Raw genomic sequence first — 72,089 nt, forward strand, 5'->3', positions numbered from 1 at the left:
GGGCCCTATTTGTCGGCCTGACCCTACCCGTAGGGAAGTCTGCTGTCTCCCTGGGGCCAGGGTCAGGGACGTTGCCAGGAAGCTTCCTAACCTGGTACGCCCCTCTGACTATTACCCCCTTTTGATAGTCCAGGCGGGCAGTGATAACATCGAAGAGAGAAGCCTCAAGGCTATCAAAAGGGACTTTAGGGGACTGGGTCGGTTAGTGGATGGAGCGGGAGTGCAGGTGGTGTTTTCGTCCATCCCTATGGTGGCAGGGAGGGGTTCAGAGAGGACACGGAAAGCCCACCTGTTAAACACGTGGCTCCGGGTCTGGTGCCAACGCAGAAATCTTGGGTTTTTTGATCATGGGGCACTTTACTCAGCACCTGGCCTGATGGCCGCAGACGGGTCCCTATCTTTTAGGGGAAAAAGGATCCTGGGCCAGGAACTGGCAGGGCTCATTGAGAGGGCTTTAAACTAGGTAGGAAGGGGGATGGGGCTGAGGCTAGGATTGCTGGGGCTGTGCCAGGGGGAACAATGGCAAGGCTGGAGGATAAGGCTATGGCCCAGCTGAAGTGCATCTACACCAATGCACGCAGCATGGGTAACAAACAGGAGGAGCTGGAAGCCATCGTGCGGCAGGCAGGCTACGACTTGGTTGCCATCACGGAGACGTGGTGGGACCAGTCTCATGACTGGAGTGCTGCAATGCCTGGCTATAAGCTCTATAGAAGGGACAGGCAGCATAGAAGGGGTGGTGGTGTGGCTCTCTATATTAGAGAGTCTTTCGAGGTTGTAGAACTCGAGGTTGGGAATGACAAGGTCGAGTCCCTTTGGGTTAGGATCGGCAGGGACAACAAGGCTAGTGTCCTGGTCGGGGTCTGCTATAGACCGCCGAACCAGGATGAGGAGACGGATGAGGAATTCTACAGGCAGCTGACAGAGGTTGCAAAATCATCAGCTCTTGTACTCGTGGGGGACTTCAACTTCCCTGACATATCCTGGAAGCACAACACAGCCCTGAGAAAGCAGTCTAAGAGGTTTCTGGAGAGCGTGGAAGATAGCTTCCTGACGCAGCTGGTTAGTGAACCTACCAGGGGTGGTGCCCCGCTAGACCTTCTCTTCACAAACAGAGAAGGACTGGTGGAGGACGTGATCGTCGGGAGCTGTCTTGGGCAGAGTGACCACGCAATGGTGGAGTTCACTATTCTTGGCGAGGCCAGGAAGGGGACCAGTAAAACCGCTGTATTGGACTTTCGAAGGGCTGACTTTGAGCTGCTCAGGACACTGGTTGGTGGAGTCCCTTGGGAGGTGGTTCTGAAGGGCAGAGGGGTCCAGGAAGGCTGGGCGCTCTTCAAGAGGGAAGTCTTAATGGCGCAGGAACGGTCTGTCCCCACGTGCCCAAAGACGAGCTGGCGGGGAAGAAGACCGGCCTGGCTCAACAGAGAATTGTGGCTTGATCTTAGGAGGAAAAAGAGGGTTTATAAGCTTTGGAAAAGTGGGCAGGCCACTAAGGAGGACTTTAAAGAAGTAGCGAGGCTGTGCAGGGACAAAATTAGGAAGGCCAAAGCTCATCTGGAGCTCAATCTGGCTACTGCCGTTAAAGATAACAAAAAACGTTTCTATAAATACATCAACACAAAAAGGAGGACTAAGGAGAATCTCCATCCTTTACTGGATGCGGGGGGAAACTTAGTTACAAGAGATGAGGAAAAGGCGGAGGTGCTCAATGCCTTCTTTGCCTCAGTCTTTAGCGGCAATACCGGATGTTCTCTGGATACTCAGTACCCTGAGCTGGTGGAAGGCGATGGGGAGCAGGATGTGGCCCTCATTATCCATGAAGAACTGGTTGGTGACCTGCTACGGCACTTAGATGTGCACAAGTCGATGGGGCCGGATGGGATCCACCCAAGGGTACTGAGGGAACTGGCAGAGGAGCTGGCAAAGCCACTTTCCATCATTTATCAACAGTCCTGGCTATCAGGGGAGGTTCCAATCGACTGGCGGCTAGCAAACGTGACGCCCATCTACAAGAAGGGCCGGAGGACAGACCCGGGAAACTACAGGCCTGTCAGTTTGACCTCAGTGCCAGGAAAGCTCATGGAGCAGATCCTCCTGAGAGTCATCATGCAGCACTTGCAGGGGAAGCAGGCGATCAGGCCCAGTCAGCATGGCTTTATGAAAGGCAGGTCATGCCTGACGAACCTGATCTCCTTCTATGACAGAGTGACGCGCTGGGTGGATGAGGGAAAGGCTGTGGATGTGGTCTACCTTGACTTCAGCAAGGCTTTTGACACCGTCTCCCACAGCATTCTCCTCAAGAAACTGGCTGCTCTTGGCTTGGACTGGCGCACGCTTCGCTGGGTTAGAAACTGGCTGGATAGCCGGGCCCAAAGAGTCGTGGTGAATGGAGCCAAGTCCAGTTGGAGGCCAGTCACTAGTGGCGTCCCCCAGGGCTCGGTGCTGGGGCCGGTCCTCTTTAATATCTTCATCGATGATCTGGACGAGGGCATCGAGTGCACCCTCAGTAAGTTCGCAGATGACACCAAGTTAGGTGCGTGTGTCGATCTGCTCGAGGGTAGGAAAGCTCTGCAGGAGGATCTGGATAGGCTGCACCGATGGGCTGAGGTCAACTGCATGAAGTTCAACAAGGCCAAGTGCCGGGTCCTGCACCTGGGGCGCAATAACCCCAAGCAGAGCTACAGACTGGGAGAGGAATGGTTGGAGAGCTGCCAGGCAGAGAAGGACCTGGGAGTGATGGTGGATAGTCAGCTGAATATGAGCCAGCAGTGTGCTCAGGTGGCCAAGAAGGCCAACGGCATCCTGGCTTGTATCAGGAACAGCGTGACCAGCAGGGCGAGGGAGGTGATCGTCCCCCTGTACTCAGCTCTGGTGAGGCCGCACCTCGAGTACTGTGTTCAGTTTTGGGCCCCTCGCTACAAGAAGGACATCGAGGTGCTTGAGCGGGTGCAGAGAAGGGCGACGAAGCTGGTGAGGGGCCTGGAGAACAAGTCCTACGAGGAGCGGCTGAGGGAGCTGGGCTTGTTCAGCCTGGAGAAGAGGAGGCTCAGGGGTGACCTTATCGCTCTTTTTAGGTACCTCAAGGGAGGCTGTAGCGAGGTGGGGGTTGGCCTGTTCTCCCACGTGCCTGGTGACAGGACGAGGGGGAATGGGCTTAAGTTGAGCCAGGGGAGTTTTAGGTCAGATGTTAGGAAGAACTTCTTCACTGAAAGGGTTGTTAGACATTGGAACAGGCTGCCCAGGGAAGTGGTGGAGTCACCATCCCTGGAAGTCTTCAAAAGACGTTTAGATGTAGAGCTTAGGGATATGGTTTAGTGGAGGGCTGTTAGCGTTAGGTTGGAGGTTGGACTCGATGACCTTGAGGTCTCTTCCAACCTAGAAATTCTGTGATTCTGTGATTCTGTGAAATGTAGAAGGTCTGGAAAGGTGAAAAATCAACCTCCAAATTTACTAATGTACAGGGAAAACTACATATCTAAAGCAACTGAAACAGCTAGTTAGTACTGCTCTAGACCCATTGTAGAAATGCATGATTATATTAGAGCTTCTTTGCTCCTTCCTCTGCACATTTCTTTTATCTTGTGTGAAATTACTGAGATGTAGACTGGCTTTGGTGTGTGCGTTGTCCAGATGACTTTGCACTCGAACAAAATTCCTACTTATGCCATTTGATGCTTTTATAGTATAATTAATAATTTCAGAAGACCAAAAGGAAAAAATGTTTTGTGTGCAAAATACCCTCAAGCAAAACAAACAAACAAACAAACGAACAAACCACTTTGCCTATTCTGATTAGTTAAGCCTCACACCCCCATAAGAAGCAGGCAAATATCACAGACACTGTTTTCCAACTAAATAAACAAAGGAACAGAGCAATTATTACAGGCTTCTGCCTTTACAGCTGCTAATAGCTCTATTTATCCTGCCACACTTTGGTATTACAGCAAATCCTCTGCTCCTCTCAGTGTGTACAGAACTTGGTACATCAGAGATCATACAGGAAATTTGTGAACGCAGGAGTCCCAGCTCACCAAAATGCATTCAAGTGTTGAGCTTGCTTAGCCCTAGTGTTACACCGAGTTGCTTTCAGTTTTAGACACTTTTAGTGTTTGCATTAGTAGGAAAACAAATAAATTTCATGTTGTAAATGCAGACCTTGCTGCATAATCTTCAATTTACTTTATCATAAACTTGAAGCTAGAAGAGCTATGAAAAGCAAATATTTTGAATATTTATATCAGTTGCTCAATCAAGTTTATTATAAAGAGAAGGATGTGTTGGTTTTAGTAGATGGGTTGATATGTTGCACCAAGGTAACAGTACAGGATCTGTGTTTGTATTCCCCTATGAAGTGTGTTGGAAAAGTTCCATGCATCAGGAATGCATAGAAATGAAAGCACCCCTCTATTTAAGCACATGAGTTGAGCCTTGCTTCAGTGAAGCTAATGGTAGCTTTCACATTGACTGCAGAAAGAAGATGCTCAGGCTTCATAGACTGAAACCTGGTACAGAGAGGCAGGAGTTTGTCTTGATTTGTGTTATGTTGCAAAGGCCACTGGAATGGATCAATTTGCAAGTGTGTGCCCTTGTCAGTAGGTAAAAGATGAATTTTCACATTCAATGCACTCTTCTATCTGGAGCTAATTCTAAGCTAATACTATCTGCTAGAAGTAGGTAGTACTAAGATATAAACATTAATTAGATATTCAAGATCTGGGCAGAGAAATCCTATCTGAAAGAATACATAGTAGAAATCTTAAATCAACAAGATTTCACTCAGAGAGGAATAGGTTCAAAAGTAGTCAGTACTGTTTCTGTCTAGCCCTGGGGTTGATCAGTTTGCTTTTGCTGGTGGTATATCAATGAATGCAGACAGTAGTGAGACAGCTGGTCAAAAATGAGACAATTTTGATGAACATTTTCTTAAATTGCTTTTTTGATTGTTGAAACTTTTTTGGGGGGTTAGTGGAGGGTGTTTTTTGTCCCACATTGTTTTGTTCCATCAAAGACTAAATGAGTATCATTTTCTGGATTTGTGGATCCCCTGATGTCTTATGGCTTCAGATGTTCTGTTTTCCTCTAAAAGAGAGATGGTACTTGATTGCCTGATTTCCTTGGGACTATTTAGAATATTACTGACTATGTGTACAATATAACGATATGCAAGTGTAAAGCAAAATGTCTCATAAAGTACATGTGCTTTACATACATATACATAAGAAAGGCTTCTATTTGGTGGTATCAGAAATGCTCAACTGTAAAAGAAAAAGGTGGCTGGAAGACCAAATTTTATGCAATGTGGTAGTTTGTAGCTTCACAGCAAAAAGGATTTTGAAACACAGATCAACCTGGAAGAGTACCTCGCTCCCAGCATTGGAGTTAACAGCAAATCTGTTTATAACACCTGCCATCCAGTTCAGTGCGTCACAGAAATTTCTCTCTCTTTTACTGTCTTCAGCAGATTTAATTCAAATTTTCACCACTCTTAAAGGGAAAGATCACCACACAAGCATCCGTGTTTTAGTAGTTCAGTGCACTTAGCCAGTGGGATTGTTCCCTTTGATAGTTTCTCTGCTTGTCTGTCTACCTCTCTCCCCTTCTCTCACCCCTTCCAATATACAAAGACTAAGGAATATAGCAAACTTTTTAGCTTCTTAACTCTTAGCTTCTTTAACTCTTAGCTAGTATTCTTAGCAGAATACTAGGGATTGGAAAGCATAATACAAAAGGAATAGCAGGAATCACAAAAACATGTCCCCGAACCAGAAACCCTAAATTAAATTTGTCAACTTACCTAAGGAATAAAAGCTATCTTTGAATGCTGCCCTGCAACTTAAAAATTGAATTAACCACTTCCATCATGGTGTTTTTGTAGTACTAAATCCATTCCAACTTCACAAAAAGAAAGTCACAATCAATACAAAAGTGCAATTCTTAGAGTTTGGATAAGTATGTTACCAAGTTGGTGGAAATAATCACAAATTACAGTCTCTAAATTCTTTGAAAGCGAGGCCAGCATCCTTCAGTGAGGTCTGAAAGCTTCACTTGATTTCATTAGGACAAAAACATAAGCAGTATTATCCTTCCTAAGGGTGCTTTCAGGGCCTTTTAATGTTTGAGCATAAAGAGAAGTGCTGTTTAAGCTAAGGTGCCCTTAATATCTTCTATCTCTTGAAGTCAAATAATATAACCGTATCATCTCACCCACCACTTAGGTTTTAAGGGTGACATTAAAAATGACTAGAACCACAGGAGACAAAATGCTTGATATCTTCCAGACTTCCCCCAAAAGACCAAATATTTTGAATTACTTGAAGATTTCAGGTAGGATCTGAGCCAAACCATCTCACTGTTACTCATTGCTAGAGCTATGGGATGATAGGAATGAGACAGTAAAGGAAATCCATTAGCTGATAGAAAGGAAAGTTTAGCTTGGCTTTCCTAAGAGTTTGGTCTTTCAGAAATGTTAAAAGCATCACACAGTACACATACCTAGTATGTTTAAACACTGAGAGGACCTCATTAATCATCCTGGGTGGTTTAAACACTTAATTTCTTGCTGACCCAATCCCATCTCTTTTCCCTTATCATTCACAAAAACCTATCATTTGGTATCTAATTTCAGGCTTTTTTTTTTTCTTTTTTTTTTTTCTGAAAGTGACTGATACATTTTCAGCCTTGTGGTGTAAAGCCTGTCAGTTTCAATCCCAAATGTGCTTAAGACCATGTGAATAATTTTCAAAGCCTTGGTATCAGAATGAATTTCTTTGAGTAAGAATAGTATAGATGAGATTCTGCTTTAATGGTCTAATGCCTATCATTAGAGACCTAAACCTTAGCTATACACAGCAGTGAGAGAAGCTTGACCGTGCAGAAAGACATAATCAGGCTAAGACCTAAAATAGAAATCATATAGTAGTAGATGAGAGAATTACAGAGGGGGTGAAAGAATGATAAGAAAACATATGAAAGAATATTCACTAGGTACCTTGTGATCAAACCACTGCTTTCTTTCATCTCTGCTGCTCATTTCCAGCAACGCTCACTTGTAAGGGTTGAAGTAATCTCATTTTTTTTCTTTGTGGCAGTTTCTGAGACAAAGATGCTCTTTACACATTATTTCTTCCTTCCTTTCTTTCCACTACATCCGTGCTACACAAGTTTGGATTTCTTCTTCTTGCACATGCTTGCATTCTTACGTCCTTAATGGAAAGCATTTAGTGCCATCTTGTCATACAGAAGCCACTGCTTGTTTGTCTGACTCTCTTCAAACTGTCATCTTGGTTAACAACTGTGAAGGCTTAAGTGATACTAGCTCTTAGCAGTGTCCTGCCATTGCATGTTTGACATAAAAGGTCACAAGAATGACAAGTAAAAGCACTTACATTTTTGTTTCCAAAATACATTGATTTGATTTCTAACCTTTTTTTCTAAGCAATGGGCATAAATCAGCTTTTACATACATAGTTCAAAGCAATCATATCCTCATTGTCAGAAAGACTAGCCATATCTCTTCTTTGGAAAGCTTTAAAAATACTGGACAAACTTAACCCAAAACTAGATGTATTTCTCAAGCTGCCTTCCCAGAAGGCTCTCTACTCAGCTTCAACACTGATCCCAGGTATCCTCCCCTTGGCTATGAAGGTTTCCACTTCAGTAGTTAGCTTCAAATTGAGAGCTAGTAGGTTTCAGAGACTGGAGAAAAATAATAAATATATAGGTTTATTCTCATAAAAGCTTGAAAGTTATTAAACTGAGCCCTTTTGCATTGGGGCACCCTCATTCATCTGCACCTCAAAATCTAAGTTATGTTTTTTTCCCCATTTCAGAGTATTTATATCTATGAGATGTTCAATAGAAGGTAAACTGATAATTTTCCTATCTAACGGAGAGGACAGAATAATTAGAATCTGAATTTTAGAAATTACATCATCAAGTTGCTGTGGGGTCAAACATTACAAATCTCCACAGAAGATCAAAAAAAAATCTTCACAATATTTCCTTACCTTCACCTTCATTATGTGTATGTGCCTTCACCTTGGCTTCACTGTTATTTAATGTAAATTTCTTGTATTTAGTATTGGAATCATTATTTGGTTTGTCTGTTAGTAACAACCCAGAAGAAACAGTCTGCTGCAAAGACCATCTATGTTAGGACAAACAAACAAAGAATTTCTTACAATTTTTGAATGTTTTAACAGCCTTAGTGGTAGAATCTCCCTTAATAAGAGCGTTTAGATAGGGTTTTTAATCACAAATGGTTCATGGTGATTCTTTTTTGGGGGCTGAGAAATGGACAAGGTGTGTTCTTTAAGATCCCTTTCTTACCTTAGATGACTCAAAAGATTGCTCCTCATACTGAAACCTCCCTGAGGGCAGCCTGTTTAATTTTTGTGCACTCAGCACTTAAAACAACTAGTTTAAAGTTTCAATTTTTATATTTTTAACTTTTCTCATAATATGTCCCAAGACTTTTATGAAGAGGAGGTTCTTGACTGCTTTTATTTTTATATTTATTTATTCCATGAAGAACACCATTCTCACTGCTCACATACAACGTAAGGGAGAATGCAGAGGCAAGATTCTGATTGAAAGGGTCTAGAGGAGATGTTATGCCACTAACATCTGCCCTTATCCAGGATTAAATGATATATGCATACGTTTCTACAGACAGTAAAGGCTGTTATGACAGTCTAGTCTGACTCTACTGCATAATACAGATGAAAGACCTTCACCAATCATTTCTGCATCAAGACTGTAACATTATGTTATAATCACTCTATTAAAAAAGCACTCTAAGTTGATTGGAAGATCTGTCTCATTACTTAATAGGTTGCTCCAACTATTAGCTATCCTCACTTAAAAGTTTTCTGTGCAGATTCTATTTGAATGTAGATTCTATTTGAACATATAGAATGTTCATCCTCTAAATTTTGAAACACTCTGTTCTGCATTAAACAGTCATAATCCTTCCACAACTAGATTGATCACTTGATTTTGATCTTCATCTATTAACCTTTTGAATTGACTAAATAGACTGTTTTCCATTATGTCTTTATGATAAAGACAATTTTTCAGAACTCATATCATTCTCGTAACACTTCTAGAGCACTTTTCAGATTGTCTTCTCTTCGAACTCCTGACCCTAGAAAAGATAATGGTCTCATTTGATGTCACCATTCCAAGAAAATGTCAATCACTACATTCACCACAGAGAACCAGGTGGTAAAAGCACCAGTATACTTAAATAATGAAACATAATGGCATGGACAAACATTGCACTAAATATTTAAGCCAAGAAGGCAATTACCAGAACTTAGAGAAGCCTCTCTTCATTACTGCACCCTTATGGTAATGTCTGACAGCCTATAAATAGCCATACACTAAGCAAATTGGGTATGGTTAAACGTTAGAAACAGATGATGTGATTAAACCCATACATCCATTCTATTGACTTTATCCTTCATTCGTCTAGTACTCCCCATACCCAGGAAAATAAATAAATAATGAGTGTGGTGCTCTGTAGTTGTGCATTGGCCATACTAGAACACATATATAAATGCATGATTATTTGACCTTTAAGGTAGAGTTCATAAAACAGAGCCTGGATTCTTACATTAACTGGCAAAATATGTAATTTAGCTTATCCATGAAGGTCCTATGTTTCAAGCTGTGATGACATATTCTCCTGTGCTTACAGAAGGATGTGTAATGCTAACAATGACTAAGATTTCTTTAGATGTTCCATCTGTGTTCCACATCCTCATGTAGGTTATGAAGTCTGAAACTAACCAGAGATCTCATCCAAGCAAAGTCCTGTTATCATTTTTTTTTCCAACTTTTTATAATTAATATTATAAATATACAATATATATATAGCATTATAATAAATATATAAATTATATATAAATTATATATAAAATTATAAATAACATTATAATTTTTCCCTATCTGCAAATGTGCAATATAAAATGTCAAATCTGATAGTTCTGGGTGCAGTGTCATGATGAGAGATGGAAAAAGATCCCCACTGTATCAGATCCTGTAGTGTTACAAGGGAAGAAGATAGATACTAGTACTAGTGGCAACTACCGCTTCATGCCACCTTCATGGATTTTGTGATATAGCTCTGAAAAACACCAGTGCACATCCTTTCATATTACTCTCTTTGTCTATCCAGACATATCATACTGTCATTTTTACAGAATTGTTACAGATGCAAAAATGTTCTTTTTTTCCTGCTTCTTCATGGAGATTAAACCTGCTTAGGAAAGTATGTAAATCCTTAAAGCACCAAGATCTGTTGCCTAATTTTAAAGGTCTCGATAGATATTCCAGATTATATTTTTATGACAATATCAAAAGTACTCAATTTTAAGGCATAGCCCTAGTAGAATAAGCATTCCACAAACACGCAGATGGCATTTCAGCCCTGATACATATGTAATTGTCAGGTCAGATAAAAAATGGGGAGAAGGAAATAGCTGTTTTAAAATAAATGTAGGGAATAGAGATACAGTAATCATTTAAAAAGATAATTGTTCTGATGCAGCACCAATAAATGAACAGAGCTCCTGGTTTCCACTCAATCATAAGAAAATATTACTTCCTCTAGAAGTTAGATATGAGGCTAGGGAGTGAATGTGTATCCTGATAAAACAAAGAAGAGCAGAGGTAGTGCCAAAGCAGGGCTGGCAGGACCTGTCTGTGATACTTAGTACACCTTTTTAAGGACTCTTGTTTCTGAATGATTTTATTTTTGTGATGGACAAAATAACATTTTTCCATTACTTCATTTTCTGAAATGATAGAAATACTGTAGTTTATATTTTCTAAAAATATACATACACCACAGAAATCATGTATCTCAAAAGCAGAAATGTATCAATGTTATAAGCAACTGAAGCCAGGAATATTTAATCCAAGTTGTTGTGAACCCTCAAATAAGTGGTGTTACTAAGCCTACCTGTGATATGATCAAAGGATAACAATGTACAGAGATCAGGAGAGTGATGTCCCAGTCACATATAAAATACCTTGGAATTCAGAAACTTTTTAGAAGTCATGGTAAGTAAAAAAAAAAATTAAGTGATAGCATGCACAAATGCTTGTGATCCAATCCTGAGGATCAAAAGTTTATAATGACTCATTCTAGCTTCAAAAATACTGATACGTATTATTTTACAAACACTGCATGAAATGATTCTGTGGTGGTTTTAACCTGGTTGGCTGCCAGACACCCACCCAACCATTCTTTCACTCTCCCTAATCAACAGGGAGAGGGGATAACGTAAGAAAAGAAAGTTTATGGGTCAAGATAAAAACAGGGAGATCACTTACCAATTACTGTAGTGGAAAAAACAGACTTAAGCTGGGGAAAACTAATTTAATTTAATGCAAGTTTGATTGTTTTGGGTAGTGAGAAATGAAAGCAAAATTAAAACACCACTTTCCCCTCATCACCATTTTTTCCCAGGGTCAACTTTGTACCAGTGTGGGGGTTCTCCATGGGCTGCAGTGTGGATATCTGCTCTGGCATGGTCCTCTCCATGGACTTAAGGGGAGAAGCTTTAAGTCTTACCATGGTATTACCCTGGGCTGTAGGCAAATCTCTGCTCCAGCACCTGAAGCACCTCCTCCCACTCCTTCTTTCCTGACTTTCACATTTGCAGGGTTATTTCATACACTTTTTTCCTCATTCTTCTCTCTGTTATATAGCATCTTGCACTTTCTTAAATACAGTTTCCAAGTGGAGCCTCCGGTTTGGTTGATGAGCTTAGCTGTGTCCTTTGATGGGTCCATTGCAAAACTGTCTGGAACTGTCTGTGTCTGGCATAGCACACCATCTAGTCTTTTCTCATAGAGGTGATCCCACAGACAACACTTCCCATGGACACCCAAACAAGACTCATTCCAGGTGTGCACCTGTTTTACAAACAAATCAATGAGTCCTACTCAAGAAATGAGAGATTGTTACTATCTATACAGTGATTAGATCAAAAAAATGGAAAAAAAAAAAAAAAAAAAAAAGAAAGAGTTACTCTCTGATCTTGAGTCATTGTGTCTCCTGTTGCACCTTAAATGGGACACAAGTACTCTCCCTTGGCACAGTTCTCTACCTGACTGTCTTGCATCACCAGTAGAACCGGATGGGTACAGAAGGAGCCATCTTCATGGGATTTGTAGTCTTGTAAGAAAGAGCAGACTTACGTTAGTGTAGTGATTTGCATAAAAGCCTATAGATACCTTAGTCATCTTGTCATCAGGCCCTGTATGACCTGATGTATAAGGTTGAACATAGGAAAAGACTTGATAATTTCAGAACCTAGCCACTAAATATGAAATACTCAATTATCTGAAACGGAAGGTTGCATTATGAGAATTATAGTGCAATGTGTAGCAGAATCTCCTTGTGGTTGTTGGCATTTTCTAATCAAATCAAATCAGTGTGAATCACTTTTACTCCCAGATCATCTACTTCAGTGCACATATTTAAAGGCACAACAAAAGGAATAAGAAACTCTACCAGATGCCTCCAACCAATTGTTCTATCCTCCCAGTGTGGTGGCTTGAACAAACCATGGCATCCCAGCTCTTTTGATTTCACGTGGTGGCATTGACCTTTATAAACAAGATGCCCTCTCCTCCAGGGGTTAAAGATATGTAGGAGATGCTGGTAGAGGAAGTAATGTTGCATTGTACAGGCTTTGAACAGCATGGAGCATATTCTGAAGCGTCCTAGCTTCAGCTGGGATAGAGTTAATTTGCTTCCTATTAGCTGGTGTTGTGCTGTGTTTTGGATTTATAATGAGAATAATGCTGGTAACACAGTTGTGTTTTAGTTCTTGCTGAGCAGTGCTTACACTAAGTCAAGGATGTTTCAGCTTATGCTGTCCTGCTTTTGAGGAGGCTGGGGGTACACAGGGAACTCAGAGGGGACAGAACCATGACAGCTGGCCCAGGCTGACCAAAAGGATGTCCCATACCATAGGACATCATGTTCAACAATAGAACCAGGGGGACTTGGCCATTGGGTGCTACCATTGTTCAGTTGGCTGATGGTGAACAATTGTGTTGTGCATCACTTGTTTTGTGCAATATTTTTCCCCTTTTCTTTCCTATTGAACTGTCCTTATCTCAACCTACAAGTTTTACTTTTTTTTTCCTTCTGTTTCTCTCCCCCATCCCTCTGCAGGGGGAGTGAGTGAATGGCTATGTGGTGCTTAGCTGCCTGCTGGACTAATACCACAACATGGAGTGAAATAGCTGCACTGCAGTATGACTTTGTTTCATTATTTATGTAATTGAAAGCTATGTTTCAAGGAAGCAGAAGGGAAGGTGCCTGATGTGTGATACCTCAGTTGCATTTAGTTTTTGTTTGTTTGTTTCTGAAATTTGAAATCTTATTTACAAATTAGAGTAGATTGCAACTCTTGTAAGATCTCAAAATCACCAGTCACAGCAGTCCAGCTTCCCATTCAAAAGAGAAACAATGAATCAGAAAGGTTTCTCAGAAGAATGTGCATGTTTATGTGAAATGTTTTCCAGTCTTACTTGTTTGAACAGAAAGAGGATAGAGATCAATTGTCTTGCGTGCCTGCTGGGAGGAACAAAGTGAAATAGATTTAATTTGGAACAGAGAAGATTCTGGCTGGAAACTGGGGAAAACTTTGTAACTGGTAGGGAGGAAAGAGTCCAAATCAGGACAATGTGCCATTGAGTGCTTTCAAGAAGAGGTTAGGCAAGCATCTGTGAGAGCTGATGCAGGAGCTATTATGCTGCACCAATTCAGAGATGTGGTCTAAACAATCTTTTGAAGTCTTTTTTCTTTCCTTGGTTTTATGGTTTTCTCTGTGCAAACCATAAATAGCTAGTGTTTAATGTACAAAAAAAAGAGTGTTTTTTCCTAGTATGAATTCAATTATATATTTGGGGAAAAAAAGAAAAAAAAAGAGAAAAACAAAAAAAAAAAACAAAAAAAAAAAAAACACAAAAAAAAAAAACAAAAAAAAAAACAAAAACAAAAACAAAAACAAACAAACAAACAAACAAAAAAAAAAACAGAATTAACCCTCCAAACCAAATTGTATTAAATCAGAAAACAGCTCTGATTTTGACAAACCATTTGAACCTGGGCACTCATATCTCCTCAATGGGCTACGTGACTTCTGAGCTGAGAAAGGATATTCTCTATGTGAATATAAAGCAGAAAACACTCTACCGTCAGTCAAGCTTCAAAGACTCCTTGTAAGACAGAAGTACTTGTGATGATACCAAGTTGCACGTGAAGCTGAGAGTTTCTCCTTTTCCTTTCTCAACAATATTACCATTTTATTGTCCCCCTTGCAGCACTTATGTGCATATCTCAGGGATTTGAATTTCAGTGTTACAAGTCCCAGAAAACATAACAATACAATTGTCAACTCAGTACATTTACTGTGGCAATACCACTGATGTGCCCAAGTCCCTTAGATTTCTCTGCAACATGATTTTCTTTCAGATGACTGCAGAACATTATTAACCATCCTTTACAACCAATTGATAAAACAAGGTGACTCAGTGGTAAAGCCAACAGATGTGTGAAGTCAAGGAAGGCTGAGAACTTTTGCTTCTGAGTAGAACTGGCAATTTTCAATTTCATTAATTGAGATTTAAATTTTAATATTTTTAATCAAACAAAAACAAGTGTGAGACCTAAAAATAGAGCTGTGTCATTAAATGTATTGTGATCTGACAAAAATTTTGTTCTGATAAAAATGGCCATCTGCTCTAGTCTCACTTTTCTTTCTTCTGGAAGAATTTTAGGTACATCTTAAAATAAGCTGAATTAGAGAATTGTAAGTTTCTACCCAAAGCAAATTGTGAAATAGAAATTTTCTGTGTAACAAGGAATATTCTCATCAGTTTTACAATTAGTAGAAAAAAAAAAAAGTAATAAATAAAATAAAATAAAATAAAATAAAATAAAATAAATCATTCACTGTGAAAACCATTTAAAACTGCATTAAAATAGCAAAACAATGTTTATTCAAGTAACTTAGTTTAGAGCTGGGTGAACTAGTCATAGAAAAGACTATTTTTATTGCTATTTATGTTTAATGTGAAAGAAACAAGACACTTCCATATAGTTGGGACTTCATTGTTAGACAAGATAAATATAGAAAATAATTCTTTGTTAAGGAAAAGAGGATAAAAAGAGATTTAATAGTATATATCCATGTGCATAAGGATAGTATAAGGTGATTAAAGGAACTGCTTGAAAGACTCTGGCACAAAGAGCCTTTTGGAATACATTACTAAAAAAATTCAAAACTACCAGGAATGACTCCGAGTGTGTCCTTCCATGTGGAGCTCTCTATAAATGTACAGTGTCTAAAAAATACAATTATAGACTGACACGGGGAAGACTGCTCTCTCTCTGCTAGCAAGTAACTGGAGAACCTGACTTGTGTAACTGGAGAACCAGACTTGTGCCACTCTTAACCTGGGGCAACTCATCAGGCTTCAGTAGAGTGATGCTGTGTGAAAAGTGCAGCAATGAACAAAAAGGTCCTTGGCTTGTAACACCCAAGTTCATTAGTTTAACACCACTGGCCCTCAAATACTGTCACTAAACCAGACACTCACTCTGAGAAGTCTCATTTTTCTAGCAGAATGTGGTTGCTCTGATATAGCAGAGAAAGTTAAGTACAAATATCACTGGTGACTGAATCTGTATTTATGCTATCATATTTTACTTCACAAATTTAAGTTATGAACAACAACCACAAAAAATATTTTGCAGTATTTGCTTTTGTATGGTACAGCACAAATGCAACAGTTTTGCCTTTCTCCTGAGTGCTTGCACAGATTCACACACAGGATAAGGTTTTACTTCTCAAATGGAAATGGTTACAAGAGGAGGAGGCAAACATAAGGCTTAGAACAATAAGCGTGATAATGAGCAATCTGGATGCTGACCACACTCACTGCCAACAGCTTTTATGAGCATTATCAAGTCAAAGAGAAAATGTGCTAAGGGGAATAAGGATGAATCAATGCGTGGAAAACTGAGGGCAGTGTAACACATACTTTGATCCTATGGCAACTGAATTATTTAGATTTAAGATGGGAAAATGATCTGTCTGCATAATTCACTAGCAATCTCAAAACCAAAGAATGTTTCATTTCCTTACTTCATTACCTCATTCAATAGATAGAAACAGTAGCAGTAACATGATCACCATAAGTGATCATATATATATATACTTAATAAAGTTTCTTTTAATATACACAAGCAATCCCATTTGCAAGGTGAACAATATAGAGAGATGGAACTGGCAGTACAGCTTGATATTCTCAATAATATTATTTATATTATTGAGAATAATAATAATTTGGCTTATTTTATAATTATATTGGCTTATTTATAAAAGCAACAGTGGGACAAATCATTCAGAAAGGGTCTCTTGGACATGCCATCAGACTGCTGGTGAAATCCGCTGTGCAGTCTGTTCGGTCAAACAAGCTTTGCACTTTTCATGGTAAATTCAATCCAGTCAGATCTGGGGCCACAGTCATTATTCACAAAATGTATGGGAATATATTAATATCTCCCTCCTCCCACCCTCTCTTCAGGGCTGTGGATGATCACTCTTCTACCCTTGGAGTCTACCTGCTGCATGACTGACAGCCTTGCTAAAAGCTCTCTGCGTGTGTGTGTTCCTGCCTGCCTCTTATTTGTTTTTGTCAAAACTGTTCCCTGCTGAATAAAATTACATGCTTGTTGGGCCACAGAAAGTGTGGCTTTCTTCCTGCTTCAGCCTAAGTATTAAAGAGTGCAGGACTGAAGGTCAGGTTTCCCCTTTCTGTTTGTGAATGCTGTAACACTGGAGGTTCCGGGTTGCACTCACTCTTTACTCTGGACAAATTGGTATTTAAATTATTCCCCATATGGGGGGAGTTGGAATAAAAGAGTTACCACCTGTGAATGACAGAGACACTGTACTGTCAGATTGCCCTGCAGAACCGTTGTCAGAGCAAAGTCATGAGAAATAGGGGTCAAACTACTGCAGTGAACCTGAGCAACCAGAAAAGAAAGCACAGTTTCTACCCCGAATTTATTTCATCACAGGAAATTGACCTTTCCTGTAAATACCAAGGAAAGAGAGGTGCTCTCCCGAAGCCCAATTAGCTGCTCAGTACCCTGAGAAAATGTCTTTCCACTTCCTGCTAAGGATTTTTCCAACAGCTTTGCATGTGCTTTTGCAGACTCCCATTTTCATTACATGTGCTCTTTGCTCTCATGGAATATGTAAGGGAGATGATGACTTGATGTGAGGGTTTATGAGTTACACTGGAGTTCAGCACAGTACAGATTGGAGTACTGTGATGCCAAGCCACTTCACAGAGCTGGCTGTCAATGAATGATGCCCCTGACTATATCCATGAGTGTTACTACTGCATCAGCATAAAAGTTTCCTGTTTTAAAATTTAAATCCTTAAGTTTATTTGTCTGTAGGATAATTTTGCTTACAGCTTTATATTTAGAGCATGATTGAGGGGTTTACTAGGATTACATATATGTCAGCATAAAAATAAATATTACTTAAGGACCATTTAAATGCACCAGAAGTGTATCCTTGATTGAATCTCACTTCATGGCCTAGGAGTGCATCTTCTGTGGGATTGATTATGCACTCTTGAACTAGCAGGAAACATGCACACAAGAGCACATGACATAAATAAAACTCAGATGCAAAAAAGGTTCAGAACAGAGCTCTTGTTGGGGATATTTCCTACAGACAGCTCTTTGCATTGCCTTTGCTTAGAAAGGACACATGATCTTACAGAAAAAGAATTTAGTTTCTAAGCACATTGTGTGCTTAGAAATGCAGAGAACTTTGTCTCTGGCATCTTTGATGGCTTGTCAAATATAAGTTGCTGTAAGCGTGTGAAATAATATTCAAAGAAATAACCTAAGTCTGCACCTTCTTTTCCTTTTATTAATGTGATAACCCCAAATTATCCCTCCTGCTCAAGTTTCCATTTCCTTTTCAGTCAAGATCAATTATCCCTGCAGCTTTTCAGCTGAATGCAACAATATTTCAGTGTACTACTCACCTATTTACACACTGTACTGCTCTGAAGCTCAAATGCACACACCTCTCTGTCAATCAACAGTTCTTTAATAATTATGGTACACAAAGAAATGCTGCTGTCATATTCTACAGGACACATCTAAACCTACTTTGAAGCCTCTTCACGCCCTCTTGACCCTCAGAAAGCTAAAGCCGATTTTGATCCACTAATTGGGAAAGAAGTAAATTTGTCTTCAGCATATTCTTTATTTAATTTGTCAAATATTAAAAAAAAAGTTTCCAAGACCTGTCTGGCTAGGAAAGGAGGTAGGATTACAAACCGTCTCTTCTTTCATTGCCACCAGCTACTCAAACAACGTTTTTTACAATGGCATAGTTGACAGCACACACCTGTTCCTACCAGCATAAGTACAATGCATCCCAACAGAAGGAGCAATGTCCCTGAAGCAGTTCAGTCTGTACATTATGACTGAGGACACATTTGCCCCATGCTGGGAACATGGTATGGAGATTCCTGATGTGCTCACAGGTTTGCTTCGATGTGGCAGGAGACAAACAGGCTCATGTCCTGCCACCATGGCTAGAACCAGCCTTCCTTCCTCAATCCAGCATGAGTGTGGACAGAGACAGTCCTCCACAGACATCATGTAGGCATACTTTGAAAGCCCCTTTTCATTTTCTGCTCCCTTTTCAAAGATCAACTTACCTCCCCAAGCAACCATCTCTGAAAATGCCAGAAAGCTGAAGGCTGCCCCATGGTCCCATCCAGTGCTTGCCCTTTTTCCATGGGAAGTGGTGACACGAGGAGGTGCAATGACCTCTTCAGTCATGGAAACTGCTTCCTTTGAAAGCCTTCACTTTCATTGCCAGGCCACAAGCCCCTTTCCAGTAGATCTCCTCAGTAGCCCAGGGGAAAAGTAGGTGTTGCTGCAGCAACGTGCAACTTGCTGCTTACTTGCAACGTGCTGGTAATTAGATTTGGCCAGGGTATAGATGCTAGTTTGTAAAATCTTTATAAAATGAGCCACTAGAAAAGGTATGGAGAAATGTAAGATGCTGCAGTGAGAGTGGAATTTACTAGGTGAAATTTGTTACTAGTATAGCTCCAAAGAAATATCCCAGCAGGCCAACAGCTTTTTTTTTTTTTTTTTTTTTTTTTTTTTTTTTTTTTATATACAAGACTTTCAGAAGCTTCTGGTGACAGAGAAAGGCAGTTAAAGGGAACAATTAAATAACAGTTGTCCTAAAGCCAACTGGAAATTGCCTTTGATATCAGAATCCATCTGTGCCAATAAGCAAAGCCTACTGGGGAGAAGATGAAACAGAAAGAAATAAAAGTGTCATGACTACTGGCGAACAAGTAGATGAAATTCAATTAGCTTAGCTTGAAACATGCATTCACTATTGTAAATGAAGTTTAACTTTCCTGCCCTTAATACAAGAAGGAAAACTGTTCTATACATCCTGCCCTGAGAACAAAATTTCTGTGGATTTTTTTTTGGGGGGGGGAGGGGACTACCTTTCCCCCTAAAACAAATATTTTATTACTGTAGCTTGAAATCTCATAATGGATTTCAATATAAATCTATTTTCAGTAATAAATATTTCCATACCGACCAAGGCAAGGTGAAAGTATTTTGCATCATGTAGTAAATGTATGTATTAAATGTATACACTTTATTCAAGCAAAAGTACTCATTAATGTCTATACAGAACACAAGAAATCTGGAAATGTCAATTTTGTACAAGTTTCTAAACCAAATTTCTGAATATGTGTCCTCATGAATGCTTTATCCTCCACATCTAGCTCTGAATTTTGTGACCTGAAATGGTTGCTTTAATATTATGTAACAGGCATTCCCTCTTGAAGTTAATAAAAATGCCTCACTAGCTGTTACTGCCCCAAATCCTTCTGAAAAATAACATTCTCTTCTTAATAATGATCTTCTCAGCTGCTTTTTAGAAGATAAAAATATAAAACAATCTCTGCTTCAGTAATAATGATCTACTTATTTTCCATATCTCCTTTTTTAGTAAAATACTTTCACCCATGCATGTGATTAAAAAATCAACTCCCTGATCAGTTGGTTTTAGAGCTGTCACAAATTTTTCATCAAGAAATGTACAGTAAATGAGCCTGAACAGAGTTTACACTGATTGAATGATAGTAAATGCTTTATTGATAGAACACATTATGAAAGCAAAAAGTGTTGATGGCAGAGACTGAATAAAAAAAAAAAAAAAAAGTATTATTTTATGACAACAAAAGATTCCATAAAGTGATTTAACAGCTACAAAACCACAATAATAGAAATTGGTTATAATCCTAGCATGAAGATTTAATGTAGTGTTTTTTACTTGGAATCAGATGCAAGGAACCAAGATTTTAAAAAGTTGTCAAGAGTTATTCTCTTTACTCTAGATTGAAGACACCTGAATTCCAAACTTGAGTTTTCTGCCATGCTAATGGAGTGGCTCTTTCTAAAAATATTCAGTGCTCATAGTATGAACAAGCAACTGCTAAATTGTAGTCGTGTTTGGGCAATCTTCCCCTTGGAACACTGCAGTTTATTTAGTTAACATTTATGAAATCTAGTTTCTGACAGAAGCATTACAAAATTTACTCTTAGAAAAGAATAAAACCAGAGGCAGAAATATGGCTATTGTCTACCCACATCATCTCCTACATGCTCAAATGGGAATCACAGTAGCATGGAAACTAATGATATCTTGGGGAAAAAAAAAAAAAAAAAAAAAACATACCTCTGCAACAAGTGATTTATTACTCAGTAACTCATCTGAATTTTTCTCTGTTTCTCTTGTTTGGATTTTAAGAACCTATTCAAGAAAAAATAGTCTGAAATTCTATTTTTTTTTTTTTTTTACATTTCTCCATCAAAAAATACAAAAATAAAATAAAATACAGAAGAATGAACACAGGTATAAAGGAATAAAAATTGAGGGGAAAAAAAGGGCTTTAAATCATATGACTTGGAAGAGTTTGTCCCAACCTCAGTGTTACCCATTTGAAAAATCTGAAAATGTTATAACACCAAAAAAAAATTGAAAGAAAGGCAAAATTATATTGAAAGCTAGCTCTAGTTCTGCTAGGTAGCTACTGGTATAAAAAGGGGTTCATATTCGTTAATTAGGTGCTTGGGCTTTTTTTAATTATTCAAATGTCTTTGAATACTTAATATAGCCTGTGGGGTGGCTTAGAGGAAAGTCTTATCCATTTGCTAGCATACAGATATACATAACCAAGTCAGTCCTAGGAGAGTAAATGTTTCATAGCTCAGGGAAATATAGAAAAAGAACCCATACGCAAAGCAAAGAACCTCATTCTTGACAACTTCAGGAGTAGCTGGTTTCTTTCCTTCCACTGACCAGACTAATAACACCATCCCCAGCTCTCAAGTCTGCTCAAGATCCAGGTGTTGCAGTAGAAGCCTGTCTCTTATCTCAGGGGATGTCTTGCCTGGTCATGCCAGACAGCATCATTAGCTAATTTGTCTCAGCTGTGTTTTTTATTCAGCTGGGTAATATCTCAATGCAACCCACCCAGTCCTGTTCCTGTCCTTTGCAACAGCTTTCTGCATCTTTGAAATCTGCTACTACCTATCATGAAAGTCTGTGCATTCCCTTCCAGCAAAACCCTCTATCAGCTTTGGTGTACAGCTCTCATGCAGAGGAGGCATCAGCTGTTAAGGCAGCTGAAGACATTAGTGAGCGTGTTAAAATAAACTCTGTGTTACCATACGGAGAAGAACTCCTTCCCTTTTCTCCCTCTGAGCCCCAGAATCCAAGTTCAAATATAATGATGGATTATTTCTAGAGGAATTATGAGTAGTTGGCCCTTTCAAGATAATTGCTCAGTGTCAGTTTACTTTCATTTCATGAATGAATGATACTTTCTCCTCCACAGTTCACAGGATTTACTAATCAATACTGTGAGGCTACTCTGTGGTAAAAGAAGGCTGGAGATATGAATTCTTCAGTATTTATCTATTTGATTTTATTTTGATACTTTATTTGATATATTTATTTCTACTGGACAACATATACTGCAGTCATAATTCCAGCAACACCATAACACATAGATTCTAATAGCCCAGTAGACCTAGACAATAATTTTGTCATCTGTTCTGGGAGTTGAAATGTCACATACTGGTTTCCAGCACAGAACTAAAACTTCTCTAAAACACTAGAGGAAAACCCAAATCGTCTGCAATAGAGCAATTCACTTCGCTACTGATGAAATGATGTTTATTTAATGGGTTGGTTTCTCCTAGACACCATTCAGAAGATGAGGTCCATGGACTAGCAGCCACCTGTTGGACACTGCAGAATAGGTACCCCCTCTGCTCTTTCTAAAATGTTACTGAAAATTATTCCCAACTATACTTAAAAAATAAATAAAAAATACAACAACAACAACAAAATCACTATTTTTCAATATTATAGGTCTCTGGACCTAAAAGATTACAAGACAGCAGAATCTTTTTTACCTCAGGGAGGTGTCATTGTGAAAGATAGGAGAGAGCTTGCTTGATTTTCTGAGCTCTACCATCATTTAAAGCAATTGCACTGCAGGACCTTCTATTTGAAAATAGGAGTCTGTAAATGGCAGCTTACAGTCATTTTGTTGCTTTATTTTCTTGTATTCACTGCACTTTTGCAGCGGGGATGTGGAAAAGGGAAGAAACATAAGAAAGATGGAGGAAGAAAAAGAGAAAAGGACATTAAAAAGGTAAAAAAATAACTAATGGGTATTAAGGGGGAGCAGTCAGGGGCCTATAAAACCAATATCTCATTATTAAGGAAGGCAATTCAGTTACAGCCAGTGCATAGACAATTACATTCTTGCCAAGAAACCCTGAGGCTATTCATGGAACTATTTACCTGCGTATGTGTGCGTGTCATTGCTCCTTAAAAAAGGAATAAAAATTGAACTTTAAGACAAAAGCTTTAAAAACATCTGGTAAATTTAGTTATACATTAAGTCAACCTAAGGGATCAACTTACATTTTTAAAATGCTAAATATATATAATATGTAGTATTTATCCAAAATCCAATTATTTATTTTATTATTTGAGTTGAATTTTTAGCTAGCATATAAAGAAAGTGCTCAACATTTGTTTAGAGCTTTCATAGTTTAAAAATGGCTTATTTCTGATATTTTAATCTTGGGGCATATGTAGTTCTCATTGTAGGATGTGCAACTGCTTGGGAAATAGTTATAAAAATAACTTCAAAGAACACAAACAGAGCACACTGATTTAGAAACCTCACGAGTGCAGCTTTCTGGATATATGTAGACAAAACATTGACATTTATCATTCCAGAGTTTTTTCCACATTCAGACAATTTGTCATTATTTGTATCCTGAGCAGGAATCATGCTTCCAGGCACCGAGCTTGCACATAAGAAACTCCAGAGCAAGAGCTGCCTTAGAAACATCGAAGTCTCAATGTATACATTGATCCCAGAATCACAGCTCCCCACGAGATTAATGCCTTCATCCCAGTGCTGTACCCCAGCCAGCAAGAGGATTTGCACTGAGTATTTATGAGTAATATTAACTTAAGCTAAGCAGGAAAATGTAAGGCAAGGTTTCCTTTAAAAATCTTTTTTTTGTTGTTTGTTTGTTTGTTTTTGTTTGTTTGTTTTTGTCCATTAGCTACATTAAATAATCAGTTTTGTAATACCTTCTGTAGATATGTAAAAGAACAACAAACTCAAAGTTCTTACAGTTACTTCAGTGTACAAGTTTGGGGAAGCTATGAAAGTTAGATATAAAAGTAGACACTGACTATGCATATTACAACATTTAATTTTCAAGCATTTAAAAGAGAAGCAGAGGACCAGCGAATTCCTTAACAAATAATACCTCAGTGACTACTCTCAAGTTTTTTATTACAGATATTTCTAATAGTAATGGTCTAGGGCTTCTATAGCACATTTTTTGTCCATAACTTTCAGAGTTATTTATGAGCTAAGTAAAATTGTTCATATCCTATAACAATACAGATTATATGACAGTTTCAAAGTGCATAGCATACTAGGCTGGAGACCAGGAATGAAACTAAACATGAGTCCTTGTTCAGGCCTGAATAGTGCCTCTGCTGGTAACTTTTTATAAAACAGAATTTTAAGTTTTGGGTCTAAAACTGGCATTATTATTATATCTGAATAGTATCAAAACCTAAATAAAACTGTTGGCTTTTTAAAGTGTTTCTGAGTCCTCACATGGACAGAGGAGGACCTTCAATAGTTTTCTGAAGTTTCTGAACCTAGGCGGGGCCATGACTATTTCCAAGCACCCCTGAAACTATATAAATAATAGTAGAGGAGGGCAGAAAGAAGAGTTTGGGTTTGATAACTAAAAAGAACAGTACCATTGAACAACAGTAGCAATGGGACCTCTACCCTGTTGATCCCATAAAAGGGTCTAGTGAGGAACAGATGTAGTTCATGGATCATGTTTTTGTTGATTTCCCATTTCCTCACTCTGGTGGGCTTCAGCTGAAGGGGAGTCCATCAACTAGGACTGCAGCAAGGCTCTCCTCTCCTCCTGCTGTAGATCTGACCCTGGGAATCCTATTATCCTATTTCTTTCTGGATTGGACACAGAGCAGATGGATACTTTATGTTGCATTCCTGTAAACTAAATCAAGGATTATAAATATTTATTAAGAACCTTTTTCAGCTTTGCAATATATTTAGTATCAGTCTCATAACTTACATGTAATATACAACTATGCTGCCATAACCTACAAGAGCATCTGCATTGTAACTGCAGGGAAACATTACTTATATTTTGAAAAGAATAAAAGGATTTACAACTCTGGATGTGAAAACATATCCATGACTTCAGCAGCTAGCACGTGATCCTCTGAAATGCCACTTATGTCAGCAGTATGGTCAGTTACTTTCCATGAAGAAATGAATGAGAAATGAAGCAACAAATGCCATGATCAGAGATTCCCATTAGTCAGCATTTATGTCTTCAGTTGAGTATGGAAACATGGTTATCTCCTTGTTATTTTTCCTACTCATGACAGAAATTATATAAATCATGACTTGGTGCTTTATGATTTATATTCTACATCAATTCAGACAAAGTAGATCACAAAGACATATTTGACTTTCTGGACATAAACATAGTGTCTTGTATTTAGGAAAAAAAATTTTTTTTGGTCTTGAGTTCTAATGAAAATACCTGTAAAATAGTTTTATATGTGTATGCGCTTCTACTCTGTTAAGGATTGATGCAGAGGCGGAAAAGGAAACATGCTATAGGTGTCAATAGTTATTAAATTAATTCTAAATAAATAAGAAAAGGTTTTGCCCTGGACCCACAAAAAAAAAAAAAAAAAAAAAAGAAAAAAAAAAAGTGTTAGATTTGCACAAAGTGTTCATTTGCACATGGCAGATACAAAGTTTTAGAGTCCTAAAGGTCCAAACAGCCTAAGGAAAAGATGAGCAAAGTTTGCCCACTTATAGCAACGCATGTGTGTCTTTCTATATATAGGCTATTATTTTGATGCTATCCAGTTATAAGTACTTTCCTTTTGTTTATTAGTGGGAGCACGTATTTCTTACAATCCTAGCTTTCCTACAATCCTAGTTCAGTTTGCAAGGGAACTCAGGGTATCTCTAATCCAGTCTCCTGATATGAACCCAAGCCAGGTTATGCAGGGCATTATCCAGTCAGGTCTTGAAAGCCTCTATGGACACAGGCAGCACAGCCTCTCTGGGCAACTGAGATTTTTTATTGTGACATATATAATAAGGGATAAGCAAGTGCATTGAGTTAATTGATTTGTGCTCGATTAATCACAGAATGAAATAGTTAATGTACGTTCACAAGTCCTAATGACTATGTTTACTATTTTTATTCCTAATGTTTATTTTCACATTGCCAAAATAGAAAGGGAACAGTTATTCTTGTCCTGTCTTTTTGTCTGTTTGTTTCTCCTCTGAAAAAAAGGGAGAGGAAGAAGAAAAAGAAAAAAAAAAAAAAAGTTGTTTCCATCAATAATAGTAACTGTTACCACAACAAAAATCTAGTTAATACACACAAAAGTTGTGACAATTTTTGAAAACATGGTAACCCAAGGGCAGCCTTGACCTATGTGACTATCAGCTATCCCAAGCTGGAGATGGCAGAATTATGTAAGAATGAACAGCAGCTGAACTCTTTCTTCAGGAACAGACAGGTTTCTCCTCCTTCAGCATTTACCATGCATGACTACTTTTTAAAATTGCTTCTACCTACTTTGCTACTTTAATACCATATGTAGGGAAAAACCCTTCCCTTAGTTACAAAAAGTCTCCCACTGAGTTTGATGGAAATTGACTGGCTCTTCTGAGGGTGGTAAATACTGTCAGGAAGCCTTCTAAGTACAAAATGTTCAACTGGCATTCAAGGTCTCATGATTTCCCACTTTGGTGATCATTTTACCTGAAAAATATATGCAGAGTTTCTCAGTAGCCCAAAATATTAGTTCCCAAAAGGTATGTTGCCTGTTAGGGGGTCCATCCTGCCTAATGTTATAGTAATGTATGTTATTTCTTGACTCTATAATATTTATATTTCATTGGGCTGTAAGTAATTTTTGGCTTTCTGAAGACATAGGTTCAGTAATGTCAAGGGAATTGACTTTCAAAATATGAGAAAAGAATGATTCAGTGATCCATATTATATCCCAACACACCTGGCAGATCCCAAAACAAATGAGAGAGATGTAAGATGCCTGTCTCTCTCTCTGATTCACTGCCTCAGTTTGAGCCTTGACCCATAAATGAGTTTGGTTATTTCAGTGCCTAGCTTTTTGCCATTGTGGGTCAGATTTTTTTTCTTCCTTTCTTTTCTTTTCTTTTTTTTTTTTTTTTTTTTTTTCAGTAGTACTTCTGGAATACAGAAAAGGTCCACCCCTTTTCAGTATAAATCATAGGTTGGAGTTATGCCCTGAGGGTACTTGTTCAATACACAGGAAAAATAGGCATATCAAAGTGTGAGTATGAATCCAACATTTGTGACTTCAAAAAAAAAAAAAGTCCTTAGAAAAGAGTGATGCTAGTGTCTCCTCACAAATTAGTTTTTTTTCTTATTCTGTAAAAGCCAAATGGAATGGTCTGCCCCCAGATGGAGGCAAGCAAAGAGAGAAACACTTGGTTTGTGTATCCTAGCAGGATTCATGTGCAAGTTCTGTGGGCATGCAACATTCACAGAGCCAGAAGCAGATCTCTAAAGCACAGGCAGAACTTCATAAACGTTGGAGTTTTGCAGGGATCTGAGTCAATAGTGGATTCACAATGAAAGGTCCACATAAAGTAGAAGCTTGTTGAGATTTACCTACCTCGATGCCATTAATCTTTTGGTTTCTCATCAGCAAAAAGGGCATGGTAGTCCGTCTATTATGCATAAAGGCATTGACAGACTGAGCATAACAAAGGTTATGAAGTATTTAGATACAGTGATAATGGAGCTCAGCGCTGAGTGCCCAGCCTCCAGGAGCCTGGAAGTCTCGGCTTTCTGGCTCCTTCCCCAGCAGCCTGCCCAGGAGCTGGCCAGACAAGCCACCTAGCAGTCAGACCAGCAGGAGCTGATTCAAGATTCCTGGTTCCCATTTTATATGGGGCAAAACATATATATATATATATATGGGACAATATATATATTTATATGGGACAAAACATTCTTTAAGGAAAGATCTGATTTCATCAGCCTGGTATTTTTCTGAAAGGAAAAAAAAAAAAAAAAAAAAAAAAAAAGCCATTCAAGAATCTTTAATCTTTAATCTGTTGTTAACTGTGTTTTTAAAACAGCACATCATGCACCGCTGACATACCACGTGGCAACTCAAAACTAGCAGTCTGATGGACTGACTTAAAGTCTCCCTTTAATCACTGAAAGAGATTGCAGCTAACATTAAAATAATAATAATATTGAAATATCAATACCTATCTTAGGGAATGCACATTTATGGACATGTCAGAACTCTGCACGCACACATTTATCAGGGATAAAACTCTCCAAGAATAATACAGTATGGCTTGCAGTCAAGGACTTTTAACATCACCCCTTGCATGCTTCCACTTGAAGTACTTCCATACAGTGTAACACAGCATGGAAGCACCTCGCAGGTAGTCTGCTGGGGAATCCTCCAAGAAGACCTGGGAGGAGGGCAAGCACTAACTACCCTTTGTAGATCAGACACTGAGGCATACAAAGCAAAGGCTCGGCAAGAGTCTGCTGTGTATTGCACTCAGATTGCACGCAGGGACTGCTTTAAAGGCTGCAAACAGGGAACAGAAAGACAAAGTGAGACTTCTCTCCTGCTATGTGTGGAGTGACTCAAGAGGCTCACATTTTACTATTCTAACCTTTGCTGGACACCTGAAATTGTGCCTCTCTGTTCCTTCAAGAGCTCCAGCTGAACAGCTCCATACCCTGCTTGCACCAAAATCCAGTGAGAGGCTCACCTGAGAAGCTCTCAGAGAGGACATCCCCAACACAGACAAGATTAAGCCTTTTCCTTAATTCAGCTTTTGCCTTTTCTTTCATAATTTAGCTGGAGTGATGGGTTTCTTTTCAGGATTTCTCATATTCTTCCCAATGTTTGACATGTATTTGCTTTCCAGACAGAGAATGTCCTTGTGGAACGAGAGCGTTAGTCTACTGAGAAACAAAGAGCTGGATTAAATAAAACATTTATGTGCCTAAAGGAAAAGCATTTCAGCTGCATCACCTTTATAAATAGTCTATTGGTGAAAGCACTTGGTGAGGAAGTGGGAGACCTCAGTATTAATTTCTTTCTCCAGTGGACTGAGTTGAAAGGGATGCTGTGCTGAAACTGTTCCCCCCTTGAAATCATCTTAGATTTTGGGTCAATGGCACCAAGAACAAAAAAAAAAAAAAAGGAAGCATGTCCCTACAACCTCAGGTTTGCCTCTGTATGAGTGTGCCATACATTCCAGAACCAGGCAGGTTTTTATGGCCCATGCCATTTGCTAGACATCACACCAGAAAAACTACTTGTGGCCTGCTTTTTAATTTATTAGAAATAATGTAACAGAGGTAATGGAGGGAAATACAAATCCTCATTTTTACCTGTTGCCAATAGTGTACAGCTTTCTCTGTCAGCAGAGAGCTATCAAGAAAGAGTATCACAGAAAATGAATGACTGCTGTTCTCAAAAATGCTGAAACACTTAAAACTAATTGATTTTGATGAAACAGGCAGCTACATTTGATTTGTGTACTTTACATTCAGGACCTTTCATAAAACATTTTTGTTAGAAGAGGTACATATAGACAAATTGAATTAAGTGCTGCTTTACTTTTCATTAGATTTTTCAGAGAAGCATAGTAAATTGCTTTATAGTAGAATGCCATTTATTGACAGAACAGCTCTTTTTTACTAGTAAAAACAGTACCATTAATGCAGTCAGTTAAAAACAAACTGCAGTTTTGCTTGAATTTGTTTTCCAGGAAAGAAAAAAAAATAAAAAGGATCAGGGGGGAAAAAAAGCAACCTAGGACTAGGAGACCAGGTTTCAGTTCCTAGTATCTTCCATAACTACACTTTTTTTTTTCTTTTCTTTTCTTTCTTTCTTTTTCTTTCTTTTTTTTTTTTTTTTTCTTTTTTCTGTAATATACTGGAAATCTTTCTTTACATTATTAACTGTTGTGCAGTTGAATTAAAAATCATTTAAACATTTGGGATACTGTGGTGAAGGACATGACAGAGAAATTACTTATATTGTCTCCGGTAATATTCTTAAGGACGTAACTTAAAAAAAGGCAGTGCACCAACTACAGGTTTCACTTAAATTCAGACCAAGCATGACGGTCACTCTGAGCCCAAGATACCCCAGCCTTTCCTATTAAAAACAGTAACAGAGTTATCACCCTATGGGAGGATCTGGTAAATTCTCTGAGAGACCTGAACACTTTCTGCTTCCTTGAGAAGCAGTATTTCTGCTACTTCCATGTCATGTACCTCCTTAAGTCTTTCCTTGGAGTTCAAAGTGATTGGCAAGCTACAAAATTAAAGCCAGAATGTGACCTGGAGAAATTTCACAATGCACTCTTCAAACTGCTAATTACCCCTTTCTCACATGCCTTAAATGACAGACTCTTCGTTTGTGTCCCAAAGCAGAGGTATATAGTAAAAAACAATACTTTCTGTGAAAAGTAGACTGAATTCAGTACAGCATTATTATGATACATGGCCCTTGGGGTCCACATGCCGAGTTGTATTTTGACTTAGTTTCAAGGACAGAGGACAAACTTAAGCTAGGTTTTGAACACTAAAGTGAACAATCTCCTCCTCCTACAGCATCTTTTATATGGCCTAGTTGACCCACAGATCTGGAAGGTAAATGAGCACTGGCTAATGTGCAAAGAAAAAGCCTCCAGTTTGTTTGCCTAAGGTACAAAGAGGGAAAGCAAATACTAATTCCTCTGGTGCTCTGGGTATTTAATTACTCTAACACATTGCACTCCAAAGTCTAGAGCCTCTAGCTGCCTTCTGCTCAACAAGATCACAATGAGTGAGTGTGAAAACAAACTCGCAGATAGCATCTGCCTTCACTTTGCACAAATTGTAGGCAATCCTTCCTTGTCTGTAGTTATACATTAAAGCTAGAGTATTCTGGAGTGCATGATTTTACTGACATGCCCTAAAAAATCCTTCTACTTAATAGATGCTGGTCTAACTAATACCAACTTCCACAGACCATCAGTTTTCTTCTCTGAAAAACAGATGCAATCAGAAAAATATCACAGAATCACAGAATCACAGAATTTCTAGGTTGGAAGAGACCTCAAGGTCATCGAGTCCAACCTCCAACCTAACGCTAACAGCCCTCCACTAAACCATATCCCTAAGCTCTACATCTAAACGTCTTTTGAAGACTTCCAGGGATGGTGACTCCACCACTTCCCTGGGCAGCCTGTTCCAATGTCTAACAACCCTTTCAGTGAAGAAATTCTTCCTAACATCTAACCTAAAACTCCCCTGGCTCAACTTAAGCCCATTCCCCCTCGTCCTGTCACCAGGCATGTGGGAGAACAGGCCAACCCCCACCTCGCTACAGCCTCCCTTGAGGTACCTATAGAGAGCGATAAGGTCACCCCTGAGCCTCCTCTTCTCCAGGCTGAACAAGCCCAGCTCCCTCAGCCGCTCCTCGTAGGACTTGTTCTCCAGGCCCCTCACCAGCTTCGTCGCCCTTCTCTGCACCCGCTCAAGCACCTCCATGTCCTTCTTGTAGCGAGGGGCCCAAAACTGAACACAGTACTCGAGGTGCGGCCTCAATACTCTCCATACAACTCATCCTGAACATACAGTATGGTTTGTTGCTCTGTTGTAATGAGAAATCCCGACCCACGCCGTCAATGGATTTGAACAGTATGTGAAGCAGAGAGGACTGCTTTCCATCAGCTGTACATTTACAAACATATGTTTACTTATATTCCTCAGGCACATTTACTTGAAAAAAAGAGCAACGTCTAAGGAAGGAAGCTCCTAACATCGTTGCCCACACTGAGTAGTTCCCTCATTCACAAGTAAACTCTACTGAAGTTTCTGGGATTACTCACAAAGGGTGATAAAGCCCAGTGTGTGTAAAGCTGTTAGCATTGCAGTCTTTCATCTCAGTTTTACCTCCCAGAAACTGTCAATGTTCTTGGAGCAACATGACTCTTCTGAAGAGAGATCACACAGAACAACAAGGGCCTGATTCTTATTTTAAACAATAATTTAAAGCTGTGATCCTGTCATATCTCCTATATATAAGGAATCTTCCATCTGCCCCAAGCCTTGAACAGGCTGATTCTGCAGGTCTTACTCATCCAAAACTCCCACAGAAGAGAGTTGAAAGACAGCAGCATTGAGATCTTACCCAAGCTAAGTTGTATTGTTCGATATTTCAATAACCAACCAATAGTGGTACTGTTCAGAAAATTGGTTTTGAAAATGAAACATTAGCTTCTCACTTGAGACTGACAGAAAATATTCTTCTTGGAGAAATACGCAAATGAACAGTTAAAGATCAGGTGCTTGTTAAAATCAATATGGCTTTATAGTAACATTTTGTTCTTCCACAATAGTAGAGAAAAAAGACTGAGTGTTTCAACCAGCTTATCAGATATGATCAGAGATACAATTGGACACATTCAGAACATAAAATATCTTCTCCTCTTTTTTAGTAAATCCTTCATTGACTGTACTTTTCCTGGAAATGCTATTAGCCAACTTACAGTGGAAGCACAACCACAGTGTGAATTGCAGAGCTGATAACTTTTTATGAAATGTTAACAACACATGACATGTTACAAACAAATTCCAGTCTTCAGCTATTACAAGTAATAATAGAACACTAATTAAAAAAATAAATCAGCCCCATTTTACTTCCTTGAAGCATATTCAGTAGTTACATTAAAAACAATATTTATAGAAATCCTCTGTATTCACTAATTTGGAGGGAAATGCACTTAAAAGGGGTGTATACTGCACATCTTTATTGATGAATACTACTTTTTAACTAGCTCAGAAGAAATAAGATCCTCTGGAGGCATTGAATCATATGAGTAACTGTGACGAGAAACAAATTAAAACCACAGAAAATGCCCTGTTTTTAAGTACGCTGCTGTACATAGATGTTCAGTATCTGCATCAATCCCTTTTTAGGCATTTTGAAAGGCAAAAGAAAAATAGAAGCATTATTTCCTTTATGTTTATGATAATTACAGAATAATTTTATAGCAAAGAAATTACTTTTAAGGCACATCAGCCATTCCTTACACACTTCACCTCCTCTTAAATCTGTTGATTAAATTTCATTTCCATAGACTCCTTGATTTTTCTGAGGAAAAACAAAGGGGAAAGATTGTTCTTACAGGCAACAAATCGTATTTCAAAAGCAGTGCAACAGTGAAACTGTTGTGTGTCTGCAGACCGGGAAATCACTCTGAATGAGCTTTAAGTGACAAAAACAGACCCTTATCTCGGTAGGAATGGGTATCTCTAATGAAGCCGTCAAGTAGCTCAGAGGTAGTAGCTATGTACCATATGTTGCTTTGGTTGCTCTGGCAATTATATAGTTTATTCAGATTAGACAAACCTGAACTTTTTAGCTACGTCATTACTTACAAACAATCTGAGCTTGTCTCAGCTCTTCTTGATGTCAGATTAAAAAGAATTCTCCATTTTACAAAAGAGAAAATGGCTTATAGTTTCCTCCTCTCGGTCAGTCACTACTTTTTCTCATATTTGTCTGTTTCAGCTACATGCTTGTACCAAAACATTTGCAATTTACAAAAGGACACTGCTGAAAATAAGTTTTAATATGCCTTCTTTAAGTGCATATGTCTAAGCAAAGCTCAATTCCTTTTACAGCTCCAAGCCTTATTTCCAAGTATCCAATAAGTTATGGGTTTAAGACTCTGAAAGTGTCTGTTGTTTCTTTAGTGAAACCAAGCTAACTTCAGATGCATTTGGTGCATTCATCCTTACTTAGGCAGAACTCCCACTTGAGTTGGCCCTGAAGTTAAACTGTTTATTCAATTAACACCAGAATAGTAACCACCGACAACTTGCTTTTCCAGGTTTAAGTGAAATGAATGAAAAACTGATGAAACAAGCAAAGTGATTGCTCTATCATTTCCACTTCTGCCATAGAGATTTCAAGAGAAAAGAGGCTACAGACACTTTTCAGACAGAAGAGAGGGATTAAAGAAGGGTGTATCTAATGATTCCCAGGTATAAATTTGATGTAGCTGTTTCAAGCAGCCTGCTGTATTAGATTAGATTTTGTTCTATTTTTCAAAGAGCTGTTTACCATGGAAAGGTTCTTTTGAGGCAGATGCCAAATTGTACTGCCTATGGAAGGAGTGATACACATAACAAAATGGAGCAGTATTTACCCCTGCAAACAGAATACACACCTTGCAGCAACACAGCTGGAGAAGGGATGTAAATGTTCAGCTGAGTCTTACACACTCAGTATGCATTCAGTGAGGAATGTACAGACACCAGCCCCTGTCTCTCATTCTCTTCATTACAGTTTATGACATTTAATAAATCCCTGGGAAATGCAGCTTGCTTTAATAATAACTATTCAAACATTTTTCCACCCCTCATCCCCCAAAAAATGCAAACAGGAAAAGGGAGAAAAGGCAGAATTAATTTTAAAGGTTTGGAACAGCTGCACCTTCATTTTGAGATGTGTTCACACAAATCATTGACGATCTGCAATGTATGCTCCTCATTTATATATATATATCTGTGTGTGTGTGTATAAACGATTTAGTTGCTATAAGACCATAAATATGAAGGATTTAAAGACCTTTAAAGTGGTGTGGTGATTGCTCTTCCTCTGAAAATCTGCATAGCAGAGTGCCTCTGACTGCCTGTCTGAGAATGAGAGCAGCACCCATCCAGCCCCTGAGATCAGGCTTTTGAGGGCAGAAAGCTCCCCAGAGAACATGCAAGTTGAGCTAACTGGAAATTTGTCATTTTTCTTTTACCTCAGAAAATGTTAGTTCTGTTCACCAAAATGATTTTGTTTTAATGTAAGTTGGTTTAGGAAAGAATCCTTGTCTTAAACAAGCTACCTGCTGCAGGATAGTAAGGTGCTTAGTCCACTGATCTGAGACTGATGGAGTACAAATTTACTGCCTGGCAATCCAACAGGGGGAAATAAGGTCATGGGATGCATGTGCTCTTTTTCTTATTTCATGAAAATATACAAGACTCCCAGGTTTGTCCCAGTGACACATCAAAAATTAAAGGAAGATAGGAAAAACATTTCCCATCCCCAACTTTATATGAAAAGACCCCTCAGAAAAAAAAAAAAAAAAAAAAAAAAGAAGAAAACAAAAAAAAAAAAAAAAAGAAAACCCCATGCTTGACTTAAGCCCTGTGTAAAATCATCATTCAGAAGGTTTTAACAGTACAAAGGTTTATTTAGAAAAGAGTTTGGATTGTTCTTTAGGGTTTTTTTGGCAAACATTTAAATCCTTTCATAACTGAAAAGACTGCCAGTGCCTGGTACCTAGCACTTTTCCCCAAATAAGCAGCAAAAGCCAATTTCTTAGTGGGACAAGCCCACCACAGGCCTCAGCCGCTCTGTTTATAAATACTCTGATCTGCTATTCCACCACTTAATCTTTTCCTCTTGATGCCTCTGCTTGTTTTCCCATATAAATCCAGAGCCCCTATAAGCTCAATGCCTGCCAAACTCAGTGTCTTAACCCATTTTCCTCTGTGGATTCCCTGTGCCTTCTGTTAGGGCTCAAAGACAATCCCTCCCCGCTCTGCTTACCTATCTGCACCCCAGCACAGCTGCTCCAGCACCATGTCGCCGTTCCGCACCACCGTGAATGCACTCAGCCTCTCCAACACCATCCCCATACCCCACACCACCACTCTGCACCACCAAGGGGACGAACCCTCGTCCTACTCAATCTGCCCGATCCCCATGTCCTCTTCCCTCCCTTCTTTTTCAGCACAGAGCCTTTTCTTTCTCTTTTAACTCCACTTCTGCTCAAGGCAAATCCATTCCTCCAGCTCAATGCCGGAAGTTCTTCTTCTTCTTCTTAAAGAGAATGTGTTTAAAGGACCTGCGGAAGTCCTGGTTGAAGATGGTGTAGATGACTGGGTTGAGGGAGCTATTGCAATACCCAATCCAGAAGAAGAACTTGAAGAGAGTCTCAGGGACCTCACATGCCTCCCGGCAAATACCATAGAGGCTGTAGCTGAAGAAGAAAGGGAACCAGCAAACTACAAAGACCCCCATGACCACGGCCAGCACAAAAGTGAAACGTTTCTCCCGGGCCTGGGTGACCTTCTTACGGCAGATGCTGCTACGCTTCCGGCGACGGCGGTATGAGAAGAATTCCATGGAGCGGTTGCTAGAGCGGGACAGACGGCTACTAGAGTGCTTGGAGGAATATGAGTAGGAGAAGGACTGGCTCTTGCTGCTTTTGCGGGGATGCTCCTCCCGGCTCCGCCTCCGCCTGCTCTCTGAGGTGCTGCTCTCCTCCAGCTCAATGTCCTCCAGCTCAGAGGCTTTACGCCAGTGGTGCACTGAATAATGTCCATTCTCTCCCAGCTGCATCCTCAGGGATGTGCAGCCCCCAGCAGCACGGCTCAAGCCATTCTCAGTCTGGGAGGACCCCTCTGGCATTGTACGCTTCTCAGAGAGGGTCCTGGTCCTTAGCTTGGCCACGCGGTAGATGCGGATATAGACCAACACCATGATGAGGCAGGGGGCAAAGAAAGAGCCAATGCAAGAAGAAAGGATGTACCATGTCTCATCATTGAGCTTGCACTGGGGAAAGACATCTCCTTCGGGGTCCCGGTACATGGAGATCAAAGGTGGGAAGGAGATGACAGCTGAAATGAGCCAGACAGTGAGGATGATGGCCTTGATCCGCCGGGGGGTCCGTTTGAGGTTGTACTCCACCGCCTGCGTGACCGACCAATACCTGTCGAGACTGATGGCACACAGGTGGACGATGGAGGAGGTGCAGAACAGCACGTCCAGCGCCAGGTAAATGTTACACCAAGCCTTGCCGAAGTACCAGTAATTCATAAGCTCGTTGGCCAAGGAGAAAGGCATGACCAGAGTAGCCACCAGGATGTCCGCGCTGGCCAGGGACACCAGGAAGAGGTTCTGGGGGGCTCTCAGCGCCCGGCTGGTGAGCACGGCTATCACCACCAGCACGTTGCCCACGATGGTGAAGACGATGAGGAAGCCCACCACCGCCGCCAGGCTGGCCACGGCGGCGGGCGAGTAGGGGGACGGAGGCTTCAGGAGGGGCGACGAGGGGGCCGGCGCCAGGCTCTCGTTGGGGGAGCCCAGGCTCGTGTTCCCCACCGGCAGCAGATCCATGGTGGGTGTGCGGGGCGCCGGCGTCCTACAGAGCCCCGCCGAGCCCCCGCCCCGCCCCGCCGCCCCGCCGCCGCCGCCCCGCCGCCCTCCTCATCGCCCCCCAGCCGCGCGGCTCCCCCCGGCTGCACCTCCCCCGGACCCCTCAGGGCAGAGCCGGGTGGCGCCGCCCCGCCGAGGAGCGGAGCGCGGCCGCGCTGTCCCCGCCCGGTCCCCGCTGAGGGGACAGCGGGGCACGGCTCGGCCCCGCCGCCGCCCGCCCGCTCATGCCCGGCTCCGCGCAGCCCCCGGCTCCGCGGAAGGCGCCGCCCGGCCGAGGGGAGCCGCGGGCGGGCGCTGGATCCTGACGGGGAGCGGCGTCCGGAGCGGCGGCGGCGGCGGCATCAAGCCCGGCGAAGTCGCGGCTGCCCGGCGGCTCCGTCCTAGTCTTGCATCGCGCTCCCAATCGCGCATGCTCAGTCCCGACAGGTGAAGCCGCCTCGCCCGCGACACCACCCCGGCGAAGAGGGGAGGGAGGGGGGGGGAAATAAAACGCGATAAAACCGCCCCGAGCGCCCGGCCCCGCCGCGCTGCCGAGCCCCCCGCCGAGAAAAAAGTTGGCGGTGCCGTGAGGGGCGGCGGCGAGGCCGGGCTGGCGGCGGAGCGCCGCCTGCGGGGGGTGCTGCGGCCGCGAGGGGGCGGCCTCCGCCCGCCCGCTGCCGTTGGCGCCGCGCTGAGGTGAGCGCCCGGGGCGGGGGGTGCCGGGGGTAGGCGGCGGTCGGTGTGCTCGGGGTGTGCGGTGACACACCTAGCGAGGGGGTGTCGGGGTGTGGTTGTGGAGGTAGAGGAGTCTAGACGGGGTGGGAAAGAGGTTTGAGGTGGTAGCCCCTCAGTTCGGGCTTTGTTACGGTGGCGGAGCGGCCGCAGAGTTTTGCTCAGACCGTCTCTGGAAGAGACAGGTGAGTGTTTTCAGTAGTCCGAGTGCACGAGGAGTGTGGATGTGTCGCTCTTCTTCTTCACGACAAAGGTGGGAAGGTGGGGAGTGGAGCCATGAACTTGCCTCACCCCCCTCTGCCCGTGGCGAGTAGCCAGCGCGATATATCCTCAGACCTCTGCAGGCAGCCCTGTGACTACATTACCTTCATTTAGAAAGAAAATTTGAGGAATGACAACAAAAACTAAGTCAGTGCCACTTTAACGCTTCGTTCTCTAGCTGAACCTGCCCAAAAGAGGGTAGAAGTAGGTAATTCAGCATAACCTGTCTGTGATTTGTGCTGTGTGATCCTGAGAAAATTCTGCCTTGCTCTGGAAAATACATTCTCTCTTCCCACCCTCTTTTCCTCCATCCACTCTCCCTACATCTCTCATCCCCTAAAATCTGCTTTTGAGATTGCCTTCGTGAAGCCATTTGGACATGGTCCTGGTCAACCTCTGTAAGTGGCTGTGCTTCAGAAGTGGGGTTGGATGAGATGACCTGCAGAGGTCCCTTCCAATTTGTAGCATTCCATAATTTGTGGTTCTTTGCAACACTATGAGATTAGGATAACGTTAATGTAAAGATAACAGCAATATATGTGGTGCTCCTCTTCTGGGAGCCCTCCTTGGTGCCTGGATTTTAGATCACAAGTCTTCAAAGCAAGGGCTGTCCCACTGGTCTCTTTGCTTCTGTGCTTGCCTTTTTTAGTGCCACGCTGCAGAGAGCTTGTACTTGTATAAATCTGATAACAGTAGCATAACCCTACCCACAGGATTAGCTGTGCTCATTTAAGGTGAGACAGCGTATGAATTCATCCACAGCTAGTTACTTCAGTAGTTGCTTTTAATCCATAATAATATATGCCTTTTATGTTGTGTGGCAACGTTACCAGCTTGCACAAGATGGCCACATTTTCCTCTGTAAAAATGTGGTAAACGAGGTGGATATGTATGACAGGTCTTGCAGGGTCTTGTGGTACTGAAAACCACAGCCTTAGTGGATTCCGTGGCTACTACCTAATTTTGGAGTTGCCTAAAATCCTTCATCATCACCCTGCTGACTTCTAAGGAGAGGAATTTGATGTTGTGCCTATGGGTATTCCCAGTCTGAGCAGCTGTCTTATGCCTCCCTTCTGTGCCCCATCTGGACCCAGAAATGCAGTGTCCCTAGGAGTTGGGAAGGTCACAGTCTGGTGGAAACATTCTGTTTACTACCGCCATGATCATAGTCTTTATAATGCAAAAAGGTGAGTTTTAAGGGAACATAAACCTAGGAGAACTTATCCTTCATTGTATAACTCGGTGTTATAATTGTCCTCAACTTGAAATAGAACAGCCTTTGTCTTTGGGGAATGATAAGGGATTTTCTGATTCCAGTTACCTTTTTGGTGCAACAAGCACTGACTCCTTTTTTTCTTTCTCTTTGTTATTTTAGTTACGTGGACTGGATTATGAAGGGCTGGAACTGAATATGCTTGGCTCTGATGCGAAAGAAAAATCCTCTGAAGATTATGATCTAACAATCTATTTTATAAGCAATTTACTCTGAAGTTTTTTTGTTGTTTGAAAACTAACCAACAAACACCTTGTGACCGCGTCTAAAAGAGAAAAGACATCATGTTGAAGCTAAACTTTCTAATGCAACTGAAATGCAGAAGCAGTAATTACCTAAACAACTAAAGTGTAACAAGCAGAACAAAATGAAATAGAAATCTGATATCCCCTCAAGTCCTCCTAAACAGACAAGCAATTTGATAAGGAGGGCCCTTTAAAAACATTTGCCAAGCCTCAGGAAGAATAAATGAATGGAATTTGAAGTTAGTAAAGTTCAAACGGGAAGTAAATTGCACATTTTTAACATGACAGCTGAATAACCACTGAAGTAAATTCCTAATATTTGTGGTCAGTTCTTCATATTTGAAAGCTTCATAATGGTGTTTATGAACTTAGAGGACAAGGTGCAGGAATTTAAAGTCTAACCTCTAATGTGACTGACATTAGGCAGGATGACATTAGCGAGAATGTTTATCAAACTGCTTCCATCTGGGCTTAAAATATCATAAATATAAACTGCAAAATCACATGAACACTTGGAATTCAAAACCTAACTGTTAGAAAAGGGATATATAAGCCCCATGATATTCAATTCCCTTAGGGTAATTAGGAAAGCAGACCGAGCTACATATCCTACTGAGTTTTATGAGCAAGTATATCTTGGAATTGTATGAGCTTGAACTTGAAATAAACTTTCAGCTAATAACTCGGGGCTTCAGATTAAAAGAGCTTTTCAATAGAGATTTATCTTTGCTGAAATAATACCGAAGTTTCTTAACAAAAGGAATGAGACAAGTGAATGTCTGAGCAATTATTTGGCATTTCTAATGAGGAGATGTCAATTGTAAAAGATATAGGAAAATTAAAAATAAATTGGGAGCAATAATATCCATTTTATGTTGTGATTTCTTTAACACCAGAGTTGTACTGTAACTGAAATAATTCAGTCACTAGTATGTGCTGACAGAGTGAGCCCTAGGCACACATTTATCGTTTCAGTATAACTCCACTGGAGCCAGTGAAGTAACGTTTGGATTTTCATATATGTAAATGAGATCCAGTTTGGGTCTTCTGTGCCTAAATAGCAGTATATCACCATACAGAGAGGAATTAAAAATGTGCATAGATAAGAGAAATCTGCCCTCATGAAAATCTGCTTAGTCTACTGAGAGACAAAGATAGGAGCAGAGTGAAAAACAGTGGATAAATCAAATGTAGTCATGTTTTTGAAAATCAGTGATTTGATATAAAACATAAAGGATAAGGTTTCTAGAAACCTGGCAAGATAGGTGGGCACATTTCTACTCTTTATCCTTTCCTGCCCTTACGCTGATTCAAATGCATCTCTCCTTACAGTATTTTGTTCATTCTCAAAACTGGCTTTCCAATACTTAATAACTCCTAACTATTGGCCTGCATTGGAGCTCACAGTCCGTAGATGATAATATATTCCCATGGAAAAAAAAAAAAAAGGTGGGGAGGAAGGGTTAGAGACTGGATGAGGCTTCTTTAGGCAGTGGATTGGACCTGGCTTAAGTTGATCCAAGCCCAGTTCTTCCTGAAGTAATCCAGTAGATATTGTGCCATACCCATCTACCCGCTGTATGGTGTGCAGCTTTGGTTCCCTCACCCACAACAAACTTTCCATCACAGAAGGCTGAGAAGATCCCATAGGAGCAGAACTACTTCTTACAGCTTTTTGTCTCTAATTCTTGTTCTTCTTTACTTGGGCTCTCTAGTTGGACTGACCTTTAATTCAGTTTGACTGACAAGAAGTCTGTATTGGTCAAAAAGACCCACCACCTGCACCTGGGTTTAAGTCTTGGGAAATCACAAAACCTGTCACTGGATAATCTTTGGCAGTGCTGACCAAAAGAAATCAAATCCACATTTCGGGGCAGTTATCAAACTGATATCCACCCAACCACTGAAGTCAATGGAAATAGTGCTACTGATACGCTTTAGGCTTCTGTTAGGTTGTATTTGGTTTGAATTCAACATCACCTGCCAGAAGTGTACACTGTGTTTCCATGTACATAGAATTAGGAGATAAAGCTTTTGCCAGTTGGAGATAAAGCTCTTCCAAACTTTGCCATTTTTTAAGACCTCAAGAAAGACTTGTATGCTTGAAAGCGTGTCTGTTTTTTTCCTCCCACCTGTATCAGCTGAATTAAAGGCAAATACTACCTCTCCCTACAAACCTACCTCTTTATATATCTTTAAGTCATCATAATTGTAATCATTCTGTTAAAGAAATGCTCTTCAATGCCATTTTCTGCTTAAAAAACAACAAATTAATCCCTCCCTCTAGAAAAGAACAAAGTTTTCTTTCTTAATAGAGAAGGTGATTCCTGATTTTCAGTGAGAACTTTGTTCTTTATTCCGCCTTGTAACTTTGAAAATGTGTATTAGATAAATAGAAAGGTTTACAGGACAGCCTTATGTACTAAACATCTGGAAGTGCTTTTTAGTCTCTCAAACTAAGCTTTACATCAATCAAGAAAATTATACATTCTTATCAACTGTACAAGAAACTGCTAACAAAACATTCTGTACATCTGTATACTTTTAAAGACACATTTGCATTATAACTCTGCTCAGGATGTAATGATCAAGTAGAATGAGTTAGCTGGAATCTCTGTAAATAGTTAAAGAGAGAAGCTACAATAAATCCATGTAATAGCAAAATGGGATAAGAGGTAAATAGTAAGTAGTCTGTCCTGAATTTTGAAAGAAAGAAACTAAATGTAAGAAAATAGGGAGTTTTTCTTTAATATATAAATAAATAAATAAATAAATAAATAAAGCAGTACAATGTCCAGAGAAAGACAAAATTTTGATTAAATTAATTCATCTTTTTGAAACCAATTCTTTATATGAAAGAATATTTCATTAACAATTTAGGGATCAAGACCAAATCAAAAACATTTTTTTTTTTCCTTTTTTATTTTATTTCCCTTGGTGAGGAACTAAATCACCATGCTGAAGTCAGTATTATGTTTGATCTGAAAGTGACAGAGAAATTTATCAGTTTGGCTCCATAATGCATTTTTTTCTCTGACATTCTGTCATATATTTGTGACCTTTTTCATGCTCTTATTAAGCAGTATCATTGCTGTTGGTTGTAAGAACATGCAACAGAAGTCAGATAATGTTAGTTAGGCATATCTTGGCTGGCTGGTTTCTGTAGTTTTTTTTGTTGGTGGTGTTGTTTTTTGGTTTTTGTTTTTTTTTTTGCTTTTGCAACAAGATTGCTTCAGCCATAACTGTTGCCAAGAGTGCCATTGCTTCAACCCTTTGGAACCAAACCTGGGGCTACCACTGAAATATTTGTTAGATTCTCTCTATTACTGGAGAGTCATGAAAAATAGATCTATGTCCCCTATTCCTTTTTACTATTTGTACTGTTGCTGTTATCTGTACTCATTGTGAGGCTTCTTCATTTCTTATTTATTTAGTCAGACTTTAAATAGCCTTCCCAGACACCTGTACTGATAGCTGTGCCATTTGCACAGGATGAGTGTATTATTTTTTCTAGGACTCCGCACTGTATTTGAAGACTCTTTCACTTGATTTCAATGTGTTTTATAATCATACAAGACAGTAATATGTATATTATAGTAAGCACAGTAATATGTATAAGAAGGAATTAATTTATTTTTCTGAACTTATATAAAGAATGCATTTATTTGCATTTTGAATAAGGTTATGTAAATTTGTAAAAGCTTCAGCTTCTCAATAGAGAAAATTATGTATAGATAGCTTATCTGTGGGATTGCCTATCTCTGTTAATTGTACAGCCTGTTTGTTTGGCATCAGGGTAAGACAGCCATTTTCATCACATACTTTCAACTGATTTATTTATGAGATGGATTTTGACTACAAGACCTTACATCTCTACTCAGTTCATTTATATTTGAAGCCCTATTTCCACAGTAATGATCACATAGCAGAATCCATTCCAATGGATTTCAGTGAAGGTGAGGTAGACGATACAATTTTTGTTACCAAGGTTTATCACCTCCTAGCTGCATCCAATTCACAGCATGTTTATGCTTAATGTTTTGAATTGCCACATGAAAGACTTCCAGGGTTGGTACTACCTGCTATGACTATCCATTATCAAATCAAGCCACATCCAATTCAGGACAAGAGGCATCATCTTACACTGTTGTATGATGCTATTCAAGAGAAAGCTCTTGTATATACCAGATCAATTAGAGCAAATATTATTGTGTTTCCTAAGCCTGCAATGAATGGCAACTCTGAAGCTACTGCTTTGTAGTAATGTAATTGGCTTCAGTGTAGTTAGCTAGACTGAAGACTTTCCAAGGGAACAGGAGAAGATTCTATATTCCTGCTTTCATATCAAACCTTGGGGACATACACTAATATTGTGATGTCCTTTTCATTTCCTTATATCTGTTCTATAGTAATTTGAATTGTATTTGGTAATTTATCTTTCTTCTGTCTCTCAGAGGCTACTTTAAGCTCATGCGTATTAGAATTCTTCAAGATAGATATCAAATTTTGCCATTCCTTACTAGCAAATTGAAGCATTTTCTTGCAAAGTTTTTGAGATGTTCTGCCTTTCTGTTCCTTTGTTCCTCTAAAAGATTTTTTTTTCCTATTTATTTATTTTCTCCCTAGTCATTACTCCTTATTTCAATTTCCTCATTGTGGCTTAAGATCTCCATAAAGTCTTTAAACAGCTTGATGAATGTTCTCATGTCTCCCTTCAGTGCTGCTGTTTCTGCTTTCAGTGTCTGTCTATAAGCACAGCGCCTTTTATCCTGTTTTGGCTCATCTTTTTACTGCTTTATCTTTATCCCTATATTTCTTTTGTCTTTGTTTACTTTTTGGCCTTAATGTATTGAGTAGATTTAACTTATCCTGCCTTTTTTCTGTAATAGCATCCCATGTGGCATTACTAATCCAGTCTTCTTTTCTAGTTTTGATAAAGAACAATCTCTGCTGAATTAATACAAAATTTACAAATGGTTTCCTATACTTTTTGTATAGTGTCAAACAAAGTTTCTGCCATATCTGAAAGCTTTCTTGAATGTGTCAATTAAAAATCATTCTTTATGTATTCATTCTTCATTAAAGCTATTAATTTTTCTTGCAAACTTAATTCTCTTGTTTTGTTTTGTTTTCATTTTAATGGTGTGTATGTATAATTGATGTTCATATGGCCTTAGAGTCTGAATTTCATCATACACATTAAAAAACTACCTGATTTCTAGTAATGCTACCAGCAGAGATCCAGCATATTTTGTGTATTTTATTGTGGGGGAATAATATCCCTCTGTCAGAAAGGACAATTCAATCAGGAAGACACTTTTCACTATTGTCAAGTGGGTCTTGTGTGTACACTGTCAAGTCAACACATCACTGATGTCACCCTGGACTTTAGTAGTAAGGACTAGTAAAAACCCTATAAAGAATATTACTCTTTTCTTTATGACACTCATTTGTTCCAGCCTGGCTTTAGATGGTAGTCATTTTCACACTTGCACTTAAATTATTGTCAATAATTCTAGTATTCACTCTGTGCTATAATATTTCACTTCTTTGATAACTTGAGACTACTTCAAGCCTATATTACAAGTGATATAGTCGAGAAAGGAGCCCAAAATTGGGGATAATTTTGGAGTAGTGACTTGTTGTGGGCCTTCCCTGCTACAGCAGTATCTCTTGGTACATTTTATGCAATCCACTGGAGAATCACCCATGGGTCAAAGATACTCCTTTGACATTTTACTGTCTATTTTGGATTTGGTCTTAAGCATGTAAATCAAATTATGCATGTCTTTCTGTGTTTTGATGAATGAAGCCTTATATTTAGAAATGGCAAATCAGTAAATATCAGTAAACAAGTCATTTAAAGTGAAAACGTCTCACTGGAGGCATGTTACAAAGCAGAAAAGATGTAATAAAATTTATTCTCAATTCATGTTACACATTCTTACTCATGTTTGGAAGTAAGGATGAATCAAGAAAAAGAAAGAGAGAGAGAGCAAGCAAGAGAGAAAGGAGAGGAGGGAGGGAAGAAGCTGTTATTTTCATCTCCACAGAGCATCCAAAAAGTATGGACTCAAGTGCTGTGTTTTTTCTGATCTTATCCATTTACTTTGAACATCTGCAGTGTGCAGTAAATTATACTTTACATTTGTAGCTAGGTTAATGGCAATCTTTAAGAATATCGGGCAAAACATGTCAAAAATTGCAGTATACCTTTAGGAACAAATTATCTACTAAATGTGGTGAACACAGGCTTTTCCAAATAAGAATAGTTTAACTCTCAAGAGATGCACAGCAGGAGTAGGAGCAAGTACCGTAGCCTGCTATTATCTGTCATGCAACGGAACTGTTGATTTCAAGTTCATAGAAAGTTCAGATCAAAAAGAGATAACTCAGTGAAATCATTGATTAGGAGTAGGAAGACCATAACGAATCAAAAAACTATGTTATCTGTTACCAGTCCTTGATTATTTAAGTTACTGCAGCTATTGGAAATCAGAGCCAGCTTAGCACTAGACAACATTCTTTTATTTGTATTCTACTTGCTTGTCATAGTTTTATAAGATTCAGCTAACTCTGGCAATCAGTAGTCTTTAAAATGAAAATGCAGAAGACATACAAATTAACTCTAGGTCATACAAAGAAAAAATCGTAGTGAAGAAGTTTTATTAATTTCATGCAGAATGAAAAATGTAACTCAAACTCTTGTTTCAACAACAGTGCTTAAGAGTCATGAATGTCTGATTCAGACTTCAGCACAGAAAATGTCCCTACCTAAATGTGAGCGTTTATGTAAACATAATGTACCACCATAAACATTCAATACCAGTGTATGTGCACTGTTATTATAAATGGACTAATATCTGTAACATCTACCAACTGTTCTTTTTCAACAGATTCGTAGAGAATTCCTGTTCAAATGCATTTTGGTGTCCGTTGCAGAGGGATATAAGACATGTCTGTCGCTTAATGTTGCCTTTCTTATGTTAGCCTTCCTGTAGGAGTACTCATAAGCTCCCAGGGAAATACAGAGCTGTAAGTAATGAAGCAGTGTACCAGGGCCAAGTGAAAGGATTTGGAGTGTAGATGTGGATCAGACAGATACACATTTTTATCACATCTATTTAAGATCCATTATTATTTAATAATTAAATTATTTGAGTAAATACTTTGCATAGTAAAGTAGGCAAATATGCTTAACAGTGCTGGGAGTATCCTGCAAGGAAATACCAATGCATCATAGCTCTTTCTTGATCTTTGATCATGAGCACCTCCTGTCAGATGTTCTGGTTCATGCTACTTATACTTGAGCAATTCCAGCAGGTGCAAATCTTCGATCCCATCCACCTCAATTAGAGCTAAGTTACAAGGAAGGAATTTACAAGTAAGGCCTTTCTGAAACACCTGTGAAAACACATTTAATCATTTATAAAGCATTTGTTGCTTACCATTACAAATTTAGTTATTTCCCTGTATTATCTTTCTCCGTCAAGAAAGCTATTGACAGATTAGCAATCTTGTTCCTTCTGGTACTTCGATCACTTTGCATTAATGACTTTGGCTAGGTAAAGGCATTGGCTTTTAAAAATGGAGTGAGATGCTTAACAGCTATCTTATTAGTGTTAATTTTCAGTATTCCATTAGAATGTGTGTTAAAAGGACAGGTAAAAGGTTCAAAGCTTCCCCTACCAGTGAATATCCCCTAATGCAGCATCAAAGAAACGTGTAGTGAATGACTGGTTGGGACAGATAGGCCTTAACAGTAGCAGTAACTTGTCCTTCAGGTGGCCTCAGCATTAGCCAGTCAAGCTTAATGAGTAAAAATGCTAAGCAATAAATTTAAGGATATAGAAACATAGAATGGTTTGTGTTGGAAAAGACCTTAAAGATCACCAATCCCCCTGCCATGGGAAGAGACACATTCCATTAGACCAGGTTGTCCAATGTCCCATCCAACCTGGCCTAACAAAGGGCTGAGTTTCTAAAAGAGTAAAGGGGGTAGTTTCTCATGTGGAGTCATCCAGGATTACTCTGTAGATCCATAATAAAGACAGCTTTGTTTAATTCATTTAAAATTTTTAATATTCCAGTGGCTACTTTTTTTCAAAAATTTTACACATATCCTGGTGCAGGATGTTATTTCAGCATCTCTTAGCAAGGCGTTTGCAGCAAATTCAGCAGTCTGACAGAGCTGCCTCCAGATGAATGGTCACTCACAATAACTAATAGTTTGGCTTTCATTTCAGTCAAATGATTTTGGGGTAGAAGGCCTGAGCAGTCTGCCTTCCCTCCTGCAGAGAATTCTCTGCTGTTCACTCCAGAGTTGTCCTCAATAACAGGACCACACTGATGCACTGTGCTCAACTCATAGCTTATGCAGCTCCACACAGAAAACAAGCCTGTAATTAAATTGTTCAAAATTTGAAGATCAGTGTGTTTTGCCATCCCTTCAGACCTAATTACTTGCCAAAACACACTGTGCACAGGGTGGGAATTAATATTAATTAGGAATTGTCTTGAACTGCAGATTACAGCCATTATAGGCAGAGGAAATGATTATGAGATTTATGCAACTTACATCTTTAAAAAAATATAATTACAACAACAAAGCCCTGTTTCTCAGTATACATAAAGAGGCTAGATAAAGACATTTGTTCCAGGTTAATGTTAGACTGAATTGACTACATTCCACAGGATTCATCCTGGTTTATACCACTGCAAGTGACAGGAGAGGGAAGCCCTTTGTGTGCTTCCGTGTAGTAATGGACTGGCTGGTAATGTTGCTGATGGTGATTTTCATCGGCCAGAGTTTTTCTGAAAACAGCCTGGGCCATTCTGCTATGATGTCCCATTTGCTATCACCCAGCTCCTCCTTCTCAAGGCATGTGTAGACATTCCACATGTCCCTCACAAGACAAGAGGCAGAGCTGGGCCATAGCACACTGCTTTTTATCAGCTGCAGAACATGTTTAGGGCAGTTTCATGGTCCCTAAGCAAGAGCAGAGTCCCTGGTATACCGCTGCTTGTTGGGGAGCTCTGCCTGGGGGTTGGTGGCCAGAAGTTAGTGCCTCATTTTCTTGTTTGGAGGCTGCAACTCCAAGCTTTTGCTCCATACACAGAAAACATTCCTGAATATGTGCCATTCCTCCTTAGTATAATGCTAGAGGTCAGTAATCTAGGCTGTATTCAGAGGACCTAAATAGTTCCTGTTGACTAAATAAGAAGGAGGCCTTCAGAAACACCTGGTAATGAGGAAACACCAGGCTCTGGAAATAGAATGAATTTTGATAGAATGGATAGAACACAAGGAGAACACTGAAAACTGGAAGACAGAAGTGCTTATGTCAGTTGGCTGTACTTTGTTTTTTAACTCCCAGAAAAGAACAGGATGATGGGGTGTGCAATGACTTGTCCAGTATCGGAGGCTCTCCCTTAACAATTGCTGCCATCAACAGAAGAAATTTTTAATTCAGGCTTTCCAATAACAGTATCAGTGACTGCCAAGAATGTTTAATGAGCCATATGTATATGAAAAAGAAGTGGCCTCTTTTGTGGTTTCTTGATTAAAAAGAACTTGTAAACCATCAGCAACTGACAAAATATATACTGGGATGTTATCTTCTTTTTTACCTTTGAGACTTAAAGGAACAGAATTTCAAGAACAAACTAAAAGGTCAGATTGGGTGATTGGGAGTATGGAAAAACTTTATAAGGACAGTATTGGTAGTATTGCAGTCCTAATTTATTTTGGAAGCAAATAGAGTAGAAATATCAAAAATATACTGAAATGGAATATGAAAAGCATCAGTTGCTGTGCTTGAGGTGTTCAACTCTTGGAAAAGAAGCAATGTTTGTTTCCAAATGCTAATAATCCATGTCTGTATATTTATGAATTGATTACTACTGAAATGAACAACACTTAATACATATTTTACATTTTCTGTTCAAAGCAAGAGTCATATTTTGTTGTCATATCTCTTTTTGTTTCTAATATAGCATTCTTATTATAGGTAGTGCTGCTTTAATTTTGGCGTGCTGTCTTGAAGTAGTGTCAGTGCTTTAAAGTATCACAGAATCACAGAATTTCTAGGTTGGAAGAGACCTCAAGATCATCGAGTCCAACCTCTGACCTAACGCTAACAGTCCCCACTAAACCATATCCCTAAGCTCTACATCTAAACGTCTTTTGAAGACTTCCAGGGATGGTGACTCCACCACTTCCCTGGGCAGCCTGTTCCAATGCCTCACAACCCTTTCAGTAAAGAAGTTCTTCCTAACATCTAACCTAAAACTCCCCTGGCTCAACTTAAGCCCATTCCCCCTTGTCCTGTCACCAGGCACGTGGGAGAACAAACCAACCCCCACCTCGCTACAGCCTCCCTTGAGGTACCTATAGAGAGCGATAAGGTCGCCCCTGAGCCTCCTGTTCTCCAGGCTGAACAAGCCCAGCTCCCTCAGCCGCTCTTCGTAGGACTTGTTCTCCAGGCCCCTCACCAGCTTCGTCACCCTCCTCTGGACTCTTTCGAGCACCTCCATGTCCTTCTTGTAGCGAGGGGCCCAAAACTGAACACAGTACTCGAGGTGCGGCCTCACCAGAGCTGAGTACAGGGGGACGATCACCTCCCTCGCCCTGCTGGTCACACTGTTCCTGATACAAGCCAGGGTGCCGTTGGCCGTCTTGGCCACCTGAGCACACTGCTGGCTCATATTCAGCCGACTATCCACCATCACTCCCAGGTCCTTCTCTGCCTGGCAGCTTTCCAACCATTCCTCTCCCAGCCTATAGCTCTGCTTGGGGTTATTGCGCCCCAGGTGCAGGACCCGGCACTTGGCCTTGTTAAACTTCATGCAGTTGACCTCAGCCCATCGGTGCAGCCTATCCAGATCCTCCTGCAGAGCTTTCCTACCCTCAAGCAGATCGACACACGTGCATAGCTTGGTGTCATCTGTAAACTTACTGAGGATGCACTCAATGCCCTCGTCCAGATCATCGATGAAGATATTAAAGAGGACCGGCCCCAGCACCGAGCCCTGGGGGACGCCACTAGTGACTGGCCTCCAACTGGACTTGGCTCCATTCACCACGACTCTTTGGGCCCGGCTATCCAGCCAGTTTCTAACCCAACGAAGCGTACGCCAGTCCAAGCCTAGGGCAGCCAGTTTCTTGAGGAGAATGCTGTGGGAGACTGTGTCAAAAGCCTTGCTGAAGTCAAGGTAGACCACATCCACAGCCTTTCCCTCATCCACCCAGCGCGTCACTTTGTCATAGAAGGAGATCAGGTTTGTCAAGCAGGACCTGCCTTTCATAAACCCATGCTGACTGGGCCTGATCGCCTGCTTGCCCTGCAAGTGCTGCGTGATGACTCTCAGGAGGATCTGCTCCATGAGCTTCCCTGGCACTGAGGTCAAACTGACAGGCCTGTAGTTTTCCGGGTCTGTCCTCCGGCCCTTCTTGTAGATGGGCGTCACGTTTGCTAGCCGCCAGTCAACTGGGACCTCCCCCGATAGCCAGGACTGCTGATAAATGATGGACAGTGGCTTGGCCAGCTCCTCTGCCAGTTCTCTCAGTACCCTTGGGTGGATCCCATCCGGCCCCATCGACTTGTGCACATCTAAGTGCCGTAGCAGGTCACCAACCAGTTCTTCATGGATAGTGAGGGCCACATCCTGCTCCCCATCCCCTTCCACCAGCTCAGGGTACTGAGTATCCAGAGAACAACCGGTATTGCCGCTAAAGACTGAGGCAAAGAAGGCATTGAGCACCTCCGCCTTTTCCTCATCTCTTGTAACTAAGTTTCCCCCCGCATCCAGTAAAGGATGGAGATTCTCCTTAGTCCTCCTTTTTGTGTTTATGTATTTATAGAAACGTTTTTTGTTATCTTTAACGGCAGTAGCCAGATTGAGCTCCAGATGAGCTTTGGCCTTCCTAATTTTTTCCCTGCACAGCCTCGCTACATCCTTAAAGTCCTCCCTAGTGGCCTGCCCACTTTTCCAAAGCTTATAAACCCTCTTTTTTCTCCTAAGATCTCCTAAGTAGTCTCAAAGTAGTCTCAAGTAGTCTTAAAGTAGTCTCCAGTGCTTCTAATTGGTGACCAGTATGCAAAGGTCTATATCCAATGTTAATAGGAATAAGACAAAATCTTTCTGCAATAGCCTTGGTAAGCCATTTAAGCATATAGGTGTGCATGTTTCAAGAAAATGCCTGTGAATTTTAGCTAAATGTGTCCCCCTGTCTTATTTTGAAAGTCAAAAGGAAAGCACTGAATGAACAAAACAATGAAAAAAAGCGAGCAGGCTGTCCTTTACCTGCTGATTCCAATGCCTTGATGAAAATAGAATGATATTCAAATATCTTTGGTATTTGATCCTGATAAAAGTTGAAGCAAACATTTGTTTTGTGAGTTTGCAGTACTCCTAGATTTGAAAATTCTGTCATGTTTGTAGAATTCATCAAATAATAAAATCTGAAGATTCAGGAGAACGAATATTGACCAGTGAAGAGAGTAATGTATTTCTAACCTGAATAAATTTAATCAATGCTGTGGAGGAATCCTATAATCATCAGCCTCCTTTACAGGGAGCTGTGAGTTATCTCAAAATAAAGCACCTCAAAACTGACAAGAGATACAAATAAGCACTGATAAGCTATTCCAGGAACTTTGGTGTTTCCTGGGGTAAAAAGTGAATCCTTTTTATGGATATTCTGCATTCATTTAAAAAATGAATATGAAATGAAAAACTATGTGAATTTATTGGGAATTAATTTTAAAACATTGTGAAGATAGAAAACAGCAAACCATCTTCATTCAAAATTTCATTCCTGCAGTGTTTAATTACTGGCACTTTAATGTCCCCTGCAAACTGCTGTGCACCCCTTTACAGCTGCAATTACTGGAAAAGATATTTTAAAAATGGAGTCATTAGAAGAAAGATTTCTTTAAAATAATGTAGCTTTTTCATCACAGTCTACAACTTCCTCGGAAGGGGGTGTCGAGAGGCAGGAGACCTTTTCTCCATTAACACCAGTGACAGGACCCGTGGGAACAGGGTTAAGCTGAGGCAGGGGAAATTTAGGCTTGACATCAGGAGGGGGTTCTTCACAGAGAGGGTGGTTGCACACTGGAACAGGCTCCCCAGGGAAGTGGTCACTGCACCGAGCCTGTCTGAATTTAAGAAGAGATTGGACTGTGCACTTAGGCACATGGTCTGAACTTTTGGGTAGACCTGTGCGGTGTCAAGAGTTGGACTTGATGATCCTTAAGGGTCCCTTCCAACTCAGGATATTCTATGATTCTATGATTCTATGATTTTTTACGTCTTCAATGAAAATAGATCCGGTTACAATCATGTAATGTAGAACAATTAATAATAAGAGACATTTTCCTGCTGTGAACATACATATTTAATCCGGTCCTTACCATCGAAGCATCTTACTCAAAGAATATTATTTTTATTAATCTGTATCAGTTACAATGTTTTGGATCTCAGCTGAATTTGGTACAAATAAGCAAGCAAACAAACAAAAAACACAATTACCTTACTAATGGCAAATAATTTTATACAGGTGAGGTAAATGTTGATTTCTTATGATGTTTTGAGATTTCTCAATTGTTGGTTTCATCCTTAAATGGAACAAGACAAAAAGGCCTGGTTCAGTGGTCTAAACCTAGATGTCCAGTATCAGTGCCATAACACGTCTTGCTTAACCTCCAGATTTCAACACTACCTTTAGTCTTATGTTGACAAAATGTAGGCAAATGAATCAAGCTTCAGATGAGATTTTATGCATCTTCTTTACAATATTCAAACATGTTTGTTTTAGTCATATGGAGATGTTTTATTTTAATGTTTTTCCTCAGAAAATGCTATAGGAATCAATATTTTCCTGCAAAATACTCTGATATTTTTTGATTTTCTATCAGAAATACTTTAACTCTCTGCCTATCTATGAATGACGGTGGAATAACACCAGGAGTTGCAAATAATGATTGTTCTATTAGTTTATTTCTAGCTTGTTCTTCAAGGTTTGAGTTATCTGGTTGATATTGTGTCAGAGGATTCTTATTTCTTATTTATTTATTTATTTAGTATTTTCCTTAAGTAGATATTTTTATATCAGACTCTTAACCATTGTGTTTCCTGTCACTCGAAGAATAAATGCTATTTTGTGTTCTCTGTCATAAAGATGTTTATGTTTTTAGACATCTTTAATGGAAGAAGTGACATCCAGAATTCTTCTTCCTCTATGGCCTCCCCAGATATGAGTTCCTTAATTGTCTTTAGTCAAAATACTTTCTCCTCTCAAACAGAAAACTTCTGGAGGAGCTGTAAATCCCATTCCTTCCCTTTGCTCCTGCTCTGTCAGGTAGCGGTCTGTTTGGGGGGGAGGAGAGGTGGACTGGAACCTTCTCCAGACAGATGAGGAAATAGGTTTTAACAGCAATGAAACAACCATTTCCAATGAAGCAACCTTTCCTTTCTGAAGAGGAAAAATAAAAATAAATAAATAAATAAAGCAGACACAAGTCTGTGATCAATGTGTCAGTGTAATGTGTGAAAGCACATGCACTCAGGAAGAAGGTGGGTTCGTATCATCAGAGAAGAACATATAGAAATAAAATGCATCAGTTTCTTAATTCTAACTGAAGCTGAAAACAGAAGAGGGAGGTGGTTTCTTCTTCATGTAGTTTACCAAAACCTATCCAAAACGGTTTTAGAAGTTATAGAACATTTTGAACATTTTAGAAGTTGGCAGTTAAAATGAGATCACACATGTTCATTATCTCAGAAATTATAGCTATTTCAGCAGGCATTCCACTACACAATAGTATGATTTTGACTGTGCACTTGAAATTGAGGGAAATTCATTAAATCAAGATCTTAAATGTGGTTAATTTGTAGTATTTTTTTTTAAATAGTTATCCTCCAGTAATGCATACTTAAGCCAACCTTTTAATCTACAGAAGCCATCAGAAATTGTTTTGACTTCCTCAGTACATTGTCCTTTTAAAGCTGTATATAAAAACTGTTTTTTCCATACACTGAATAAATTGAAAGACCTATGTTTGCACTAAATCTGTTGACCAGCAACTCAGAGTGGAAACAGAGTTGACATACGTGTTCTGTTTGCCACCTCCCTGAACTACTGTCATCCAGACTCTCCCCTGAAAGTACTTTTATTTAATCATGTGGAAATCATAAAGATGAATAAATATATCAGGTGAAATGTATTTAATATTTGAATGTGTCTCAGTTGATTTTCATTCCAGCATTTCTCTGAATGATGACTAAAATTATTTAGTGAGAAGTGAGATGTATTGAACTAAATTATTTATCCTCATGTATATATATATATATGTATATAGTGCATAAAAAAGGGCTAGGGCTTTTATTCTTCTTCAGTCTACAAAGATTTATTAAGTAATTTTTTTAAGATGAAAAATCTTCACCTTCTTCCTCAAGGAATGTAGTGAGAGGTGGTGAACTTGTTCATTTTATCCTTCTTAGTGGTCAAGCCTTCAGTTAAAGAGAACAATTCTAGCAAATAGTTCCAGTAAAATAAAAGATTTTTAGGTTTGATTGATAGGAGTACCAAAACAATTGCTGAAAACAAAATATATTCAATGTGGCTTGATGATGAAGGGAATAACCAATCCCTCCCACATTAATGAACTGTTTTTATTCTTCTTGCAGCCTTTCACCCTCCCTCTGAACCACTGCACATTTTTACCCCAATAATTTATCGCCAGTCATTGCTGCAGCTCCTATCAGGGACGAACTTCACCCATGAAGAGGCCAACCCCACTGCTGAATAATGCCAGTTGTGGCAGCCATGGTATAGGTGTAGGATACACTTGTATCATGGAACATGTGCAACCATGTCCATCTCTCTTCCCACAGGGATGTGGGGCTGACCTCTGCTCCTGGAGGACCTGACTAGCACTTCCCTGAGAGGAAAATTAATGTATTGCTTGACAAAAGCCTTCAGTGGGCTTCCATTGGTCTGTGTTGCCATAGCTACTACTAAAGTCAACAATAAACTTTTCCATTTCAGTACTTTTAGAACAGGTCTTTGCAATCATGGCATACCCTAGAAACCTTACCTTTCTTTTACTCTAAAACATTTTCAGGTGAACTAGAAAGAACTGAATATGAACTGACTCAGGTACATCCCTTAATTTTAGGAAAAGAGAATCCATAAAAGGGATGTGGTGTCCCAGGTGAAAACCAGAGATATGTAACTCAAGCCATCATTCCTGACAACTACAATTCTCCACTCTATTCATCAGACACAGACTTTTACATGTATGTAGAGGGAATATGAATTGTCAGGCCAGAGATTAACAGTTCAGGGGCTGGGAAAAATGTCACTTTCCACATCTGAGAAAAACCTATGTAAGGTGTTATAAATGATAAAGAATGTCACGATGTTGCAAGACTAATAAAAAAAAAAAAAAAAAAGCAGTTAGAAATGTAAACGGGTTATTTGCTAGCTTGTAGTCAATAGTACCTAATTTTTCAACTAATGAAGGGAATCTTGATATGTTACAGAAAGATGTTTTAGCTATTTTGACATGGGGAAAATAAAAAAACTAATACTAAAAAAAAAAAGATATAATGAAAACAGACCAGATGATCAAACAGACCAAATGCAGTGGAAGAGCCTGCTATCAGAAGGGACCACTGTCCATGACTTGCATACTGACATGGTGCTGTCACTGGAGCACTGCTGAAGAGGACAGGAAATGAGGATAGGCAGTGAGATTTTGTAAGACTTTATTGCAATCACAGTGTGTTTGATTGGGACGTCAAAGTAGTTCTTTCTTTCTTTAGTTATAAAGGATTCTAAAATAACATTATTTATAAAACTGTTTATTTATCAATGGATTAGAAAAGAGAATTCAAAGTGGCAAAGAAATAACTGCATAAAAGTCCAACAATGATAAATATCCTCCTTTTCTTGTGATATGGAAGTTGATTGGGGAAGATCTATAGTTGTTTTGCCAGCATTAAAGACCTTCCAGTCATTTGATGAGCATGAGAGATTTACTTGGTAATTACTGCTTTTCTCTGATATCAGCTGGAACTCATAAAACTATGGGATTCAGCTTTTACACAGACATTTTCATTCTCTTTCAATCTTCCTCTTTTCAATTCTTTTTCTTATTTGTTTACTAAAATGATTTAGTTAAGATGTCAATTGGGAGTCAGATGGAAGGTTTTCCGGATGGTGCATTTTTCAGTTCATTCAATTTGGCCATTTAAAATGTTATTTCATTTCAGCTTTAGAACTTAGATCTGTTAAAATTAAGATTAGCATTTTCTGCAGCAACATAAAATGTCTTTTTGTTCTCTTAATCATTTTACCAGTCAGGCTCAGGAAGTTCTAACCAAATGTTAATCTCTGGCTTAGCATTTGGCTTTGATAAATGAGTTCAGATGCAACAACAACAACAACAAAAAAGGCAAGAAAACAAACGTTTCTGCAAGATCCAAGGAGTCTGTGGTATGTTGTTGTATGTCCAGCACAGGCAGCCCACAAGGCAGCCAAGAATTAAAATGAGCTATGTAAACAGCAGGAAAGATCTTCCAAAAAGTTGAAATAACTTTTTCAGGTTATTGTATTCCATTCACATCTATCACATAAAGGACAGAGCATTGAAAGTGGGAAAAGGTGATGAAAAGATAAAATGAATATTTGGGTTTTCAGAAGTGCACTAGGGGTAGTCTGATGGATTGGGAGACTAGAAGAAAAAGTCATAGTGAAAGAAGTTGAGGGAAGGAGAGATAGATGATGAAGGGAAAACAATGGTCTGAAGTGAAGGAAATACATCTGAGAATGTACATCTACAGCTCCCTCTATCACAAAGAATCCTATACAGATAAACAATACACTGCAAGCCATATACCCAACACTTTGGGAAGTTAAAACCAAATAACTTCAATTTAAAAGTGATGGGAGCAAATAAAAGATAAAATAATAATAATAAAGTAAAAAATAAATCAGCAGCAGCCATTGTATGGTCACTGCTAGAGCAGAATCCTGCTGCTCTTTTCTTTTGCTGTGTGCATTCCTCTGGGTTCGTTCTGAGGGCAAACACTTTAATTCTGCTCCAAATAGATGTGCTGAAAAATGCTGAAATAAATGTGAACAGGAGATGAGCACAGCAAGCAGCTGCATTGCTTGAACCACACAGCCTGGGCTACCTTACTCCCCCAAACAGGTAAATGAAGAGGAAGATTCTTTATTTTACAGAAACAGATGTACTTTAATGTCCATGAACAAAGTCCTGTTCAAATATCTATTGCTTAGTTTGCAGTGATCTTAAATGAAGTTTTATAAAATGTTCACAAAAATTAATGGAATTCTTTTCTTTTACTGAATTTCTGATTCTGTTCTAAGTACTGTTGCTCCTGACCCATTCACTGTCAAGTGAGTAATGTGTTTTTATAAGTGTGGCTTCGTGTGCTTGGACTTTTCTGAAAGTGTGCATAATATTTTTGTCCTCTGGCACTTTAGTATGTGTGCTTCCTATGGACTTTACCTTCTCTAATAAACATGAAATACAGTTTTGTGTCACTAGTGTAGAATTTTTAATTGGTCAGAATAATGTCTGTACAAAGTAAATGAGAATAATATACTGCTTTCACAATAACAGTGGTAAAGATGCACAAGTGTATCCTAACATAGCAAAAAGTTTAGATACCCAAATAAAACATAAGATAGAGGCACTTCTCAAGTTTTATTTAAAATCCGAAGATTTCTTAATGGGCTCTAATAATCTTATCTTCTCTGTTGAGTATGGCTTCTGAAGTATGCAGTTCCCAAATAAAAACAAATCCATTAAAGTTTTTATGACCATGACAAATGATGCATTAACCATACACATGTAGTATTAGTCATTTTGCAAAAGCACCATGGCATTTATGTTTAGTGGTCAAGAAGAAGGCCTGTGGAAACAGGTTTGCTCAGACATTATTAAGTGTGCTGTGAATGAAAAGAATACATTGGGCAGGTTCTTTTCTGTTGTTTAATAATGGAATCCATCATGTTTCCTGTTTAGGCTCTGAGCTCATAAATGTAATTTTAAAAGTTACAATAAGATGCATTTTTGAAGTCCTTTAATATAAGCCTACCAGATAAAGATAAAATAGAGCTTTCTCATCATCATGTTTGTACAAGGAAAAAAAAAAAAAAAAAGAAAAAAAAAAAGGCGGGAGGGGAAGGGGGTAGAGAATTAGCATGTGAAACTGCAAACCTCCAGCACAGACTGTTAGGTCTAGGCAGCAGGTGAGGATTTATCAGTAACATCTACATGGTCTGAGGCAGACAGCCACGTACTAATTCTGTCCAGTGTCTTGAGGCTATCTCCTGTTCAGAGCCATTTAGATAAACTTCTGATTGACTCAGCCAATAAGTCTCAACAGACTGGTGCAGGTTCATGCCTTCTATCTCAGAGCTCATACATCAACACCCCATGAGATTCAACATGTAGTTCAATATAGAATACAGACTGCTAGAGGCACCTTAGCAAAAGGGTCATTACTGATAATCTCAAAATTCCTTATATCCTCACCAGATGGCTTACCCCCCAGTAAATCCTACTGCTGTTTATGGACAAAATTATGAGATTGATTCTCTTTAGTAGATCATATTATAAATGATTGTAAACATTGACGTAAATGTTTTTGCAGGTTTTTTCACCTGAACAGGGTGTCAGGAAGCACATTTTATCCAATCAATTCTAGGCCAAATTGATTTGTGCTACAAGAAAATGTGAGCCAAGATCTGTAAATAGCTAACATTGGATTTTTTAATATATATATATATATATATATTTTTTTTTTTTTCTTGGCTCCATAAGGTCCTGGATTGGGTTGGCAACATTGAAACTGCTCTTGAATTTCAGTCTGTTAATTTAGTTTAAATCAAAGCCATAGGTACCAATTAATCTTAACAAAAAAATAATTAAAAAAAAAAACATCCATCACTTCCCCCATCTTATTTTCCATATTTGATAGAGACATAAAGTTTGGTTTTCTTTCTGCAAACTAAAATATGGACTCTTATTGATGTTGAGTGGATAAAGATTTACAATGAGAACAATATGGATGCAGCAGAACATCCTGAACACTAGAATATGTCTGTATATATCTTCAATTTAAAAACAGTACTTCCTCTAAGGATTTATATATGATTGAATATTTCTTTGCAACTTAGCATAAAGACTGTTTTGCATAAACTTAGTCACATGTGTATTTGCAGGATCAAGGCCATAGAGAATAACCCAAATCAGTGCATCGTTTTTAATTATACTGTACTACATAAATGAACCCTCACTAGTCATCATTAATTTTCAGTGAAGTAAAATATTATTTAAAATAAAAACCTCAACTACACTTGTTGCTCTGGAGTTGTTTTTCAATTAAGGAAATATTTGAACCATTAAAATGAATGGTATTTATGATATGGATATTATAAATGCACAGTATTATGTTCCAAAATACTTGCAGAAAATGAAAGCTTTCTTTCAAATCCAATGGTGTAACAAATGCCGTATTACCAATTTACTTGATATTGATTATAAATTTCCTTCAAATGTAAAGTATGTTTGTTCCCTACAGTGGAAATTCAACTATGTATTTCTGCTGAAGATACTGTATGTGCTCTTCTGTAAAAATAAATCTCCATGCTCCAATCCTCTGATAAAATTCTTTCTCTCCTTACATCCACTTCCCTAAAGACATATGCACATAATAAGGCTGTGACAAATTGCAACACACTCTTTCATACCCAGATCTCTTTCTAGCGTGAAGGAGAGGCATTATTTCACATCACTGAGATACTTCTTTAAGCTATGCTGGATATCGTACAGTGTACACACATGCATTTCACATATACACTCTTCACTAAATGTATCTAGTACCCTGCACTTCTCTGTTGAACTGTTCTTTTCATTGAGGACAAAATGCAAAATGGGCAGACCTGCAGAAAACCATCTTCAGTTCTTATATGAGAAGCCAAAGCAGTTAAAAGGAACCTTGTGGTATCCTTTACAATTTCACTTGTGTTCCTTCATATTTTCTCATAGTTTTCTGGGAATCTGTCTTTATGAACTGATCAAGCTACTATCAGAATTAAAGTATTTGATCACATTCCTCATAACAAAGACCTCAAAAGAGTAGATTTGAGATCTACCTGATGTACTTGGTCTGGCTGGGACGTTAACATTCCCTGCAGCAGCCCATACAGGGCTGTGCTCTGCACTTATAGCTAGAACAGCAGTGGTATCACACCAGTGTTGTGTCTGCTGCTGAGCAGTGCTGGCACAGCATCAGGACTCTCTCTAACACCTCCTAGGTGGGCAAAAAATGTGAGAAAAGAAACATCATCAGGGCAGCTGACCTAGACCAGCCAAAGGGATATTCCACACCATATGATGTCACACTCTGCAATAAAAGGTGGAAAAAGGAAGAGGGTGGGCTCTTATTGTGAAAACATCAGGCCTCCTCCCGAACACTGGCTACGTGCACTGAGGCTCTGCTTCAAGGACGTGGTCAAGCATCGCTCATTTGTGGGAAGTAGAGAGTAATTATTTCTTTCCTCTGCACTTCCGCATAGCCTTTATTTGTCTTGTTTTGTTTTTTCCCTCTCCCCCTCCCTTTTCCCCTTTCCTTTCCTTTCCTTTCCTTTTTTTTTTTTTTTTTTTTTTTTTTTTTGCCTTTAGTTAAATTGTTTAGTTAATAATAATCTTTCCTTAATAATTATTTCTTCTTTTTTTCTTTAATTAAATTATCCTTATCTCAACCTGTGAGTTGTTCTTTCCTTTACTTCTTCCCCTCCTCATCTAAGGAGGGGGAGTGAGAGAGCGGTTGTGGTGTTTAGCTGCCTAGCACGGTAAAACCACCAGACCTGGTTTAAGCCTTATAAAACCATAGACTGATATAATTTGGAAGGAACTTATGCATATGTATATCATGTAGTTCAAACTCCTGCTCAAAGCAAAGCCATCTTCAGACATGGAAAGGGTTGCTCTGGGCCTTTTTCAGCTAAGTTTTAAAAGTCTCCAAGGATGGAGAGTCCACCTGGCCATTAAGGTCTGTGAATAAAAATAACACAACTTTCTAGAGACAAATAATATCTTTTATAAGACCAGCAGATAGCGGCCTCTTTTATAAGACCAGCTGAAATAAACAGGAAAACTCTATAAGCCTCTTCAGAACTTTGTGGATAAATCAGCATTTAGAGTTGATCCAGCACTGATAATGACATCAAAGGCATCATTAGCAACAGCATCAACATTAAAGCAGACTGTTGCCTTCAAATGAAAATTAACATTTCAAGGATCAAAGCATGATGCTGCAGGAAGCAATACTGTTCTTCATGCTTAGACCTCAAGGAGTTTGGCATGCCACCAAAAGGAGGTTCATGAAAGACTTTAGAGACCAATGAAGGCTAGAGTTTCAGTATTGGACTATTTACAAGCAGACTCCATCCAAGGGCGGTAAGTCTTCGTTTCCCCTCCTGGGCACCGTCTTCTATTAGTGAAGACCATCATCTTAGTTGCCATCACATGGAGTGTTGTAATTCAAAGGAAACCAATTTGTAAAACTAACTGAACAATGGTCTACTCTGCATGAACAACCTGTGCACATTCAAACAGGATCTACATTCTCTGCAATGCTCTCAATAGCCTTGATCATTCATATCCAAGTGGCTATCCCTTAATTTTCACAGAATCACAGAATTCTCTAGGTTGGAAGAGACCTCAAGATCATCAAGTCCAACCTCTGACCTAACACTAACAAGTCCTCCACTAAACCACATCACTAAGTTCAACATCAAAACGTCTTTGAAAGACCTCCAGGGATAGTGACTCCACCACTATCTTGGGCAGCCTCACAATCCCCTCAGTAAAGAAGTTCTTCCTAATATCCAACCTAAAACACCCCTGGCACAACTTTAGCCCATTCCCCCTTGTCCTGTCACCAGGCACGTGGGAGAACAAACCAACCCCCACCTTTCTACAGCCTCCTTTAAGGTACCTGTAGAGAGTGATAAGGTCACCCCTGAGCCTCCTCTTCTCCAGGCTGAACAAGCCCAGCTCCCTCAGCCACTCCTCGTAGGACTTGTTCTCCAGACCCCTCATCAGCTTCGTCACCCTTCTCTGGACTCTTTCGAGCACCTCCATGTCCTTCTTGTAGCGAGGGGCCCAAAACTGAACACAGTACTTGAGGTGCGACCCCACCAGAGCCGAGTACAGGGGGACAATCACTTCCATAGACCTGCTGGCCACACTGCTTCTTATGCAAGCCAGGATGCCGTTGGCCGTCTTGGCCACCTGAGCACACTGCTGGCTCATATTCAGCCGACTATCTACCAGTACTCCCAGGTCCTTCTCTGCCAGACAGCTTTCCAACCACTGATCTCCCAGCCTGTAGCTCTGCTTGGGGTTATTGTGCTGCAGGTGCAGGACCCGGCACTTGGCCTTGTTGAACTTCATACAGTTGACCTCAGCCCATCAGTCCAGCCTATCCAGATCCTTCTGCAGAGCCTTCCTACCCTCGAGCAGATCGACACACGCACCTAACTTGGTGTCATTTGTAAACTTACTGAGGGTGCACTCGATCTCCTCATCCAGATCATCGATAAAGATATTGAAGAGGACTGGCCTCAGTACCGAGCCCTGGGGAATGCCACTAGTGACTGGCCTCCAAATTTTACCATTTTAATACACTATTATGCAGCATCATCGTAATATTATAATGAGACATGCTAGGAACACACAGAATTTTGACTGTAGTAAGTAGTACAGAGCCTGGCAGACTTTCTGAACATGTCTGAACTCTATTGTCAGTCTTACTAAATTATTTCTCACAGGGAGTGAGAAATTTTTATTTTTTTTTTAGCTAAAAAGCTAAATTGTAATCATAAATACCCCTCAAATGTTCTGATTTCTAAATCTCATGTTTTCTGGAAAGGGAATTTGCTGGTTTACAGAAGAACAATTAGGAAAAAATAATCACTCAAAATTAAACATGCTCCCAAGAACATATCAATATATGTCCAAGGCAGTTTAATTAAGAATGAAACAATTTGAAGGTGTTCTTTAATATAACATAAATGCTGGCAAAATGGTTTGGGTAGTTACTCAGACAAGACGAAGACTCTCAGTCTGGTTTAAGTTTTTTAGCTGTTTTGCAAAGACAGTGGGATGGCTGATGTGCAACTCTGTGACTATTCAGGGTTGCAGAGGGTGTTGTATTGAGAGACCTGAAGCTAAAAGACCCATGGTCAGGCCAGAGTATCAGTATAATATTAAATTATTTAGGGCATGTAGTAATAACACTAGATTTATCCCATGGTTTATTTTAACTTTCTGATTTATCTATCAGATTGCTTGCGTACAGGACTCAGCTAGATCAGGGACCCAAGCTGTGAACACACTGGGGCTTGCTTTCATTATATACTTCCATATGCCCAGATAAGGGCTTAGTCTCAGCTATTGCCTTTAAAAGTTAGTTTAATCTGATTAAGTGTAGATGTCTGCAGACTTCCCAGCAGTCTTAGGCACTTCTTTCAGTCAGTGTGCAGTATCAGTTGCTCTTAGAATATGATTCATCTCATCCTAAAATAGTCACATATATTTGGTACAATAAATTTCCCTCCATTGGCTAGCAGTTGGACTTTAGGATGACTCAGGCACAGATGTCTATGTCACAGATGTCTTAAGTTAAAAGAACTGACTCCCCTCAAGTGTTTATGTTATGTAAGTGTTTATGTTTTATATTAATGCAAATGATAGCTGATTTGGGTAGTGATTGAACAGTCTAAGTCAGGACTAGAAGTCAGTTTTACTGTCCCAGTGCCAAAATGTTATAAGATCAAATTCAGGCTGATAATGTTCAACCTGGGCTAAGACACTTAAGAAAGTATGAAAAGAAGAACCTAACTTCTATTAAAAATCAAGGTTAAAGCTACTATCTGCAAAATAACATAAAATAATAATAATAAAAGGCAAACTGATATATGCCTTTTAAAATATATTCTAAGCCATATCTCAAGTAGAAGAAAGATGGCTTTGATGCTGGTCTGATGGATGAAGCAATATTTCTCCTGTGGAGATCAAACAGAATGAATTGATTCCTCCACATTTAATAACTTTGATTCAAGCTATCAGTGTTAAAAATGCTCAATAACACTGTCTTCTGACAGGAAAAAAATAAAATAAAATAAAATAAAATAAAATAAAATAAAATAAAATAAAATAAAATAAAATAAAATAAAATAAAATAAAATAAAATAAAATAAAATAAAATAAAATAAAATCCCTCAGCAGGAACTCTGAATAGAGACCTGAATCTAGAACTTCCAGGCAAATGCCCTGATCCCAAGGCTTTGGTTATTTTGTGACAAACCTTTCTCATTTGATTAGGAGAAGCTACAAAGCATGTCATATTTCTTCCTCTGAGAAAACAATGAAAAGTTTTTGACACCTGAGTATTTCTGGTAAAACAATGTATTTTTCCCAGCTAGCTTCAGTTTAAATTTCTTATATCTATTATTATTATCAATTATTCATAGCCCAACCTCAAAGCCTGATGTCACTGCAAGCTGACTTTCTGTCACAGAGATCCTAGAATCACATCTTAGACAGATCTATTTAGGTCAAGGTATTACTGCCAAACAGTGGATGTCTTCCAGATAGGAAATTCTTTCAGTTCCTGCATGGAGATCCAAATTTCTAACCCATTTAAATGATACTGGTCTAGTTTCAGGCAGGGTCTGTATAGCACTTGTGAAAATAAGCACTGCTTTGATTGTTTCTTTCTGTTCCCTTTCCAATTCCATTTACATGCCTTGATATTTGAAATTTTTTTATTTATCTTCTCTACCAGGTATCAGTCTCATGGGCAAACAATAGTTGGGGAATGATTATGAACCAATGTATTATGAACTTTCCTGGAGGTTTATTAGAGAAATTGTTTCCCAAGGAATTCCCTCCCAAATAATCTAATTTTACCATTTTACTGTTTTGTTACACTCTGATGACTCCCTCTGACCCCTGTAGAAGTCTGTTGGCCACACAGATGTCGGGAGGACAGTGGTTACTGGATTATTACGCATTACACTATGTTGCATAATACTATGCAATAGTTAAGCAGCCTACCCCAGAGTTTTACTAACTTTATAAATGGACAGTTTTTCCTGAGATCCAATCTGAACTTTTATTGCCAGAATTTCAGCCTGCTACATCCTATTAACCACAGAGGTGAAGATCAAATTCTTCCATTATTCCTGGCAGCAACTTTTTGCAAATCTGAAAATCATTGTCTTGTTTCCCCTCAATATTCTCCAAGTGGTACAAGGCTCTGAAATCTTCTCATAAATTGCATTTTTTCTGAGTTCATTTGTTCCTTTTGTTCTCCTATGAACTGTTCCATATCTCAACATTATGTATGGAATTACAGAACATAAAAATGCATGTTCTGATCCTTATTGAAGAGGAAGGACTGCCTTCTCTATCTTGCAGGTTGTGTTCTGAGTTTCCAGTTTAGCCTTATGCAATGTGGTATCTCTTCTTCTTGTCATGAAGAACCGCCAAGTAGATCTCAACCTGTATTTCCACAGCTAATTAATTCCCAATTGTAAAAACCTAATCTAGATCAAGAACAACACATTACAAAATCCCAGTCAGTATGTCTATTTCTTCTGAAAATGGGACGTTGATAATTATTCCTACTGAATACATAAATTTGGACTAGATGATCTTAGAGATCCTTTCCAGTCTAGATGATTCTATTCTATGATAACCAGTGTTACATCCACCATACAGGAGGGTAACCTCTCTGCCTTATCATGTGAAACAGTTCCAGAAATGAGTTAAGATGTGATTTAGTACTACTACTATTGCCTCATGATGCCAACCATGTTATTACAAAGAGAAATTCTAGCATTTTGACATGATTTTGCCATTTTTAAGTTATCCTATGGCTTCTTACAGATTCATTTTGGTTTTGTTCCAGAACTTTTTGAAAAGCCTGAGCTATATTTGTCTTAGAGTACCTTACCCTCCCATCTGAAAGTTCTCTGAGAAAATCCCAAATGGCATTGAGATTTCTTCAGTCCCAAATGGCATTGAGATTTCTTTAACTGTCTTGAATGAAATCCATCAGAGCCAGCCATTATGAAAAGATTCAACTTGTCAAAGAGCAATGATACGTATTCTTTTTCTATTCTGTGCTGGTGTTTTATTTCTCTTTGTGATACTGAATGTTCTAACCACCTAACTGAATTTGATCTGTATAGAAGAGATTGATGCAGAAAAATACTAAATGCCTCTGCCTTTTTTTTTTTTTTGTCTTTTTTTTTTTTTTCAATGAGGTTGCATTTCACACTCACAAAAGAAGCAATAAAAATGATTTCAGCTTTAATGAGGGTGCATCATATAGACCATTAGTATCTCAGCAAAGAAAATCAAGAGTTTAGTTGCAAGCACCTTGTATTTACAATAGCTTGTGGCCTGAATGCAATAACCTTATGTGAGCTAAGGCAGCAGAATTCTGACCCAATTATCCAGTTGTAATAATAGAAATTACAACAGTAGTTTTCAAATTCTAAGCATGTTGTGCATTCTTTATTCAGAAATTGCTAAAATAGCTTCCTTTTGAGTCAGTGAAAGTATTTGTATGGGCTACTGATCAAGAGAAATAATTAAAGCAGGTTTTAAATCAGTTTAATGCAGACACTCTATACAGCAAAAACGTACAAATATACTGTTATTTTGTGCATTTGCATTAATTAATACTTTTAAATGAACTAAAATGAATGGAAAAGATTGCACTTAGCACACAGCTGTTAGTTCTAAGTTTATGAAGTTTATTTCTTTAATATGTTGAATATATTAATATTTTAGGAGGTACTTCAGTTGAAATGCATTCATTTAGCAATAACCAAGAACTCCATATTTATTGGTTAGCTACCTCAATAAAATTAAAATGTATTACTTCACTTATCTACTTTTTTTTTTCCAAAACTGCTGAAAGGTCCAGAGTTCTATCCAGAAATAACTGATTTCATTATACAAACAGACTACGTGTGTGGGAGTTTCCAGATGAATTTGAAGAAACACAAGTTTTTAAGACAGAAACATATATGTTGGTTTTGGCAATCTAGAAATCTGTTGCATGAGATTATCTCTCTAGATTAGCATGGAAGTCTCCCTCTAAAATAAAAATAAAAAATAATGCCACAATACTAATACGCAAAATCTAGACGGGGCAGTCACAGCCTGCCCATATGCAAAAGATGGCAATAGAAATAAAACCCTGGAACATGGTGGCATTTTCAGTTTTAGTAGTTTAGTCTCTTGTTACATTCTTTGGTTTATTGGATTACTTGGATTACTTTAGCTTCTTTTATTTTTTATTATTCCGTATGTTTGGTAATGTTCAGGTGCATTTAGAGAAAGGAAAATTTTGCAGTGCACACAGAAGGAAGTCAGGCCTTGGTTCAGCTTTCTATGTATGGCCACTTCTTTTCTATCTTATGGCCACTCTATACCCTGCTGAGGACACTCCTGGTGTCATGAGCTTCCTCCAGCTATGCATTCTCTTATGTGTGCATAACACATTCTGAAATGACAACAAGTAAAAAAATAAAATTCCATGAAGATATAGAATCAAAATCAGGAATGCACCTGAAAACCTGCCAACACCTGTCTTTCACTTCTTTGACTACTATGAAAATCAAAGTCTGAGTCCCGAGCATTGAATTAGTGTTAGAAATTACTGGGGAAATCACAGTTCATGAATTTAATGTTTAACTGTTCAGTGGTGTCAGGTGTTCCCTGTAAAGTAGGTTTGATTTAAACATTTCTAAGGATCAAGAACATACCTCAGCAACAAAGAGAACCAATGGCTTTAATGCATCTTTTTCATCTCATCTGATTTATGTAACCTAGGCTTCCAGCCAGTGTATCTTATTATGTCTTAGTCTGCTGTACTGAAGGACACTATTATGAGACTTCTGTTCTCATGTAGGTGCTTACAAGCCTACATGAATTCATCCCCTTAATCTTCTCTGCATAAATCTAAGCCAGCTGAGAATCTCTTTGATTCTATCACTATCAAGATTTTTTTTCAATCTTTTCATTCTTTCTCTGTGCATGTTTGGTACTTTCTGCTGTTTAACAAAACCCTTCTTGAAAGAACCTTCTTGTTTTCTCATGCATGGTGCCACACTAGTGCACTGTTCAGTGAATAATTCACCCTAAGTTCTAATACTTCAGGTCTTTGTTGATGAGACAAAATGCCACAGAAAAGTAATAGAATGAACTCATCTTAATGTCTCTACCTGCCATGACCCCCAGGTCCTCTTCAGCCATGGTGCATATGGCAAACATTATACTTCCTGGAATCTTTTTGCCAGACTTCCTGTGGGACATCCTATCTTTATGGGTTATGACCTTTATATGATCTGTCAATCCTTTCAGTAGATTGTAAATAAAAATGTCAAATAATATCATGTTCATTTGCTGATTGTATTTAGAAATTCATGCACTGAGCTTCAGATTCAGGTTTGAAACATACCCAATTAATGTGCATTTTGTTTATTTTGTAATATTTTAATTTCTATGATCATATGGTCTAAAATAGTGGAGAAAGCTCTGTGCTTGTATCAACACTATTACTTTTTCAAGAATATGTATGACCTCATTGAGAGGATATGTCAAGTTAACTAGCACTACCTAATGTTATTGAGTCTTTGACAATAAGAAACAATCAAGTCCACCCTTGCTTTGGCCATTCTTTGGAACTGTCAGGCCCAGTAAGCTGAACAGGTTCCTCACTTTACCTTTTTTTCAGATATTCTTACAGAATTGGGATTCTTTTCATTTTTTTTTTTCTTTTTCTGAAACTAGCTTCTGTTTCAAGTTTTATTGGAAAACAATGTTTTTCATTAATGTTTTTCATTTTATTGAAAAACGTTTTCATAAGAATCCAGAGATTCTTAACAGATATTTTTACACAAACAGCATTTTAAAATTCTCAGATGCAAGCTATCCAAACATGCTGCTTAAAAAAATACCCAACTTCTATAGTTACTTTTTAACCTTTCTTTGAGTTACTGTCAGAACAGAAAGCACACCATCATCATCATCAGTAAATGATGTGCTGCTATAACAGCATATTGACTATTCTTCAAAGCCCAAATATGTAAAGAATCTGGTCTTTTCTACCATATTGTAGACAAATCCATAGATGTCATATACTGCTTCAAAAAGCAACACACCTTTATATATTCTTTTGTTCCAAATTTGCTTTCAGAGACTCCTTTTCATCCACAGTTTTGCTGACCATGTAGTTTTCATTGTGCCTTTACTAGCTCTTATAGGTTTATGACCTAATTTATATTCTTCAATATCCATACTTTCTCTCTTTTCTTTATGATTTATGTAATACAAGTGGTACATTAATTAACATCATTATTATTACCATCATCTCATTTTAACTCTTCGGTCTGGCCTTTTGGCTGCAGTGATTTTCATTTTCAGTTTCAAGTTCAGGTTTTTTTAGCATTATTTTTATTTGTTCTTTTTTATTGCGATTTCTACTTCTGGCTGATGTGGTCAAAGCTGTTCTCAGCTCTGTGACACTGTGAAACTGTTCATACAAAGGACAGAGCCCCGAGAAGCAGAGCAACACAGTGCCATTCCATTATTAGTTTACTCTGAACAAGCCAGTAACATAAGACTGATAGTGTGGCGATTTGGAATAGTATTTCCTATGTTCCTATCTCAATAACAGACATTAACTTTTTAAGCATCGCCCATGGTATGAACAGCTAGAGCCGCAAGACTTCTTCGGGAGTCAATGTCAAATATTTTGGCAAGATGCAAAATGATCTGGCTCAGGTGCAATTGCTTTACATAGAGGCAAACACTAAAGACTGAGGGGGTAACACTGAAAATACTTTTATTATTCTGCCATCATTTACCAACTGCAGAGGCTCAAGAGTAAGATTGGGTGCACAGCTTGCAAGTACCCAAACATTTTACTTATTGTTTATCTAAATCAATGGGCTGGAACTAGCCATTATAAGCCTGATCGTTAACATGCTCACATCTCACTGCTGGACGCTGCATGAGTCTGTGCTGGCCGTCAATATATTGCTCTTTGAAATGGGAAGATCCTTGATACTGCTGTCTCTTAAACCTTCTGTCAAGGTTTATTCCTTCTATCAGCATTTATATAGCTTGTCATGTAAGTACCTTTTTTTTCCTCTGAATATTGGTTGATTCTTTTCTTTGCTTGAACTATTACTAATGAATATCAGCCCTACAATATCACCTCAGTGTTCTCCCCTTGTTTCTAGTCCTTCATTTTGCATGGTTCAGTAACCTACATGCTTTGTTGCTCACAGACAAAGGTGAGAGCTCATTGTTAACTTTCTTCAGTCAAGGAAGGAAGCTGGGTTCTGGATTAGATGGAAGCTTGCTCTTCTGTGCCTGCAGGAGCGGAGACAATCTTCCTCAATACAGAAACAATAGTGTACTCTCACACTTTACTACCTGAAAAAAATCACTAACTCTGAGAATCCTGCCTCACAAACAAAAGATACTTCTGATCTGCTGATCAGCAGTGCCTGACCATGGTGAAAGACAGTAGATCACAGTTTTCTTACACCCTCAACTCTGTGAAAAGGAAAATAGCGTGACTCAGTGGTAAGAGGAGCTGGGGGTTGAAACTCTATGAAAGCATGGTCCTCCCACCTCCCACACCCACTCACACCAAGTACTGCATTACAGCTGTGTTAGTAGAGCCCAACTATACCAAGAAGCAAGTCATATCAGCCCAATGATTTTCAGCCCCCAAAGCCAGTTATTTCCTGGGCTGTATCAAAAAAGTGTAGTTAGCATGCTGAAGACGGTTATTCTGCCCCTCTGCTCTGTTCTTGTGAGAACCCACCTGGAGCCCTGGGTTCAGCTCTTGGGCGTCAAGCACAAGAAGGACGTCAATGTATTAGAATGAGAGCCATCAAGGAGGATCAAAGGGCTGGAACACATCTTTTATGAGGACAGGCTGAGGGAGTTGGGATTATTCAGACTGGAGAAGAGAAGGCTCTGGGAAGACCTTACAGTGGCCTTCCAGAATCTGAAGGGGGCCTACAGGAAAGCTGGGACTCTTTGTCAGGGGGTGCAGTGATAGAACAAGGGTTAATGGCTTTAAACAAAAGGAAAATAGATTTAGATTAGATAAGGAAGAAATTCTTTACTCTGAGGGTGGTGAACAGGTTGCCCAGAGAAGCTGTGGGTGACCCATCCCTGGAGGTCTTCAGGTCTACGCTGGATAGGGCCCTGGGCACCTGGTCTAGCAGGAGGTGTCCCTGCCTCTAGCAGGGGGGTGATAACTGGGTGATTTTTAAGATCCCTTCCAACCCAAACCATTCTATGATGTACCACGGAGGTAATATGATCACTCTGCCTCTCTGGGCAGAGCCCAAACTCAAATCCACAGAGCTGTGGTCACAATTCCTATGACTCTGAGCTGTGTGATCAATTCCAG

At 39.3% G+C, this 72,089-nt stretch overlaps 1 protein-coding gene across 1 annotated transcript; it reads right to left on the reverse strand.

Moving 5' to 3' along the window:
- Positions 1–35,666: 35,666 nt before the first annotated feature.
- ADRA2C (adrenoceptor alpha 2C) lies at positions 35,667–37,001 on the reverse strand (the record flags this gene model as incomplete). The annotated part of the gene is made up of 1 exon (XM_084285470.1): positions 35,667–37,001. Exon 1 carries the CDS (start codon positions 36,990–36,992, stop codon positions 35,667–35,669), a length of 1,326 nt encoding a protein of 441 aa, XP_084141596.1. The 5' UTR covers positions 36,993–37,001.
- Between the last annotated feature and the right edge of the window lie 35,088 nt (positions 37,002–72,089).

This window comes from Netta rufina (assembly GCF_964035555.1).
Source record: "Netta rufina genome assembly, chromosome: 4".
Classification (NCBI taxonomy): Eukaryota; Metazoa; Chordata; class Aves; order Anseriformes; family Anatidae; genus Netta; species Netta rufina.